Source organism: Trichosurus vulpecula, chromosome 3 (genome assembly GCF_011100635.1).
Source record: "Trichosurus vulpecula isolate mTriVul1 chromosome 3, mTriVul1.pri, whole genome shotgun sequence".
In the NCBI taxonomy this organism is placed as follows: Eukaryota; Metazoa; Chordata; class Mammalia; order Diprotodontia; family Phalangeridae; genus Trichosurus; species Trichosurus vulpecula.
Genome location: NC_050575.1, coordinates 170,281,490 through 170,353,578, shown reverse-complemented (window position 1 = coordinate 170,353,578; position 72,089 = coordinate 170,281,490).

Genomic DNA, 72,089 nt, shown 5'->3' with positions numbered 1-72,089 from the left:
AAAATGGAATGTTGTATATGGGGGACAATTAGTAGGCCAGTTTGAGTAGAATAGAGAGTGTCTGAAGGGGACTACTATGGAATAAAATAAATTGGTTGGCTCAGTGGATAAAATGCTGAGTTTGAACCTGAGTTTGAATCTTGCTCATGTGCATGTATGTGCATGAACAGCATGTACACATGTACATATATGTGTGAATGTATGTGTGCACATGTGTATATTTGTACATGTATATATGGAGAGAGAGAATAAGAATAAAATTTTAATTTATATGTGTGTATGTATGTATATGTATATACATATTGAAATGGAGTTACATATATTCAATTTATATATGTATGTATATAGACATACAGATCTAAAATGGGATTTTATTTCTCTACATTTATCTCTCTTTATGAAATGAATATATATGGATATACACACATACATATGTATACATATACATATTTATATATATACAGTAAAATTTCAGTAATTGAGAAAAGCCAGTCTGACTTGTTAAATACTTTAGAGGAGATAGGCTTTTTTTATTTTCAGTTACATAAAATAGCAAGCTATGTGCATTTAATAAACATAGCTATATAACTAGGGCTGCATGCCCAGTGCTTTGTCTCAATGTGCCAAAATTTGGAGGGGTGCTAGTAGATGGCTACTTCCTTCTTTCATTGGTTACATCCCAATAAATTCCTAATCACTCCAGCCCTACCCTGTCCCATCTGTAGGTGGTGGACTTTTCTTCATAGGCCATGTAGTTACAACACCAGCCTTACTTTTCAGGTACCCCTCCTATACTTGGGGATTGTATGCTCCACCTCTTTCTTCTCCTCAATACTAATCAGTTCAGCCCTCCAGAAATAGGTAGAGTTAGAGTACGTATGACACTGAAAATCTTGGATTTCCTTATTCATTTCTCAGATACCAAGATCAGGGTATTTGTGTCACATGTTTATTTAGACTTAATTTTCTTGGAGTAAGAACTGACCCTTAACTTTTATTACCCTAACCATCACCCCACCGCTACCCCCGCCCAGTTTTGAGCGAAGAAGCTACAGCAACTTCTTAAGTTTAGTTAGTTTCTAAGGGTAGTTTCTGCATCTTTCAAATTAGAAAGTTGGGTTAAATGATCTCTTAGGTCCCTTCTAGGTCTAAAACTATGATTGACTTGTGTTTCAAGAAGGTATGAAGTCTCTCCACAAGGTGATCTTCCTCCTCCAACTGATTTTATCTTTTTGTGGTACTTGGGCAAGAATTGATATTTATGGTTCAACTTATAAGATCTTGTTTCCTAAAGAACCTATCTTAATAATTAGATAAGAATCACTTATTGCTATACGGATTTACTTTGTCAACTATGGTTAAATCATTTAAAATCACCTTAGCAGTGCCCAGTTTTCATATAGTTAAACAATCTCTCGTCTGGTTCCTTTTCCCCACCTTGTTCATTAGATTAGTTTGCTCAGTAAAAAAAAAATCTCATAAATATTCCAAATGTAAACTCTAAGCCAACACATGTCTGAATGATTACCAATACCAAATAAATAGGGTTAATGAGGACTTACTGTAACACAGTCACTAATGAGGGCTAAAAGAAAGAATCAGGCAGACTTCTTTGTCAATAAAAGGGTCTTTATTATCCATAGGAAGCTGTCTATTATCTCCATAGGACAGGATATCTCTGCAATTTAATATTCACCCAGGATACCAACCCTTTCCACTGTTTCACACATGATAAACAAGGCTTCATACTGGAGGTAGGCTCACTCACTTCCCGATATAAATGCTCAGAAGAAGTTAATTTGGCCTGCTGTACCTCCTCAAACCAACCCAATCTTCCAGTGACTTCTGAATATGCCACAGTCTAGCATACAATTCCCTAGGCTAAGGCTTCTTATCCTGGGGACTACAGATCTTTGCATAGATTTCAAGGGGTCTGAGAACTTATATGGGAAAAAATTACATCGTTATTTTGATAATTGATTTCCTTTATAATCCTATGTGATTTTCTTTATGCACTTAAAAATACTGTTCTGAGAAGTCTATTCACCAGACTGACAAAAGAGTCCATGAAACAAACAAACAAAAAGTTAGTAAATCCCAACCTCAGGGGAAATGTATATCGTGAACCATATCTGGACAAAGGACTTTTGGGCAGTATAATCTCAGCTTCTGAGAGTTGGAAGGGACCACAAATGGCACAGTCTGATCAATACCAGAGAGCAATACTCTCTACAATGTGCCTGACAATTAAGCAGCCATCAAGCTATTTGGGGGAGACCTCCAGTGAAAGGGAAGCCACCACCTCTGGAAGCAGTTCTCACCACTTTGACTCCTTTAGCTATACTGTTTTTACATCTAAACTATAACCTGAGAAAAGGTCCAGGGATGAGAACAGCCTTTCGCCCTTGGATTTTTGTGATAAAATCCCAAGATAGGAATGTGCTGGTAAATGTTTAATGATTGACTCTCTCAAAAAAAAATGTACCCTGAACACACTTTTAAAGTTTAATCTGACTATTAACATTTTCTCTATCACTTTGTAATCAGTTTACATTTATTTCATTGTTAAAAAAGTATTTGTTTTTATCAGCCAAAATCCACTTTCTTATCCTCCAGAATTAAGACAAACAAAACACATTACAAACATGTATAGTCAATCAAAAAAACTTTCCACATAGGCCATGTCTAAAAAAAATTGTCTTATTCTACAATGTGAGTCCATCACCTGGGTAGCAGGTTGGTCATTATGCTATTAAGAGTTTGTACAATAGTATCCCAATACATTCATATTCTATTAACTTGTTCATTTTCTCTCCAATTTATGGTCACCCCAGCAGATCTTCCTTCTTTGCCACCTCAAAAAGAGCCACAAATATTTTTATACAACTTTAGAATTTGTTTTTCTTAAGACTAGTCCTGTTCTTAATCTACTTTTCCTCTAATTCCTCCTTCTCCTTTCTTGTTTTCCTTCCTTACATTACTTTCCTAAGTCAAAAAAAGCAACAAACAATAAACCAAGCCCTGATTGGTAGCATTCACTGATTTCCAAGCTGTAGTGTTCACCTTTAAAATTTAACAATTGTCTCTCAAGCCATTGTGAAATGGCTCCAGCACACTCCTGCATCGAGGTCAAATCAGGCCCCTCCTGGAGATGCAGAATGTCATAGCTTTAGATAAAGGGCAGGACCTTGATGGGCAGCATGGTTCCCATCTGTCAATAACTGGATCCTCTTATCATTTCTATATCTCCTTTGCTAAATCTGCAAAATCAATCCCATAGGCTATGTGCCTAGCATTCCCCTTTAAAGCACCCTTTGCCTACATTTCTATAACACAAAGGAAAGAAAATGCACACCTTCAGGTAAGTTTCTTCTAGCTCAAATACCTGGGATAATAGGCAGCTGTACCCAGAGACTGACTGCATTTATTTCACTTATTATACACCCTGGTGATCAGCTGTAATGGGAAGGATTGAATTGTTGCCATTAGAGATGCCACGATGAACCCAAGGAGACCCTGAAGGACTCTTTTGCTTTCTGAGAGATAAGTCAGTCAGGACCAGAACGCTGAGCACAAAGTTAATGGTGGCAAAATTGCAGGAGAAACCTCAAAAGGCCATTATGGGTTCAGCGTCACCAGGGGAATGTGAAGCCGTCTTGGAGTGCCTTAATGAGGTCATTGGGGTCAGTGAGGGTACTACCTAAATTTGTAGTCTGGAGGGGAATTGGCTTCAGGTATTCTGTTGATATCTGTCAAAAATGTGAATTTGGACAGGACCACTTTCAGGGAGACAGGAGAATCAACCACGATACTTCAGAAGATCCTCTTCCTGCCACCATTATTTCAAAATTCATGAGAAAAACAGGCTGTCATATTTAAGATTGCTAACTACCACCAAAAAGGTAACTAAGGACAGAAAGATACAGTATTTCCAGCACCTACCATAGTGCCTAGCACAAAGTAGGTGCTTAATAAATGCTTGCTATTTGATTGAGTCAATGACTTGAATGAGATTGATTAGGAACATTTCTAAAGAATAGGCCATGTATCCATCTACCCATTAGTTTAATAAATATCTACTCAGCACCTACTGTGTGCATAGTTAGTATGGTAAATACAGAAGAAAGAAGACTGGTGCTCTGGGTTCTCTAGGAGATAAGATTTATTACATGTTGCCTTGTGGTCTTAATTAACTTGTCCATGTGTATAAGCAATAAATACATGGCACGGAAGATAAATGCTCCAAGAACTCAGAAGACAGCTGTTTAGAGAAGGCCTCTTCTATGATCTATGAACTGGACATGAGCAACATGGGCGGGTTTGAGATTATAAGATTTGGAGGAAGAATGGGCCTGAAAATCTGGTCCAACTCCTTTATTTATAGAAGTTTTAACCTCTGAGATTTTAACTTCAGAGAGGCTGAAAGCTAAGCAGAAGGAAGGTAGAAAGGATATTCTTAATTCATTTTTTCAATTAGCCAATATTTATTTTCTCAAACTTTCCTCTTTTCCCTCCCTCTTTGAAAAAAATAAACTAATTATAACCATAATTATAACTAATAAGCATATTCAAACAACATAATTTAATTTTGCACCCTGTCAAGCAACATATATCTAATTCTTTACCCTGAGTCCATCTCCTCTTTGTCAGGAGATGAGTAGCACACTTCATCATCAGTCACTTGGAATGATGGCTTGTCATTGCACTAATCAATGTTCTTAAGTCAAAAAGGACATTTTAAAGGGGAGCCCAAGATAAGGAATCAGGAGAGAACAAGGGGGTGAGGAAGATACTTTCCTGACTAGACAGGAGGGTTCATGTAGGACACAACGGAGAGATGACTTAGCTGTAGCCAGCTGGCGCAAGGATGTAAAGGACATTGAATGCTTAGCAATGCAGGCAAGGGGCAGGAAGAATGACCCTCCCCCATTGGGAGTAATCAGGTTTTTGTACATGAACTGAAAGTATAGGTGTAGACCCAACTAGTGCATTGTGCTTGATTTGGGGTGGACTTCTTACAAAGACGAATTTCCACAGGGTCCGCCTCTCCCAGATATTAAGCTACTCTTTTTTGATTGAGACTCAGAATTTAGTTCAACTGAAATTGTCTTCTCCCCTTAGAATGTAAGCTCCTTGAAGACAGAAACTGTCCCCCCCCCCTTCTTTGTATGCCCAACACTTAGTAAAGTGCCTGCTCCAATAGTAAGCACTTAATAAATGCTTTTTGATTGATTCAACTTGACAATCTGCCGCCTGAGGATCATGGGTTGTTACTTCTGGTCAGCTCAGCACCCCCCCCCCCCACAGATGGATGATCCTTTTCATGGGTTTCTCATGCTTCTGAATCTATTTGTATCTAGCAGCATTGGACCCAGTGGGGCACGAACGTGGAAACAAACAGAAATCTAATTACTCTGGTTCAAGCTGAAACCCAATTCATTCTAATATTATCTATGTATTGGTTTGGAAAGCTTAGCTCATTTCTTTTCTGGGAGTGGTCAAGTTCCTATCATCTTTTCTGCCAAGTCTTCACTCTTCAGTCTACAGAGCTCCCACTGGCCTGATTGAGCTGCTTCAAGAAATTCATTGCCTGCTTTTTGGCCTAAGGTAAGCAACTTCCAGCTTGTTTTTTTTTTTTTTCTCAAGAAAAAGACATGAAATCTTGAGGAAGTCATGGAACCCTAACAAATTCCATGAAAGTCTGGATTCCTAGGGAATGATTTATTCAATCAATTGACATGTATTAAGCACATAATGGTGCCAGGCACTGTGATACATACTGGGGATACAAAAAAAGGCAAAGACAATCCTTTGTACTCAAGGAACATACAATCTAATGGGAAATACAACATGCAGACGTATATATTCAAAGCAAGTTGACAAAGGGAAGGCACTAGAATTAGAAGGCATTAGAGGATTCCTGTAGAATATGGAATTTCAGTTGTGGCTTGAACGAAGCTAGGGAAGTTTGGAGGCAGAGATGAGGAGAAAGAGCGTTCCAGGCATGGGGGACAGCCAGGAAAAATGTCTAGAACTGGGAGATGGAGCATCTTGCTCGTGGAACAACAAAGAATCCTGTCTCACTAAATGGAAGAATAAGTGGCAAGGAGTAAAGTGTAAGATGTAATGGCAAGCAAAATGGGACTTTTCACTGGTCTTTGTTTGAATGGAGAAGGTATAGTGGGACCTTTTGTCTTGGAGCGTTTCTCAGCTCTAAGACAACCGAGAGTCATTGAATTGTATATGATGTGGTGCTGTGGTTGGAGCTTTTGCACACTCTTGGTGTTAGTGATTTCTCATGCTCTAAATGGTGAGCCTTGAGCCTCTAGGGTCCCGAGATTGATTGGCATTTGACTTTTGGGGGTGCACTCATTGAAAGGATGTGAGTGACAAGACTCTGGGCAAGCCGTTGAACCACCTCCCCCCCGCCCCGGCTCTGTAACCCAGACAAATAGATATTGGTGCTTCTCTGGCAACTATAAATTGTGATATGATCAGACAAGATCTGTCTGTTGATGTTTGTAATTTCTGTTTGTATTTGCCTTGAAGTTCAGGGGGCTGATCTTTTCCCCCAAACTAAGTGAATGATATATGTATATTTGATTAAACTGAGATTGTTAACCCCTTAAAGTTGCTTTCCTTAGAAAAGCAGATGAAAGAACCTGTGTTAGCAGCCTTTTGTGTGCTGGTTGTTGTTGGTCTTACACAGTTACGGTAGCTGCTAGCAAGATTGTTGCTACAGAAGACTAGAAAGGTAGGGGGGGGCTAGGTTATGAAGGACTTGGAATGACAGAGCATTTTGTATTTGCTCTTGGAAACAATAGGGAATCACTGGGAGTTTATTGAGTAGGGGTGATCATGGTCAGACCTGTGCTTTAAAAAAAATCACTTTTGGGGCAACTAGGTAGTCCAGTGAGTAGAGCACTGGCCCTGGAGTCAGGAGTTCAAATCTGGCCTCACACTTGACACACTTACTAGCTCTGTGACTTTGGGCAAGTCACTTAACCCCAATTGCCTTTCCTTCCCCCCTCCAAAAAAAATCACTTTGGTGGTTGAATGGAAGATGAATTGAAGTGGAGAGAGAGTTGAGACAGACTGGCAGGCTATTGTAATGAGGTAATGAGGGCCTGCACTAAAGTGTTGTGTCCCTGTGAGTGACTATGGAAAGAAGGTGGCATATTCAAGAGATATTGCAAAGGTGGAAATCAATAGACTGGCAAGAGGTGGGGGTGGGTCAGTATGTGTGAGAGAGACAATGAGTAGAAGATAACTCCTAAATTGTAAGCCTGAGGGACTGGGAAGACAATGTCACCCTCCACAGTAATCAGGAAGGCAGGAGGCCAGGAGGGAGGATTGAGAGGGAAAGATGAGTTCTGTTTTAGAGTTTTTTGAAGTAATGATATCTATGGTGAGTCATACCACTCCCAAGATGCTATTCCCTTAGTTTAGACCTTTATGAGAACAGCAGCTCAGAGGTCAAGGAAAATGTCAACTAGTCTAATTCACTAGAGCCCTTTCAACATTCCTCTCTGGGCAAGAGAACCCAAGTGTATCAGTTCTTTCCATCCAAAGCCATCTAAAAGTGCCATATCTGTCACTTCTAGTTCTGCTGTCATATATTTTTCCTCCTAGAGAGTAACTAATACAATGAAGCCTGAGTATTAAAGCTTGCCCTTTATTAGTTAAACTTGGACATGTTAGAATATCCAGATGGGCTTTGCCCAAATTTGAAAAGTCACATCTTCAAAACTGAAATGTCAACATCCTCCAGAGGCTGTTAGCCTTGTAAATAAATACCAAGTTCTCTCTGACTTGGGCTAAGTAGAATAGAAAAGTACAAAAAAATCCAAGATAAAATTTTGTGGTAACCCTCCATGGTATTCTGAAGGGGGGAGAAAAATAGCTAGTGCCTTCTTGAGAATGCCCACTGAAGGTATGCTCTTTGTTCAAGTCAGAGGTAATAGATGTAATGTGTGTGTGTGTGTGTATGTTTGTGTGTGTGTGTGTGTCTTTAACGAGCTAATGCCTTTTTATTTACTTTTAAAAGTTAACAAAATACTCTTTTATCTTCTCACCTCTCTCCTTTTGGGGGTGGGGGTAGAAAAGGGGGAAAAACCCTTGTAACAAATATGTGTAGTTAGGCAAAACAAATTCCTGCATTGTTCATGTCCAAATAATATATGTCTCATTCTGCACAGAGCCCATTACCTCTCTGTCAGAAGGGAGGTGGTCTAATGTTTTGTAATAGTCCTAAATCTGCCAAAGGGCAGATTTCTGCCAGTGGGCTCTAACTTGGCTGGATGAGTGATCTCTGTAAATATCACTTCATTAATGTCTCCCTGGGGTGGAAAAAAAGGAACTCAAAGTGGAATGGGTCTCTGCTTCTGAGAGCTGTGAATGTGGTTTGATAGTTTCTTCTTGGGCTGCGTCAATGCTTCAATGAACCTGTGATCTCGGTGGTATGGCTACTTTCTGCTTTGGGGCAGACTGCAAACCATCCAGGCTTTCTCATCTTGTGTGACATTTCATTCTCACCCAGAGTTCAGCCAGTGTATTAGGGGCCTTCCTCGTGATCCATTGAAATGACATCAGTGCCAGAGCAGCACACGGGCTGGCCATCTCCCCCTTCAGTCTTGTTGCCCAACCAACTCATCTCCTTTGCTGGTCACCTCTCTCTATTATGACCTCCTCTATGCTTCTTCATGCACAGAATTCATTGTTTCAATTGTTGAAAAGACATTAAATGACTATTATTTGTCAAGCACCTTGGATGGTTCTGAGGCTATGAAAACACATGGTAGATAGCCCTTGTCCTCAACGAACTCATATTCCAGTAAGAGTGGAGGGAGAGGGCAGGAAAGAGGAAGGAACAAGAATTTATTAAGTGCCTAGTATACTGTAGGCACTGTGCGAAGTTCTTTCCTAGTATTATCTCATTTGATTGTCATAACAACCCTGTGAGGTAGGTATTATTTTTATTCCCACTTTAAAATTAAGGAAATTGAGGCAAACAGAAATTAAGTGACTTGCTAGGGTCACATAGCTAGTAAGTGTCCAAGGCTAGATTTAAACTCGGGTCTTCCTGCTTCCAACACCAGCACTCAATCTACTGTGTCATCTAGTTAAGGCAACATGTATAGGAGACTGGCAAGCAAGAAAGAGAATTTTGGTCTGAGGATTTACAGGGACGGTGAATGAGCTATAGGGCAATAGATTGTCACTTCCCTTCCAGAAGCGATGATAGGATTGACTTGATTACTGTTCCCAGAGCAAAAGATGGAAAATGAAGTGTGGGGAAGTGGTACATATACAAACGAGCAAGACAAAGAGTGGATGGATGGATGGGATTTGAAACAAGGTCTGGGGCCAGCTAGTTATATCAAACCACAAACATTTCTAGTGTACCCATCGTATGCCAAACTCTGTGCTAGGTATTGGGAATACAAAGACAAAATTAAAGTCCCTTTTCTGGGAGCTTCAATTCTATTGGGAAGATCAACATGAACATATTAAAGTGTAAATATAACTATGACACAAGGCAATTTAAAGAGGTACTGGCAGTTGGGGGTAGGGGAGAATCAGGAAAGGTTTGTGTGGAAGGCAGTATAGTAGTGGGTTCACTCACCAATCAGGACAGTTCAGCTCTGGATGAATTCCAACACTGATTGGATTAACTCTCCAAAGGAATAGAAACATAGTCTGGAAAGTTCTTCTGCTAAGGGTGCAGTTCCAGTTGAGGGGAAAGGAAGGATATGCAGGGGTAGATTAGTGGATGAGATTGTGTATAACATGCTACAGACTATTTATGCTAGCTTTGTATTTTTCTATTGCTCTTTGGGTAACCTACAATTTTTATTTATTTGGAGACTGTCATATTCATGATTCATCATAGACATAAAACATTTCCTTAAAGACACAGATGTCAAAAAGAGAAGACATTGTTTCAGAAAGAAAAAAAAAGCTTGAGGTCATTGAAGGTCTTGTGCAATTTACTAAATTTATCTTAATTCAATTCCGTGTCCAGATCATTGTTTATTCACAGAATCTATCCAAGAGATAGATACTGATGGAGTAGTTCAAATTCCATACAATTTTATGTCATCATCTGGACAATAGGCATTCTCCAACCTCATGCTTCTTCCTATATGGATCACAAGACCGAACTGTTTTTGAGTGGTTTTAGATCTCATTTAGAAGGCTCTTCAACGTTCCTGCACGTGAAGTAGGCAAGATCATTTGCATACAAGGGCATCTGGAAGACTTATAGGGAATTATAAGGAATTTCTCACTTAGGCTCTGCAGTGATTATCCTACATGATAATGGTGAACACCTTCAGTGAGTACCTATTTCTGTTTTATATTTCCCTTCTATTACAAAGTTATCTCTACTCTTACATCTATCAAGGAATTCTGAATGATCTTATATGCTTTGAAGACACTAAGTTTAACTAGATTCCCTATGACTATATTTTGCTCTATCAAATCAAATGTTTTTTTAAAATAGTCAACAAACAAATACAGCATGATCTTAAATTCCCTTTACCTTTCACTCATCGGTATGACTATAAAAATGTGTCTGTTGTGGAATATCATTTACCAAAGCTTGCTCATGACCTTCCCAAATTTTCATCAAGGATACCATTGATAGTGTATGTAAATTATTCCCATAAAGATTTCATAAGGTTGAGAAAGTAGATACATGGCTTGGTGGTTATTGATATCTTTTTGAGCCCACTCTTTTGTAGGAATAGCATCTATGAATTTATCTAACCATTCAGATTCCTCTCCTCTTCCAGATAGATTAAAAGTAAATCTCTCGATGCATTCAAATTTGTGTCACCTCACACTGAGGCCTCTTCTAAGTATACTTGATTTGGTCCAGTGGCTTGTTCTACCTTTATTTTCTTTGTTTCTAAAACCATATGGCATACTACAAACAATGAATTCTGCTCATGAAGAATCCTATAAGATGTCATCAGAGATTCTGGCCAGAAAAGCAGGTAAATAGGTTTGGTTTTGTTCTGTTTGGCTAAAGATAGTCGTTTCTACTTCCTTGGGGAATACACTGGGGACTGTGATGTTAGAGTCTCAATGTTATGGTTCCATAGCTGTTGGTGGAGAAAATAATTTGTTATAGAAATCTTGATCACTGTTTTTTTTTTTAAATTTTAGTTGATTTGTTGTTCTTCCAAATTGTTCAATTTATTCATGTTCTTAAACTTATTTGTCTCAATTAGGTCTCATGCTAAGCTTTTAGTAACTTCTTTTTTTTTCTTCACTACTTTTCAATGTTTTATGAAGTAAAGTAAAGCAATAAGATATCACAAATAAGCTTATATTTTCAACCACTGTTTTTGTATTTCTTGCCCAGCAAGAAGATCAAGATTTTTTGGATTGAGATGGTTTCTAGGTTTTCTTGACCTCCACATTGTGGAGATTTCTTTACATCAGATAGACTCTTTATTAAATGATGGCAGACTATATTTATATCTGTTCTTTTATCCAGTTCCCATTTTTCTATTAATACCGTGCAAATAGCTTAATGTCAAGTTGGACTTATTTTAATTATATTACGTATCTTAACATTTTTAGACTTTCTTCAAATTTTGCATTGATTTTGATTTTTTTCTCTTATAAGCTGTTTACAGGTAACCGATTCAGAAATGAAGCATTAATCAGTTGTGTCCCAGGCATGAAGATTTAAACAGCTTCATTTTTCATGATGTTTCATGGTTGTCAAGTCCAATGTCTTCCGATTCTTTTCTTGAAGAAAGTACCTGTTGTACAACAAATCTTTTGTACTTAGGAAGAAGCTGAATGGAGAGGCAAAATGTAGATTATTCCGAATGTCAGATATGAGAGAGACAGAGACAGACAAAAACAGAGACAGAAAGACAGACACAGTCAGAAGGAGATAGAGAAAGAGCATTGGAAGGTAAAAAGGGATACAACCAGGAAGCAACAGAAAGATGAGACAATTTGAGGTTAGTGGGGCTGAAAGATATGGATGGAAATAGCTTGGAGTGGGAATTAGACCGAAGGAGCATTGAAGAGATGTTGATGTGTCTGAGATTACCTGAAATAGGTGCTGAGAAATTTAGGATTTTCGAGTGCTATAGAAAGATTCCCTACCATGTGTGACATAGATGTCACCCTCCCATTGGGTTGGAGAAAGAGAAAAGTTAATTGGAAGGTCAAGAAACCATCTGGGTCTTTCATTGTGTGGAAGATACAGGAAATGAAAATGAGTTATCTCTGGAGGTCTAGGCAGAGGCAGCCTTAAGAAATGGGTAGCATGACTGATGCCTACTGTCATTTACCTTGTAATCTATTTTAAGTAAATGTCTTTTCACATTACCATGGTGCTACAAGACCAATTCTTCCAAACAAGGAGATTTGGAAGAATATGGAGGTTCATGAGCAGTGTCTCTGAATAGATGATAGACCCAAAGAGATGCTAAGAGCTTGAATGTAACTTGAGGTACAACATATTCATGCTAAATATAAGCACAAGACAGTTTTGTAGTCTATGATACTTTATATTCTTTTGTTTCTTGATTCTAAGCCATATTTTGAACATTCTTCCACATTCACATTGAAATCACTGAGTACTAATTTTTTTAATTCACTTGTGATTTCGTTGGAATAGGGAACTCCTGATAAAGTCCCTCTACCAGGGCATGTATAACTTAATTTATAGACTTAGAGAGTTGTCTATGTCCCTGAGAAGTTGTGTGACTTGGCCAGGGTTATATGTATGTGTCAGTCTGTGTTAGTCGGAAGTGAGACTTGGCACTGAAGCTATTTCTGTCTACCACACCGAAGTTCTTCTCTTGAAGTATACTCATTATCTTCTTGTACAAAATGACTAATATGGAAATGTTTGACATGATTTGCACATGTACAACCTCTATTGGATTGCTTACCATTTCAGGAAAGGGGAAGGGAGGGAAGCAGGAAGGAAGAGGTAGAATTTTGAACTCGAAACTCAAAAAAATGTTAAAAATTGTTTTAACATGCAATTGGGGGAAAATAAACATATAAAAACATTAAAAAAACACATCAAAATGTGTTGATTTCATGCAGGTGTGGGATGGGAGTATCTGCTTCTTGGTAGAATTCTTCTGCCACTTCATTGTCAGCAACTGACATTGGGGCATAAGTGGCCATGATGTTCATGGCAGCTCAAGGTCATTTTGAGCACTATACTATAAGAATATATATATAGAATGATGCTTTTTCTTGCCTTTAGAGGCATGGTAAAACTAAGTTCTTTCATTGCCTTCCCAAAGAGAGCCTATGAGCCACTCTTCTACTTGGTTACAACTTCCCTTTGTCTTTTGGTTCCACTTATTATGAGAGCATTGGTAAACCGATGTGATCTAGTTCTTCAAGTAACATGTCAGCCTACTGGTCATTGGACAAAGACTTGCCACCAGAGTACCAGCAGACAGGTTTATGTTGAAGACATCCTTGAAATACTGTGTGTTTCTTAACTCCTTCCATCCTCTGTGCCATCATAACTGCGGAAGAGGTTACACAGGACGGAAGGCCATTTTAAAATGTTTCATGGCTTTGTGGGTTTCCATGGCCAAGGAACTTACCTAATAGGTGTGAGCCTTTCTGTTTAGCTGGGCAGTTTCTCAAAAAACAGTTATATTCTGTGACAGACTACATGAAATGTTTCTTTCATGGTAGAACATCTGGGCCTGCCCTCAGATGGCACAACCTTCAGGAGCCCAGGGTTACCTCAATGCCCTGATGTAAATTCAGAGTAGTACTTTGTAGAGAACACACAATAAAAATGGTCACCTTCATTAGTTTGGTATTTACATAATAAACCTAGATAGACAGCCCATCTAGAGAATTCTAGCCAATTCCTCATCCTTTTTCTCAGTGATAGAAGATTTCCTCAGCTCAAATGCTACCTTCCAAACAAACCTACTCTGATTTCTTCCTCTTCCCAGCTGCTGGTGCCTTCTCCCCTTGCCCTTCATTACCTATTTTATATGAGGCACCTAGGTGGTGCAGTGGATAATGTTGGATTTGGAATCAGGAAGACTTGCCCCTGACATCTATTAGTTGTTTGACCTCAGACATTAACCTCTCTTGGTCTCAGTTTCCTCATCTGTTAAAAGGAGATGATAATTACACTGGCTTCACAGGGTTGTTGTGAGGGTCAAATGAGATAATTCAGGTAAAGCACTTTTAAGGTAAGCCTAAGGTAAACCTAAAAAGGACTATGTGAATGCTTGCTATTAGTGTGTTTCTATGTAGGTACATGTTTCCTACCTTGGCTAAAATTCCAGCTCTTTGAGGGCAAGGATCACTCAACTTGTTTGCATATCCCTAGTGCCTGGCACAGTGCTTAGAAAAGTACTGAATAAATGCTTCTTGATTGATTGATTGCCTTTAACTTGCCTCCATAAACATTTTAGACGAAAATCAGATTCTTGGAGAGGGGTTAAAAGAGGAGGAAAGGAAATCTATTACTAAACTGAGTGAGAAAATTTTCTCTGACATTCAACGGTTGAATTCCCTATTAATCATTAAAATGCACTGGTAGAGAATTTTAATAAATCCATTTAATTAAGCGATAAGTTTTAAAAATTAAATTACAATAGACACCATAAATCCCCTTTCGTGTGAACTTAATTGAAAGATCCTGGGTCACTCGGCTTATACAAGGCATCTCTTACATCTTCTATCTCCTTTATATAGTGTAGTTCAAACAACTATCAATACAAACTCAAAAGCCCTGCTGCCTGCTGCTGCTTCTGCTTCCAGTGCAGCAGCAATATTTTAGCAGCTAGTGATGTTTTAAAACATCCAAGGAAGCCTTACACAGAGAGGACAGTACCAACAAGGGTCAGGAGAAATCATAGATCCAGGACCTGACCTGGTATGTGACTTCAGATAAGTAGTTCCTACACACACACACACACACACACACACACACACACACAGACACACACACACACAGACACACACACACATAGACACACACACACAGACAGACATACACACATACACACACCCTTTTAATGGACATGGTAACAATCCCTGTGTTACCTGCCTCTCTGGGATGTTGTGTGGCTCCAAAGAGAAGATGAGAGACAGGCAGTTCTGAGTTTTGCCTTGTTCATCAGGGTGAAAGCCTGAACAAAGAATTTTCTTTTTAACATGACCAGGGAAAAAGACAGGGAGACTTTTACTTTCACTGTTTAGGGCAGGGGGTTTAGGGATTTGTTCTGTGAAGTTTGGATTCAGTCAAAGGGCTGCACTTAAGGACCTAGCAGGCTACATGTGGCCTAGAGAATGCAGGTTCCCCACCCCTAGTTTAGGGCATTCCACTTCTATTAATACAGTTTAATTTTTTTTTTGATAGCTAAAAATCTGCCCTCTGGAAAACATTCTCCCTCCTCCTCCTCTCCCTTCCTTCCTTCCTTCCTTCCTTCCTTCCTTCCTTCCTTCCTTCCTTCCTTCCTTCCTTCCTTCCTTCCTTTTCTTTAAAAGAGAAGAGCAGAGGGTTGCTTCCACTATTGCCTCAAAGTTGGGAAGGGCAGAGACTGCTCCAAAGAGAACACTGTGATCTCTGGGAAATTCAGCATTCTTTCTCAATTCAGAGAGCACGGTAGGGGAGTTACTTCTACTTTTCTGAATGTAGACTGCAGGCTGAGAGAGAAAATGAGGGACACATGTACTCTGTCAGCTCTCTCCTGCCATTTGACAATAGTTCTGCCAGCAAGGGGTCTCCTCCACCCAAAACCCGCATGTTTCCTTTGCTTGGAAGTTTAAATACCATTTTATAAGCAAAATCTAAGAATAATCCAGATCAGTGGCCCCAAAGGAAAATGACCTCCAGTATATTTTGACAAGAATTTGAATGCAAACTCACAGGAAAACTAATCACCCTTCATTTCTGTTTTTGTTGTTGTGGTTTTGCATTTGATTCTCTCAGTGGTTAACTTTGTACCTGTGAGTTATCTTAACGGTATATGAAAGGGCCATACATGAGTCTTTGCTTACAAAAGTACTTGGTAAAAAGCAATCATGCATTTACTGACCGTGGATTGTAAGTACACTGGGCTTGAGTTACCAAAATAACCTTCTGAAGGCAGAGATATGACTTCACCACTCCCCTGCTCAAAAAGTTCCTGTGGCTCCCTCTTGCCTCTAGGGTAAAAGACAAACATGTCAACCTGGCATTTAAAACTCTCCACCACCTGACTCCATCCCACCTTTCCACAATCACTTCCTCTTGTTCCCCTTCATGGACTCTATGTTCTGGTCAGCCACCCATTTGCTGTTTCCTAAACTTGCCACTATACTTCCTATCTCTGTGCCCTTCAATAGGCTGCCCCATCCACTCCTGGCACACATTTCCTTCTCGCTGCTGCCTCTCAGAATCTTTTCATCCTGAAAGGCTCAGCTCAGGTGCAACCTCCTCCACAAAGCCTCCCAATTTCCCCTTTCGCTGGTGCTGTTTCCCTGCTTCAGTTGCCTTGAATTTATTTATCTATACACCCATTGTATTCTATAAACTCCTTGAGTGCTAGAAATATTTTCTTTCTGTCTTTGTATCTCCAGTAGCTAGCACAGTGCTTGGCACATTCTGTAATTGTGGCTTCATAAATTTTTGTTTAATTGAATTTAATTGCATGGTCCCTGACTTCAAGCTGTTAACATGGTTGCCGGCAAGACAACACAGACAAGACCTTTACTGCTATGCAATTTAGTATAGTTAAATCTTTATCCATTCAGCCACTAAAGGGATTTTCCTAAACCCCAGTTCCAATCTTGTCGTCCCTCCCATCTCCCAATCAATAAATTCCACTGGCTTCCTATTGCCTCTAGGAGTAAATATAAAATGCTCTGTTTGGCATTCAAAGCCCTTCATAACCTAGCCCCCTCCTACCATTCCAGGCATCTTATTCTTTACACTCTGACACATATTTTTCAATCCATTAACACTGGCCTTCGGAATGCTCATGAACAAAACACTCCATCTCTTGATTCTGGACATTTTCTCTGCTCATTCCCCATGCTTGGCATGATCCCCCTCCTCTGCTCCAACTTCCCTGGCTTCTAAGTTCCAACTAAAAGCTCACCATCTACAGAAAGCCTTCCCTAACCCTGCTTAACTCCAGTGCTTTCCCCTCTTCTAATAATTTCCTATTTATCTTCTATATAGCTTACTTTGTATATTTTTTGTTTGCATGTTGTCTTACCCCATTAGATTATAAGTTTCTTGAAGGTAAGGACAGTCTTTTGTCTCCTGGCACTAGTATATGCTTAATAAATATTGATTGATTCAGAGAAGGTTCACTAGAGTAATTGGGGAACTCTTCCTCCCTGAGGTGATTCATAGTTGGGCTCTGAAGAATGAGTAGGATTTGGACAGACACAGAAGGGACATGTCATTTAGGAGGGGGATGGGAAGAATCAGATGAAGAAAGATTTTGAGGCATGAATATGTGAGAAAGAGTGAGATGACTAACCTGAATCGAGTTGAAGATTCATTTTGGGGAGCAGCATAAGAGAAGATTATACAGGACCAGATTATCATGGACATAACACATATAGGGAACAAATAAATGAACAAAAGAGCATGTATTAAGTGCTAAGTACATATTAACCCAAATGATACTGTACCTGGCCTCAAGTAGCTGTTTTCTGATGGGTGATATAATACATAGAAAGGACTGGCAGCCACAGAAAGGAGCTTTGGTCAGGTCAGGAGAGTCATAAGGTTTGTGAGTAAACTCACAGGGGTATGGATTGCCAGGCCTTTTTAAAAGAATTTTTATTTATTTGTTTGTTTTTAGTTTTCAACATTCACTTCTATAAGATTTTGAGTTCTAAATTTTCTCCCCCTCCCTCCACTCTCCCCTTCCCAAGATGATATGCAATCTGATATTCGCTATACATGTATGATCATAATAAACATATATCCACATTAGTCATTTTGTAAAGAAGAATTAGAACCAAAGGGGAAGACCATGAGAAAGAATAAACCAAGAGAGAGGGAGGGGGAGAGAGAGAGAGAGAGAGAGAGAGAGAGAGAGAGAGAGAGAGAGAGAATAGTATGTTTCAATTTGCATTCAGACTCCATAGTTTCTCTGGATGTGGATAACGGCATTTTCCATCATGAGTCTTTTAGAATTGTCTTAGCTCCTTATATTGCTGAGAAGAGTTAAATCTGTCAAAGCTGGTCATCACACAGTGTTGCTGTTACTGTGTAAAATGTTCTTCTGGTTCTGCTCACTTCATTCAGCATCGGTTCATGTAAAACTCTCCAGGTTTTTCTCAACTCCATCTGTTCATCATTTCTTATGGAAAAATAGTATTCCATTACATTCATATACTACAACCTGTTCAGTCATTCCCCAATTGATGGGCATCCCCTCAATTTCCAATTCTTTGCCACTACAAAAAGAGTTGCCATAAATATTTTTGTACATGTGGGTCCTTTTCCCATTTTTATGATCTCCCTGGGATACAGACCTAGTAGTGGTATTTCTGGATCAAAGGGTATGCACAGTTTTATAGCCCTTTGGGTATAGTTCCAAATTGCTCTCTAGAATGATTGGATCAGTTCACAACTCCACTAACAGTGAATGCGTTAGTGTTCCAATTTTCCCACATTTTCTCCAACATTTATCATTTTCCTGTTTTGTCATGCTAGCCAATCTGCTGGATATGATATGGTACCTCAGAACTCTTTTAATTTGCATTTCCCTAATCATTAGTGATTTAGATCATTTTTTCATATGACTATAGATAGCTTTAATTTCTTCATCTGAAAACTCCCTATTCATATCCTTTGACCATTTATCAATTGGGGAATGGCTTATATTCTTATAAATTTGACTCAGTTCACTATATATTTTAGAAATGAGGCCTTCATCAGAGACACTGGTTATAAAAATTGTTTCCTAGCTTTCTGCTTCCCTTCTAATCTTGGTTGCATTGGCTTTGTTTATACAAAACCTTTTTTAATTTAATGTAATCAAAATTATCCATTTTGAATTTCACAATGTTCTTTATCTCTTGTTTGGTCATAAATTCTTCCATTCTCCATAGATCTCACAGGTAAACTGTTCCTTGATCTCCTAATTTGTTTATAGTCTCACCCTTTATGTCTAAATCATGTACCCATTTTGTCCTTATCTTGGTATATGGTGTAAAATGTTGGTCTGTGCCTAGTGTCTGCCATACTATTTTCCAGTTTCCCCAACAGTTTTTGTTCAATAATGAGTTATTATCCCAGAACCTGGAGTCTTTGGGTTTATCAAAGAGTAGATTACTGTAGTCATGGACTACTGTGTCTTATGTACATAACCTATTTCACTGATCCACCACTCTTTTTCTTAGCCAGTACCAAGTAGTTTTGATGATTGCTGCTTTACAATACAGTTTTAGATCTGGTGTGGCTAGGCCACCTCAGGATCTTTTTTTAGTAGAAATTTCATGGTTGCTGTTTGCTGTTCAGTTGTTTCAGTTGCATTCAACCCTCTGTGACCCAATTTGGGGTTTTCTTGGCAAAGATACTGGAGTGGTTTGCCATTGCCTTCTCCAATTCATTTTATAGATGAGGAAACTGAGGCAAAGAGGGTAAAGTGATATACCCAGGGTCATACAGCTAATAAGTGTTTGAGGCTGGATTTGAGTTCAGGTCTTCCTGATTCCAGGTCTGGTGCTGTATCTACTTTGACACCTAGCTGCCATCAAAGCAATCATATCATCCATTTGATTACTGTTCTCAAAACAAGAGATGAAAAGTGGAGAGAGATGTGGGTGGGGGAATATCTGAGCAGCAGAAGGGCAGGTGTCAAGATGCCCTACAAGGCTCTGGTTTCTGAGGCCATGTGGGATATGAAGCATAATCTGGCTCTAGCTAGATCTAATAGGCTAGGCAAGTTTGTGCTCACTCACCAATCAGGATAGCTGAGTATCAGGGAAGAATTCCAAAACTCAATGGATCAACATGCCATGGGAATTACTAGCAAAAGAAGGCCACTGATGGTTATTAAGCATGAGAAGTACTTATATTTTATTCAACAAATATCTATGAAATATCTACTATGTGTTGAGCATTGTCTTAGGCACTGGGTTAGAAAAAATGATAGGACATAGTCCTTGTCCGTGTGTGTGGTGCTTATAGTCCTGTAGTGAAATACATAACCTAATAATAGAAAAAAATCTCATTCTACCCTTGTTAGAAGTAAGAGAGCAGGAACAAATTAGGTAGCACATCGAGCTGGGGTGGAGGGGCTTAACCTGAATAAATGCCTCATTTTGAAATTTATTCAAAAGATCAAAGAAAAGAAGTAAATATATCAAGGGATTAAGGAAATTATGAAGTCTTAGCTACAATGAATGCAGAAAAATAGCCATTTGGGGAAATCACAGACTACACAAATTCATGAGCTTAGAAAAATCTTCATTAATGACTGATCTTTACTGTGTCCTTAAACGATGGAGTCAGCACTGAAATGAAGCTTCCAGCACTGGAGTCGTGTAGCCATGAGCTGGGATGGCTCAGAGGAGTCATCAAACAAAATGATACTAAATGACAGGTGACTAAGTACCAAGGAAACAGATGTTGAGTTAGAAGATTAATAACAATGATAACTTGTAGTGGTCATTCTAGCAACAAAAGAGCCGTCACAACGACTAGGATATAGAGAGGGTCTGAACAACTGAATCATTCTAGGGCTGTGCGGGAGCCAGGCACTGGAATGTCAATTGTTAAGTTTTCAGTGTCAGCATTTGCACCTTGGGCAAATGCTACAAACCAGAGCTTGATTTATTGTTTTGTTGATTAGACTTGAGAAAGTTATAAAGGAAATGTCAGTAATGCAGATCATGATTACATTCCTGCACCCCTCCTGACCCTCCCCCCACCCCAATCAGTCATTAAACATTTAGCAGCACATCCCTGAATTTAACTTACTTTTGTCCCAGATTCTCAGGGTTGGAAGGAAAATTAGAGGTCACTGAGTTGAGGATCTGATTCTCATGTGGGAATCTCCACTATAGCAACCCTGACAGATGACTACCAAACCTCTAGTCAGTGGAAGACATCCAATGATTGGGAGCTCACTACCATTATAAAGTAGCCTTAGGAATAGCATGACTCAAATATGTCCACATGTTTAGGAAAATGGCTTGCAATCACATCTGTAAACTTGAAATTCAAACAGGGCTATATTTAGCAGTGCAAAGTGACTTTAATATCTCATCCTGACTCTGTGACCTATCAAGGTACATTGCTAAGCTTCCTCACCACAAATAACTTAACACTCTCAAAATATTTGTTAAATTTGAGTTACAAACTGAAGTATTTTCCAAGTTTTTATTTTTCCTTTGTCATTTTAAAGCAGAAATTCTGCTTTCCTCTCATTCACTGATCCTCCTTTTTCCCTCTTCCCATGCTCAAATTCCCTAGTGTTAAGATAACCTCTGGTGTTAACTACTTCAGCTTTAAGCACCTTGCCTACTTAGGTTTATTTAGGAACATAATTTTCAGTTCAGTTAATTGGGCTAATGGGGAAATGAAAAGACAGAGCACAGATCCCAAACCTTTCATATGAAAGGGGAGAGGCAAACTCCAGTGAGAGGAAACAGACAAAAGCTGGATATTTCAGTCTGGCACTCAAGGCCCTTTACACTGTGTCTTCAATCAACTTATCCAGCTTTACCTCTGCTCTCTTTCTTCCCTTGATGGTACTGTGATTATTTCTCACTCCAAGCCTTATTCTTCCCCCCTCACTCAGAATGTCTTTATCAAATCTCTCTAAATCAGGCCTGCACAACATAAGACTCTCAGGTCACTTATAGCCACCAAAGGATTTCAGGCAGCCTATGAAAATAAGAAAATATAGACTCATCTTCCTGAATTCAAATCTGGCCTCAGACACTTGCTAGCAGTGTGACTCTGGATGAGTCACTTAACCCGGTTTCCCTCAGTTTCCCCATCTGTAAAATGAACTGGAGAAGAAAATGGCAAACTACTTAGTACCCTTGCCAGGAAAACCCCAAATGGGGTCATGAAGAGTCAGACTCAACTGAAACAACTGAACAACAACATATATGATATACATATATGTACATATATATACACGTATATGTATGTCTATATACACATATTTATTTTGTAGTCTCCTCCATGCTCATCACAGAGGTATGAGAAGAGTAATAAATTAAATAATTAGTTCATAGATTAAAAAAATTCAGTGATTAGAGTGCCTACATTTTCCCAAATGGAAGAATTTTCCAAGTTTGAGTTTCCTAAGTCAGTTGTCAGTAACTTTGTCAGTAACAGGCACATTGGAAGCCTGGGCCCACCATTTCTCAGTGCACCAGGCATCCAGGGCCAGTGATGTAAGCTGCCACCAGTGGGGTCCATTCTGTCTGGTAGAGCCGTTTCTGGCAATTACTGCAAACTTTGCCTACTTGGGTCCCAGCAGGAGGATCATGCTCATTGGGGCAGGCTAACTCCAGGATACCTGTTAGCAGATACCTAATAAGGGAGCAGCTCTCTAGTAGGTAATCACTCATTCTGCAACTTGACTCATTTGTCGTGGGCCACATTTTGAAGTGTGCCATCTAAGAATATTGCATAGAATATTCCCCAGGTGCATCCTGGATCCCTTTGCCGGGCTGGCTGCTCCATTGTACAGACCTGCTCACCTCTCTTGAAGGGCAGGCCCATCAAGGGGTCTTTTCTTCTTTCGCTATAATGAAATGAAGCTTTTGGCCTCAGAGAAGCTTTCAGAAAGCTCAAATACCATTCAACCTTAATGGACCTGTTCCCTCTTGGCCTCACATCCTTGATTTTTCTGTTGCTTTAAAGCTTTAGGTCCTGTACTTTTTTGGATCGTTAGAGGATTTCAGAGCTGAAAATGATCCCATAGCCAGAAATTAACAATCTAGATCAAAATTTTCAGGGGCTTCTCCCTTCCTGATGGTTAATTAGATCAAAGGATGCTAGTAAAAGCTTGTGCATATAAACAGTTAAACATTTATAAACCACCCCTCCCCTCCACACACACAATCACCCTGTGGGATAGTGCTACAAATATCATCATTCCCATTTTACAGATAAGGAGACTGAGGCTCAGAGAGGTTTAGTGACTTGTTTTACAGTTACTTTAGTAACTGTAGTTACACCTCTAGTAAGTATTAGAGTTGGGAACCCCAGTCTCCCTGCAGAGTAGGAAAGTACTTTCATTTATTCATCCACCAGGTGTGAGCTACTGAGCTTAAGTGGTCTTTTCTTCCATAGTAATTAATGTGTGCTGAATTTAATACTCTAAAAATTCTATGATTCCAACAGTGGAAGTACTCCACACTCTTTGATCCCTCCCTCTCCCCTTCTCCTCCCCACCACATACACTGAGGCAGATCACACTTCAGTAGACAGTTTCAAGAGTTGATTTGAACAAAATATTCATCAAGAGGTGGCTGATGCTGATAAGAAGCTTCTCTGCAGGGATCTGGGCTACTCCCAGGACATTTCATCACCATTCAGTATTCAAAATCATTTCATCTTGGTAGGACCCCTGTACTTTGTGCTCTGCTGACAGCCTCTGGGGACTAAGGGTCTCCATACCACAATGATGCATTGGAATAAAAACTGCTATTTATCTATTTAGAGAAAGAGAAGTAAAAAAAAAAGGCAACCAGGGTCTCTCTCCCAAGCCTTGTCTTTCAACTAGTTATTGCCCTGAGAGCCCCATGGGGAATCAGCCTCAACACATCCAGGACTCGTTCTGCTAGACTGCCTTTTATAACCCCTCTTGGCTCTTCAGCAGGCCATGGTCCATTTCTCCCTTGACTCTGCCAGAGAAAACAGGGCCTCATCCATCAGCTCAGGTTGTAATTATGCTTCCTCTTACTAAACACAATCATTGATGAGAGTATAGATGACTATAAATTTGACTATAAACTAATAAGCAGCTTGGCAGCTCCCATCATGTTGCAGGGAGCCCCCTTTGCTGACTGGTAATTGGGTGTCTCCCTTGTGCCCTCACTTCGTCACTAGAAAAAAAAGAAGGAAAAACCGACTGCATATTTCCTGTATGCTTTGGGTATTTTTAGACTCAATCGCCTTGAAATCTCCTGACCTATACAACATGGCTCCTTGCTGGTAGAGCACCATTTCCATTAATTATTAATGCCCAAGAAATGCTCCAGGAGAGCCAGAGAGCTCATTGCTGGGAAAGTGCAATTATCATTTCATTAAAGATTGATTACACGTGTGGCTGGTCATTTAAATAATGGCCCTGCTGACACCGTAAATTGAATGATAAACGAGTCTTCCCATGCCACCTCCAGTCAATGCGAGCATGGCCTGGAGAAAGGCAATAAGCCTTTTCCAGCCACTGAAAGGTCACCTGAAATATTAAGGACTTCCTGTCGATTCTCAGTCTACAGAATAAGGCCATCGTTGGGGCAAAGGGTCCAGCCCTGGAAAAGTCTGCATAGACACAAGCCCTGATGATGACGCACACGATTGCCAGCAGCTCTGACACAATTTAAATGTTTCCAACAAGGGACTTAATTTCCATTTAATAAGACAGATACTGTGTGTTGCTTTCATGTCACTTGATTATTAAAAGTGGATTTATTGAGGTTTAAAGTATTAGGCGACTGTACCAAGGAATATAATATCATTACAATCTTGTTAGCCTCACTAAGTACTATTTTAACCCTTTGGAAAACAATGCAGAACTTTTCCAGAGGTGAAAGCACATTTCACAAATGGTTAGTGTTGTGGCCCAATCCTATTCAATATGGAACTCTCAATAATTCATTTCACCTTTCTAGAGCTCTTTAAGATTCACAAAGTATTTTCATGTTAGGTCATTGCAACTAAGTCCCATAGGTGTGTGTGTGTGTGTATGTGTGCATGTATGTATGTACATATGTGTGTATGTATGTATATAGATGTGTGCACATATGCCAACACATGTATTACTTACATGTATGAAACCGTGTGCATATATGTAAATATGAACATGCACACATATATTTTCCATGTTTTATGAACACAGAGTATCACCTAAAGTACATATAGAGACAGAATCATTCATATATATGATATATATACACATACAAACATGTATTACATAATGTGTATAATATATGTACATATTTATATATGTATATATGAAAAAGTGTGTATGTGCATGTGTGTGTGTGTGTGTATGTGTGTGTACTTTAGGTGACACTCTGTGGCTGCAAGTCATGGAATACCACAGTCCCTGAAGAATTAAAGTTCCATATCACCCAAAGGACAATAGAGAAGTGCACAGTGGACTGGATTGTCTTTGTTGTTGTTCAATCATCTCAGAGTCAGCCCAATGATTGTCATTCCCATCTTATAGATAAGGGAAGTGGGGATCAGAAGTGCAAAATGACTTTCCCAAGGTGCCATAGTGAGAGGCAGAAAGGGGATTTGAACTCATTCCCTGACTCCAAGTCCAGAACTTTGATAGGGGCTAAGTTGATTGGGTTTTAATATTGTGGATGATGTAATTTTATTTGCCATCTTTGCTGGAAATCAGACTAAATTCTGTTCTTTGGTGACTTTCCTATCAGAAAAGGACCTCCCCCTCTCAAAAATGGGGATGTGAGAAGATGGGAAAGGTAGAAGGGGGAGAACCAAACAATTGATATAATAACATATTTTGTGACTTTTCCACCTAGAAAGTATTTCCATCTGAAATCTGTTGGTTTTCCCAAGGTCACATAGAAAGTTAATTACAAATGTGAGATTTGGACCTGAGTTTTTTTGACTCCTAATTCCCAACAGATTTCAGGAAATGATCCTGAGACAAGTAACTATTCTACTATTCTTCCTTTACATTTATATTTAATGTTCTGTAGACTATTACACAGATGAGTAAAATAATTACATTTGTAATTGACAAAAGTACTTATAGAAGATATACTGGTTGGTTGGTTGTTGTCCTTAGTTCTCAAAGAGGACCGAAATGACATAACTATGTCCGATTGTGGCTGATTAGACCAATATGTGCTTGGAATGTTCTACCACAGGTTGGGCACAAATAGTTTGTGTGAACATTTGGGGGGATACTCTAAATTTGTGCTTCCTGCATTTCCTTTGAGCTGTTTCAATTGTGCTTTGCTCATAGAGCACAGCACCTTCTCTGATGTGGGTATGCCATGCTGAGTGGGTGCCAGTGTCTCTCATGTCACACAATCAATTCCAAAGTTCTTAAGAGAGATCTTGAGAGTGTCCTTGTATTACTTCTTCTGACCACCATGTGAACGCTTGACCTGTGTGAGTTTTCCATAAAACAATCTTTCTGATATACTAATAAAAATTAAAAGATACATAGGAAAACAGAGGTGACATATATCTTCTCCTCCCACATAATGCTGATTTCTTTCTCAAGTCTCTATAATTTGAAAACTTCTCATTTCAAATATATTGGATATTATGAATGTTTATTAGGTAAAATATATTACAATATTGTTCCTAAATTTTTATGGATCGATGTTGTTTATGAGCAATGTTGTTTATGAGTTTATGGTTTTGTCCATTATTATTATCATTACCATCAATAATAACCTTTTCTGTTTATTTTCTTTTCCCAAACTATAGTCCTTTCTATAATCAGAGTCAGAAAGAACCAAGAAAGGCCATCTTACCCATCTTTTGGCAGTGCTACTCACCAGCTTGCTTTGTCAGGCAAAGAATCTAAGAGCTCTGAATAAGGGTGGGCCAAGGGAATATAACCATTCCAAGGGGTGTGGCTAAACATGGTATCGTATAGAAATGTAATGGGATATTATTATGCCCTTAGAATTGATGAAACAGGAAGTTTCAGAGAAACCTAGGAAAACTTATGTAAACAGATACAGACTGAAATGATCAGAATAAAGGTTTAGTGATTTCAGATTTAAAATAAAATTTGTACAATACAACAAATTATACAATAACAACAATATTGTAAAGACAAACAACTTTGAAAGATCCAAAAACATTGATCAATGCAAGGACCAACCATGGCTTCAGAAGACCAATGATGAAGTATATTACTCACTTCCCGGTAGAGAGATGATGGCCTCAAGATGCAGAATAAGACATATATTTTCAGATATGGCCAATGTAGGAATTTGTTTTGCTTGACTATTCATGTTTGTTACAAAGGTTTTCCTTTTCCTTTTTCCTTTTTTCCCCCAATGGGGCTGGATGAATGGGAGAGAAAATAAATGCTTGATAATTGAAAAAAAATAAAATTAATAATAAAAAAGATGAGTCAAGTCTCACTTCAATATTTCACAAAGATAAATGGATATTCTAGTCTATGGAGAAGTATTGCTTGGAGTTACGGGTGGGAAATATGGGGTGTCTTGGGCAAGAGGTCTAACATATGGTTTTGGTCATTGGTGAACTATGTAAAACGGAGAACACTTTTCCTTCAGAAGTTATTATGTTCACATGTAAATAATTTATGGCAAATTAAAGGAGTGTCAGTATTTCAGAGTGGATAGAGGGCTGACCAGAGAGTAAGAGAGATCTGGATTGAAGCCCTGTTTCTAACACACACAAGTTTGTATAAACATGGAAATGGCAGACACTGTGATAGGCTACCAAAAAAAAGGTTAAAACAAAATAGAACTTGCTTTCAAGGAATTTCTATTCCAATGGGGAAGAAATCATATAAATAATTAGGTATAGACAACATATATGCAGAGAAGATGTAGCATAATGGTAGGTGAAAGGTGCTAACAACTGGGAGGGCAGGGAGGAATGGAACAGGAACAGCCTCTTATGGAGCATGGGATTTATACTGAGACTTGAAGAAAGTCAGATTAACTAAGAGAAAGTGATGAAAGAAGGCGTTCCAGTCCTGCGGGACAGTCAGTGTAAAGGCACATCATCAGGAAATGGGGTATTCTGCTCAAAGAACAGCAAATAGGCCAGTATGGCTGAATCATAGAACATGGGAAGGAATAAAGTTTAAGAAGAATGGAAAGCTATGAAGTAGACAGGCTATGAACAACCTTAAAGGTCAAACAGAGGAGTTTATGTTTTGTCTTGGAGGTAAGGAGGAGCAACTGGAGTTGATTGAGCAGCCAGGTGAGCTAGTCAGACCAAAATTTTAAGAAAATCACATATACAATTATATGGAGAATGGATTGGTGTAGAGGTACACACGAGGCAGGGAGACTGACGAGAAGACTGCTGAAGTATTCCAGCTGAAGCGATGAAGGCCAGAACTATGGTGGTGGCTGTATGAGTAGAGAGAAAGAAACATATCTGTGAGATGATCTGAAGGGAGAAATGAAAAAAAAAATTGGCAACAGATTGTCTATGTGGGGTGAATTGAGGATCACACTAAGGTTGGGAGCTGGGTGACTTGGAAGGTGGTAGTGTCTTCAACAGTAATAGGGAAGTTGGGAAATGGGAAGAGCTTTGGGGGAATGAGAATTATTTTTGTTTTTGGCCTGTTGGGTTTGAGATGCCTATTGGAACATCCCGTTCAATATGTTCAAAAGGTCATTGGTGATATGGGACTGTAGTATGAGAGAGATACTAAGGTTGGATATATGTTAATCTGGGAATCATCTACTTAGCAATGATAATTGAACCCATGGAAATTGCTGAGATAACCAAGTGAGATCATAGAGCTGGAAAAAAGAAGGCTAAGGACAGAGCATTGGGGGATACCCACAGATGGTAGACAAGAAATAGATGGAGAATTAGCTAAGGAGCTTGAGATGCATAGGTCAGAAGAGGCAGAAGAGAATAGGGAGACAGCAGTCTCACAAAAACCTAAAGGAGAAAAAGTATCTAGGAGAAAAGGGTGATTAACTCTGTCAAATACTACAGGGAGAGAAAAAAGAAGGGTAGGAAAGATATAGGAGATGATCAGTAGGGGTGTTAGGATCAAAAAAGGATTTTTTTAAGGGTGGTAAAGACATGAACATATTTTTAGGCATAAGTAAAAAAGTCGAGACTGATGATAAGGGCAAGTGGAAATAATAGCAGAAGCAAATTGATGGAAAAGATGGAAAAGATTGGGATCAGGAGTACCTTGATGGGGTGTCCTTGGCAAGGAGAAGGGCCGCTTCTTCAGGCAAGACAGGAGTGAAGGAGGAAATAGTGTGGAAAGAGATCTGAGTGACGTGAAACAAGCAAGGGACAAGTAGCTCTCTGGGAATGACCTAGATTTTTTGGTGAAGTGAAAGGGGAAGAGGTCTGCAGAAAAGAGATGGCTGTGGAGGGAGTGGGAGGATTAAGAAGAACAGTCATGTGGACAGTTAGGTAGTGAATCTGTTAGGGAGAAATAGAACAATTGCCTTGTAGCAGTGAGGTCCTGGTTGAAATTAAATAACATGAATTTCTATTGGACCAAATCAGCACAATTTTATGATTTTTCTCTAGTTCTAGTTTCTCTAATACAGCAGCATATGAATAGGAGTGAAGAAGGCAAATGTTAAGTGTAACCCAGGGTTGCTGTTTAGCAAAGTCTGACAAAGGAAAAGGGATTCAGGGAGAGAAGATAGTGTGGAGCTGAAATGGTCAAGATGTGGTTGGAATAGAATGTAGCCAGTGCAGGAGCAATGGAAGGGATGAAATAAGGAAGAAATGAAAAGTGGGGGAATGGAGGTCATGGTGAAGACAAAGAACAGGATAAGGGATCATAAGGCACAGGTAAATATGGAATGATAAAATATTATGATCAGACAAAAAGAAAACAGTTTGCACCTTGGTAGGGGTTCAGGATTACTGAAAAAAGGAATGCATAAGAGAAAAGAACAAGCACTTATTAAGTACCTAGTATGTGCCAGGCACTTTTAAAAAATATTGTCTCATCTAATCTTTACAACAATCCATGTGTGAGGTAGGTGTTTCTATGATCCCTATTTTAGGGTTGAGGAAACTGAGACAGAGGTCAAGTGAGTTGTCCAGGGTCACACAACTATCAGGTGTCAGGTTAGACTTGAACTGAGGTCTTCCTGATTCCAGGTCCAGTGCCTCTCCCCTGCTCCACCTACCTCTGTCTGTATAAGGGTTAGGAGTAGGGTATCCATCCAGAAGTGAGCACAAGCAGAATACTAGTGGTCAGAGAGAAGTCCATTGAGGGAGTACTTTGTGCAATTCTCTTAAGATTTTAAGTTATAAGCAAGTTGCTGATCTACATTGGAGAACAGAGTTTCCGTAACAGACTTACTCTTTGTCAGTGAAATTGTGAATCTGGGAAAGCAACATTTAAAAAAATTTAAGAATAGAACCTGAAAAGAACATCAAAGATCAACGAAGAAATGTTTGATTGTAGAACTTTTGGTGTATGAACAGGATCCTCTCTACTCACTGTCACTTACTTGGTCATGTGTTTGAAGAGCTTTCCAACACTGATTTACCCTGGGTAATAAGGGTTTCTGGAATGGAGCTGGCAGGGGAGTGCAGCAGCTGGCTATAGATGGGTGGAGAAGCTAGTTGACTCAGGGGATAACAAAATCCACCAGGACTTTGACTTTCTCACCAAAGTGTTCTGAGTTCTCTGGTCCAGAGAGGGAAAACAGTGACGCTTTTGAGCAAAGGTGGAAGAACTTGGGACTTGTTAAGAGGGACATGGGGGGTGGAATGGAGAGCAGGGAAAAAGGAGATTTAATACAAATCCTTGCCTCTGTGAATATTTAAGAAAGAAAATTGATGGTTAGCTCTTCTTTACCTTCCCAGAGGATGTAATTAAGCAAGTAGTTTTAAATTTATAGCAAGAGGGGACAGAGTTGGGGAATTCTATAAATCCAGCCCCAAAGATCTGGGGAAAATAAGGTAGTGCTGTAGCATCTGCTATCCCTTTATCTGTAGGGTTTACAAAGTTGGTTCCTTGGAGGTTCTTTCTTCTCAGGTTCTATGTCTCTGTGTATTACCACCAGGTTATTGTTGGTGCCTTTGCTTTCCAAGGTCCCTATAAAAGTGGTTAGTAGAGAAGCCAGTACTGGCATTTTTTTCCTTCACATAACTGATTATGCCTTCTCATATACAACCTATTCCTTCAGAAAGCTAAAAGAAAGAGGACCTCCTCATGGCTCTCCTTTCTAGAGAAAGGGAAATATATGAAACAATCAGAAAAATGATCAGGTGTGTGGCTGGCCTGAGTCTTCTCTAGCAACTCCAGAAGACTTTCCTTTCCTACTGACTGTAGCTGCTGGAGGGCTAAGTGTGACTTTTTCTTAATTTTATTTCATTACAGCAAGTAGAGCATTAGATTTGTTACAATTAACAAGCTGAAATGTTTAAGTACATGGCACACTTTCCAAGTCATTAGGCTGAACCAGCTCCTATTTGGTTCTGTATAACATCAGCAAATGTATATTTAAAAACTGCCAATTGTGGAACTATTAACTGTGAAGAAGGGGAGAATAGAGGGCTTATACAATGGTGTTCAGACCCAAAAAGGGTTGGTCTCTTCTATAGTTAAGAAAAAACATAATTTACCTTGCACAACAGGTCTATTTGAGAAGATAATGATGAATCAATATTGGGCCACACGATGTTTTCCTATAATATTTCTTTGGGATTTAATCAGAGGGTTCCTGCTCATTAACTAGAAAACAATTGCTCTTTATAAAAATACCTTTGAGAACTAACCACCAAAGAGTGTGTTATCATAAAAGATTGTCTCGATTACATCTCTTCTAAGACCACATGGAACCGAATTTTGCACCATCGAAAATTAAAACAACGGCTGGGAAAGAAGCAATAGAAAAAAAATAGATTTGTCTCTTCCCTCTGAGGTCTTTCCTTCCTTGATTAATCAAATGATAAAATAATGGGAAAATACAGGATTTGCTGAAGTTGCTGTTTTGCCAGGAGAAAGTGAATAAAAGTTAAATTGAATGTAGGAGGGGTAAGTGGAGGGAGGGAGGAAGGGAGGAAGCCTGAGAGGGATGGAGCAGGTGACATGGGGACCTTTATATTTTCTTCTTTTTCTAAAAGCTGACAGGAGCTACCTTTACCAGGTCTGTCCTCAAATACGCTTTTCAAAAGTTGTAAAAGAGAATTGTCTCTTTTATTTTAGGAGGAGATCTGGGTAGGGGTGGGAACATGGAGGGAATAAAGAAATAATGACTTTATTTTTGGCAGCCTTGAGCATGGGACTATCTAGCAGAGTATAGATGTGTTGAGAAAAGGAAGAGGAGACAAACGGTTTTCTAAAATTAAGCAGGGGGTGGAGGGGAGGGAGAAACAAGTCAGATGAAAATAATTCTTTGAAAACTATGAGACCTAATGGGTATGAGGGTCACCTAGACTCTTTCTCTTCTAACCTCTTCTAAATACCAACAACCACAGATAGCCTTTCTGCACCATGAATTTTATCACTTCCCTATCCCCACCATCCACCTTTCTCCTTCCCTCTCTCCTCCTAAAACTTCCATTGGCTTTCCTCGGCCTGTTTTCTGAGGCCTTCATGATCTGGCCCCATCAACATCAGAGGCAACTAGGTGGCGGAGAGAATAGAGCTTTGGGCCTGGACTCAGGAAGACCAAACGAGTTGTGTGACCCTGGGTAGTCACAGGCTAACTGCCTCAGTTTCCTCAACTGTAAAACGGTAGAAATAATAACACCTACCTCTCGGGGTAATTGTGAACCTCCAATATTTATAAAGTGCCTAGCAGAGTACCTGGTTTATAGTATGAGCTTAATAAACACTTCTTCCCTTCCCTTCCCTTCCCCTTCTTGAGGGCAGGGAGTGTTTCTTTTTTCTTTTTCTTTTTGCATTCACAGTCCCTGATACATATTACGCATTTAATCAGTGCTTGTTGCTTCAATTTAGTATACCTACCTGAAGGCCTTTTTACTTCTCTCTTCTTCTTCTTTCTTTATTTTCTTCTTCCTTTATTTAAAGTTATTGAATATTTACTGAATATCTAGGGTGTGACTAATTCTGGGGTGAGCCAGTCCTATTGGACAGAAGGGAAAGGACTCAGCCCCTGTCCTTAGAGAGGGCATCATCTATTTAGAGAATCAGGGCTCAGTCATTTGGAAAAGTTGGAAAGCCATCCAAGCTATCCTGAGAGAATACACTGCTAGATTATGTGCTTTATAGACAGTAAGTAACTTGTGATGGATTCTGAGTTCTGTAGCATGGCCTTGAAGATGAGACTCTCAGCCCCACTGAGCAATCAAGACTGCAACACGAGAAGCAGTTATCGACAAGAGCCCAAGATGACATCAGCTCCAGGACTGGATTACAGAGCATGGGCCCTAGTCACTGTAGGTTGAGTAAGACCATTGGGTAGAGCTGAGAATGGCATTGCCATCTATCCCTGTGACATGAGGAGCAGTGTCGCGTAGTGGGAACATATGTTGGTTTTAGAGGCAGAGAATCATAAGATCATTAGAGACCACCTAGTTGAACCCTCCCATTTTACGGATGATGAAACTGAAACCCAGGGAGGGTAAGTGATTCTGGTGGCAAGAGACAGAGAGAGGCAGGGGATTTGAACCCAGTTCCTTGGACTTCAAAGCTAGTGCTCTTTCCATAGTTTAAAGGATAAAGACGGCAAAGCTGAATCCAGTCCTGCTATTTGCCAGCATCGCCTCAGGCTCATCACTTCACTCCTCTTGCCTTGTTTCCCTACATATATATGACATGAAGGGGGCAGGGGATAATTATATATTTGAAAATAAAGGTAATATAAACACAAAAAAGATATCAATAAAAATGTTAACCAAACAAGAAGGATTTTGAACTGTATTGTCTTTAGGGTTCCTCCAAGCTCTAAATTTTATGATCTTATGTGTTATTACCTCCATGGATCCTTAAGTATGCTATGACGTAGGCAGGGCAGGGGTTGTTAATTTTGATTAAGGAAACTGAGACCTAGAGAAGGAGCAGTGACCTGCTCAAGGCCACACAGTGACTTAGTGGGAGAGCTGAAATGATTAAACAACCATCCCAATTCCGAACCTTAGGACCTTTTTGGTAGACCAAGCTGTCATTTCCTTGGGAACTGTTCTTTTTCTGACCATTTTTTTGGTGGGGGTTAAAGGGGAAATTCTGGTATCCATGCAAGTCTACCAATTTACATTCGAATTTTCTCGTTCTAACTATGCTGTCATAGAAAGAGAACTTACCCTGGAGTCAGAGGACATAGGTTCAGATGTTTACTACTTATGTGACCTTGGGAAAATCACTTGACCTTCATAAGTCTCTTTTTTCATCTGTAAAATGAGGTCATTGGACTACATGATCTCTGAGGTTTCCTATAGCTCTAAAGCTATGATCCAAACTAATTTCTTCTCTCTGCCATTGCCCCTCACTCTCCTGGCAGGAACATCAAGGATTCCACTCTTTGAGATGCTCAGTGGAGGATTTATGGACAGACATGGACAAAAAAAATCACATAGATAAGATGGAATGGGAGGTTTGTAAGTTGCACTGATAGAAAGGACATCGACACTGAGAGAAAGAGAGAGGAGAAGAAGAGAAAGAGACAGAGAGAGACAGAGAAAGAAGGGGAGAAAGACAGAAAAAGGGAAATGTGGAGGAGGGGAGAGAGAGTGAGAGAGAGAGAGAGAGAGAGAGAGAGAGAGAGAGAGAGAGAGAGAGAGAGAGAGTGTGTGTGTGTGTGAGAGAGAGAGAGAGAGAGAGAGAGAGAGAGAGATGCTAAAGTATGGAAATGCCAATTTCCATACATATAGAAACTCCCCAGAATGAAAGACATTCACTTTATGAAGAAAAAGCATGCTGTTAACCTAAGACAGGTGAGTTGTGGGGAAATTGGAAAGAAGGGCAGCTTTTAGAGGATAAGTGCCCTGTTAAAATATTACAGCATGCTCAGAAATAACCCAAACTGTAATAATATACTGGGAACAAGTGGCATGAATTATGCCCTCAATTCAGTTGGGGATAGTGGAGACCCTAGGATATTGTGAGGCTGCTCTTGGAGAGGCCACCCTTCAAGGTAGGACTAGGTAAAGGAGGAGCTCACCTAGAAATAGAGGAATCTTCCATCTGGTAGCCTCCTGTCTTAACCAGGTTTTCTTTTTTTTTTTAAAAATAAAAAGATATTTTACTTTTTCCCAATTGCATGTAAAAAACAGTTTTTAACATTTTTTTTTACTTTCAATTCCAAACTCTCTCCCTCCTCACAGTTATGACTCTCGGGATCCCCTGTGCTGAGTGATCTTGTCTACTAAATCCCATTTAAGGAGGTGCATCTACCTTTGGGCCACTAATACTGGAGGACAATCCCTTAGGTTAGACCCTTCTCCCTTTACACCTGCTTTCTTCAGAAGTCATAGTATCATAACTCTAGAGATGAAAAGGATCTTACAGGTCATCTAGTTCAACTTCCTTATTCTACAGACAAGGAGACTAAAACAGTGACTTATCCAGAGTCCCACAGGCAGTAAGTGACAAAGCTGGGATTCAGACTCAGCTTCTGTGACTCCAAGTGCAGTGTTCTTTCTGCTCTTCCAGACCATGTCCATTCCAATCACATTCAGATGATCAAGTGATTAATAAACATGTGTCATGTATCCCCAGTGTCTGGTGTAGTGCTGAAGTGCTATCTTGCATAGTGCTGTTAATTCACATTTGTGTAGCATTTCCAAGTTTACAATGCACCTCCTTCAGAAAAACCCTGTGAGGTACATAGTATGTGTATTACTATACTCATTTTACAAATGAAAATTGAGGCTCAGAGAAATAACTTACTCATGGTCAGGTAGCTAGTCAGGGAGCATGAGAGGTAGGATTCACTCTCTAACCTCCTAGTTCTCACGTCCTAAATTCTTTCCACTACAGTCTAGTAAGAGTTAAAACATCAAAATAATTAACTATACTTTGATTTAGAACATGATGAAGACAGAGGAGAGGTGAAACAAAATGGTTTTGGGGTGGGGGGAAATGGAGAGAGACACAGAGAAACAGAGGCAGAGGGAGAGACAGAGACAGAGATAGACATAAAGACGGAGACAAAGAGATGCAGAGACAGAAAGAGACAAAGACAGAAATTACTTCCAAGTGAGGCAGGGGAAAACCAGGGAACAAATTCCTGTTTGCCTGGGACAATCTTCTCAAAGCAGGTCTGGCAAATTCCCATGATTTCAGGTGTCAGAGAAGACTTTTCTTAGGATGTGGCAGATCCTTGCTCAGTTTTCCCTCATCCTAAAGCATAGATATTTCAAGATTAAGCCTCTAAGTACCTTCCCCACACCCCATGCAGTTATCCCACAGGCCACCTTGCCAGTGCCTGGCCACCCTCTAAGAAAGCCTAATACTGATCCTAACCTTCTCTTACTGACCCTTGTCTGCAGTTCGTTCTTTAAGAAGACACGCATACTCCTTAACAAGTAATTAAGTGTCAACTGGAGATGTATGGCATGCTTTGTGTTTCTCCTGCCTTTATTTAGTGAGCCTGGGGAGAGATCTGAATCCTTTCCATTCTAATTGCTGGCACCCTTGTGCTATTAGTATTTATAACCTGCTGCGATGTGATACCAGGTGCCACCACTGCCACATTTGTATATCCGTATTTTGTGTTTCACACACTGTTGAATCTCTCATTAGGCTGATCCAAGTCCCATTTTTAGTTCATGTATTTCACCACTTCTGAAACTTCAGCATATTTCATTTTGACACAAATATTGGATCTTGAAAGGCCAATTATTCACCTTGAGGATAGAGTTTTCTTGAGTATGAGATGTGCTCCATGATAGACTGTAAAAAAAAAAGATCACGTCATAAACCAGGCTCTGTGCGTGCGTGTGTGCGTGTGTGTGTGTGTGTGTGTGTGTGTGCGTGTGTGTATGTACCATTGGCCTCCTGAGGAGCAGGACTTGCTCTTAGTATAAAAGAATGCTAATGAGCACATTGGAATTCAGAAAAAGCTACAAGAAGAGTTTATTCAAGGGCATTTATTTGTCTTTGTGGCCTTTAAAAAGCCCAATTAAACTTTATGAAGCTAGATCAGAAAGTAAAACTCCTACTTCATTATAAAACCATTGGGCTGGAAGAGTCCTCCAGAGGTAATTTCATCCATCCCCTGCCTCTGGGCAGAGATCTGATCAACATACCTGGGAAGATTGGTAAGTATCTTATTTGATAAGGATGCCTGGGGAAAGAATCCACAATGCATGAGTAAATAGCACAAATATATAAGCGCAGAATAGATGTGCCAATGGTTTTCCATAATCATCCAGCAATTGAAAGACCCCCTGACAAAAATAGGATGGCTTCTTTCTGTGAATAAATCTCCTATGAGAGGGTCAATATGGTACTATGAAAATAGCCTTAGATTTAGGGATGAAAGATCTGGATTAGAACTCTAGTTCTTCTGGTTCTAAATCTGATCCAGGTCCTTGGAACCTTGATGAGTGTCTAGAAGGAGGGGCTGAACAAAGTGACTTTGTACATTAAAGTTAATTTAAAAGTCAGTGGTTACCAAATAAGGCCAGTTGTATTGCTATTCAGAGTTTAAGTTTTTAACCATTTAATAATAAAGTGAAATGAGTCAGATTGGATGATTGAAGATCTAGTTCAGCTTGGCATAGTACGGCTACTCCATCTTGAAATCTCAATAGCTCAAACTCAGAAAAGCTAGCAATAAACGATGCCAAGGGTCTCTTCCAGACAGAATGGCCAGTTTTCCATAAATATCTGTATTCTGTACACAGAATCAAATCAAAGGGAATTCCCCTCTCTCTCTGCTTTAGCCTTTAAGAAACTCTTGCTGTTCTATGATGCAAGGTTATATCCATGCCTAAATAAAGATGTTTTCTGTGATATTGTTCAGTCACGTCCAACTCTTGGTGACCCCATGAACCACAGGAAACAAGGCTTTGCTGTACTCCATTATGCCCCAAAGTCTGTCCAAGCTCACGTTTGTTGCTTTCATTACACTATCTCCCCACCTCATCCTCCGCCACCCCCTTCTCCTTTTTTACCTTCAATCTTTCCCAACATCAAGGTCTGTTTACTGTAACCTGGCTGGGGATGGGGGTGGGGATGGGGTTGGGGATGGGGGAATAATTCTAGCTCTGCCACTTAGAAGCTGTGCAACCTTGGCAGATCACTTCCCCTTTTGAGGTCTCTGTGTCCTTCTCTGTACGATGAGAGAGTCGGACTCTGGAACACTGGAGGTTCCTTTCATTTCTAAATCTAAGCTCATTCACAATGGTCTGGGGTCAGACTCCTGATTAATGGTAGGTTTAATTTTTCCGTGGGCATTTTACACATACACAAGATGGACGATTAAATTATGGGCGGACGTGAGGAACTCCCCTAAATGCAGCTTGAAGTGTATTGATATACTTTCTCATGTTAAAAATTTTTATCAAAATCTTTTTTATAATACCTTGTATCTAAATATATCCCTCATTGTCCCCTATCTAGACAGCCATTTCTTGTATCAAAGAATAATAAAGAGCGTTCAGTTTAGCTGGGCCATAGTCTCCAAACGTTTTTGATTATGTACGTCTATTAGTAAAATATTTCTGCACTGCAGCCCCAATATATGTACAGGGATAGAGATGGGACCAGTGATTACATTGATATGGTGAACTTCCAGGTTAGGAAACTCCCTTTACCAGTGCAAGATGGCACCTTCTCTGAAAGGTAGAATCCTAGAGAGTTGCCTGGGACACTGAGATATTGAATGACTTAAGTAAGGTCACACAGTCAGTATGTCTCAGAGGCAAAACTTGAGCACAGATCATGTCGGCTCTGAGGCTGACTCTTTATCCACTAGGCCAGATTGTCTGTCATTTATCATTGTTGCTATCACTGCTGTCATTATTATCTGTCATAAATCATATGTATGCATGTAGGTATTAATTCATTATATTATTATTATATATATATTATATTATATTGTTATAATTATGAAACTGATTAAGTAGACACTTTATCAGGGCCCTGGATCGTGGTCACACCCATCTGGCTTTTTCACTCATCTCTGCCAATTTGCCAGGTGTGCCTCAGAGTTGTTTTGATTTTTCACTTCTCTTACTAGTAGTGATTTGGATCATCCTTTACAAGGATTGTATGAATAGTAAGAAGCAGCTAGATGGCCCAATGGGTAGAAGGATGTACCTGGAATCAGAAAGATCTGAGTTCAAATCTAGCCTCAGACACTGACAAGCTATGTGAGTCTGGACAAGTCACTTAACCTCTCTATGCCTCAGTTTCTTCACCTGTAAAATGCAGATAATAATAACACCTGCCTCCCAGGATTGTTGTGAGGACTACATGGGATAATGTTTGTAACATGCTTAGCACAGTGACTGGCGTACAGTGGACACTTAATAAATGCTTATTTCCCTCCCTTCTTTGAGAAGGTTAGTCTGGCTAGATCACCAAATATGAGAGAGAGTATTATGTAAAATGATGCCCGTTATCCTTATCAAAGCATACTCCTTGGGCTGATTATAGTAATCACAGAATCTTGACTTCCCTCTTCATTCTTTGACCACGTTAAGCACCAATATTTAAATATTGGCCATCTCTTTGTGTTCAGCACTATTTATACCAGATGCTGCGGGTGACAAAAAAGGATATGAAAGAACTCCGCTCTTTTTTTCTACCATCAAAAAAGATGAGCAAAAAAAAAATCATGTATTTTTGGGTTTAGAGCTAAAGTATCCCAGGATTTTTTTTCCTGCTTTCTCCCAATAATCAGATTCTTGACATTTGGTTTTTTGATAAGTTTTTTACGTGTATGTGTTTTAGTATTTATATAGATTGGTATAATTATTGCACTAAAAGTTACCTCAGAGATCAGGTAGTCAAAAACCTACATTTTTACAGACTAGGAAACTGAGGGTCAGAGAAACTTTGTCTTTCTTTTAAGTGACTTTCCCAAGGAATAAAGCAAATGAGTAGCAACTAGATTTTTAGTTTTCTAACTTCTAGTCCCATGTTTTTCCCATTAAAATTCTTGCTACTTCCTATTTATGTCATTGAACTACGTTTTGTATTAATTACTTTATGTTTTGCTTTTCTATTATTCATACTTTGTCCAAGTGAGAAAACATACCCAGGGAGGTTAAATAACTAAAAATAAAAATCAAAGCTAAGATTTAAACATGTAATGTTTTGCATTTAAAAGGACCCCACTCAGGGGCAAGCAGATAAATGTTTATCTACCGGCTGTCAAGGGTGGGTGGGTGGGTGGATGGATGGAGGAAAAGTTGTTCATTCGACATCCTTTTTAAGTTTAATTTTCATTATTAACATTTTCTTCATCACTTTCTAAATCAACAAAACAATAAATTGAGCCCTGGTTTGTAGCTTGCTGATTGCCAGGAGTGTAAATTGTCACACTGAAAATATAACAATTGGCTCCAGAATTCATGTGGGCCTACTCTTCAAGGAAACTGGAGCTGAGGGTAAAGAACTCATACACCTGTAGAGATACAAGAAGGAAAAGGATTATGACCTAGATTGACCAGGGAAAGTTCCAAGGAGGGAGGGAGACTTGAGCTGGGTCTCAAAAGATGTGCAGCATTTAGGGAAGTAGAAAAAAGGAGGAAAAAAAATACGCTTTGGTAAAAAGAACATCGTGAGTGGAGTTAGGAATTAGGACAGTGTATTTATAGGCTAGAGAAGAAACTACAGTAGAGAGAATATTAGGGAGATACAAATAGCAAACCCCAAATAAGCTCTGGGCAAGGAATCAGCAGACCTGGTTTCTCAGCCCAGCACTGTGTGTGATCTTGTCTGCTTGGATCACAACCTCTCCCATTTTCCTCATCCGAATTGTGTATCCTGGCCTTCGGGCTTGGAGACCTTGGGGAATCCCAGGTTCTCTATGTGAAAAATGGAATGGGATTGTCCAATCACTGAGGTTCCTTCTTCCATCTGGCATTCTCTTTCCTGGATCTGACTTTCTCTGAGTAGTGGGAAATGCTGTTTGATAGGCAGAACCAGATTACAGATGGCCTTGACTGTTAGACTAATGTGTTTAGATTTGATGCAATGGGAGATAAGGCCTACAGGAAGGTTTTGAAGGAGAAAAGCACATATCATTTGAATTAGACAAAGGGGTCCCATTGTTTTGTTCTTCGTTCCTTCTCTTCTGTCAAAACAAAAGGTCAAGAAGGCACTAAAGTTTGAGCTATCACTTCCTCTGTGGGATTTTGATTATGACACTACTGTTTGCTATGCTTCAGTAAGTGATGCAGAGGCATTTGGGGGATTTTAAGCCTCTCCTCAAGGGGATTTATCTGGAAGTGCTACTTTCCCAGAATCACCCTAAGCCCCTCTATTACTCAAATGGTTGATTAAGGGAAACCCATTGGAATATAGCAATCAGGAAAGGGCAGAAGTCTATTTGTCATTCAAAAGGATGAAGCCCCTGACCAGATGTTGGAGACCTGATCCACAGCTAGCTATCTTCCTTTGTGATATTTTCCAGCAGCTGTGACCTGAGCCATTATCTATGTCAGCAACCAGACACAGTACTGTCAGCTTGTATTTTTAAAAGGTCATTGTGCCCTTGCCTACTTAGCAGAAAAGGCCTAATTACTAATTAAAACTATAGACTTCTCAGGTTAGAATACTAATCTTTACAGCTGCCCAGACTTTAATTGTGTTTCTCTACATGCATCTTAAGGAGAAGGTGGAGTGTGGGGATAGATTTTTGACTTTTAATTGGCTTAAAGATGATAATCTGGCTATTCAACTCTATATACTATTCTAACTCTATGAGAAACACTTCTAAGATGCTATCAGCTGCCTTCCATATTCCCTTCCCTGTATGTCCACATGTGGGAATATAATGATGAAAAAGGCCAACTGCCCTCATTTTTCAAATATATCTCAGATTCTACTTGAGAAAAGTGGAACACTTGGATAAAAACTGGGATGTAAGGCAGCATATCACAGGGACCAAGTCCTAGGTATAGATCAGGAAGGACTGGGTTCATATTTTGCCTCTAATACTTCCTAGCTGTGTGGCCATGAGCAAGTCACTCAGCCTTAGTTTCTGTGCTATAATACCTACCTCCCAGGGTGAGGCTTGAGTGAGGTAAGGAATATGAATTTTAAAACACTGTATAAATGTTATTTATCCCTAGCCCATACCCTGATGTAGATTGGAGAGGGATGGATTCTTATACACATCTGTGCAATAGCATGTAGTCTGAGCCAATCAAAAATAAAAGAAACTAAAGATGAGATACAGCTCTACCAACTTCATGATTATGCTTTTAAGTCTTGGGGTGAGGACAGCGTGTCCCTCACTCTTTTAAATGGAGAGACTCAGTCTGAAACTAGAGCATTTATAGAGCAGTAATCTGTATGGTGGCAAAAAGTTCAACCTGCCCCTTGTAAAATGCTTTCCAACGAATACATCTTTTGCTGAGTGCCTGATGCAAGAGAATAAGGCCCTTGAGCACTTTGTTAGAAAGCTTTTCCTCAAAGGCAGGGCATTCGAGAAGCTGTTATAGTGGGCCTTGAGTGGACTTATGATAGTGAAAGCTTTAGTCACTCAGTCTGCCAAGAGGCATAATTAGTCCTGCTGAAATGCACAGGCTGAACTATCTCATTGTCAAGATAGAGAAATGCAGCCAGTTTGCACTCATGGAGGTGTATGGGTGATGGGTAGGGTCTGGGCCACCTTTATTCACAGTCAAGAATCAAGATAGTGTCCTTGATAGATGAGAAAAAAAGAAAAAGAAAAGTGAGTGAAAATAACCTATACATCTGTTTGCAATTTTTACTCCAATGTCAGAAAAAAAAATTCTTCTGTGAGTAGGACCACCTTATAGTCTCTTTTCTTGTCAACACAGTCATAAATTTTTAGAGACAGAAGGGTCATTTGAGATCATTTAGTCAAATCCCCTTATTCTGTAGGTCTACAAACTGAAGCCAGAGAAGGACCTGAGCTAAGGTCACCCATCTCATCAGTGACAGAACTAGAACTTCACCCTAGCTCCTCCTAAAGTCAAGTTCAATGTTTTGTTCCCTACACCATACTTCCTCAGTACACCTTTGCTCAGACTCCTAGCAAGAGCAGGAAAATATGAAGGTGCTCATCAAGTAAGGAATGACTGATCACATTATACCATGTGACTGTAATGAAATACCATTATATCAAAAGAAATGATTAAAGGGATGATTTTAGAGAAGCTTGCAAAGATGTATAACCTTGCAAAGATGAACTAAGGCAAAGTGAAATAAAGCAAAACCAGGAGAACAATTTATACAGTAGCCACAAGGCTGAAAATAAAGGCAACTTTGAAAGACTGAAGAACTCTGATCAAAGTGGTGAGTAAACATGTCTCCACAGGAAGCATGATGATGTATATTATGTGCCTGCCAACAGAGACATGACAGATTCAAGGCACAGAAGCATACATTTTTGGATTTGGCCACTGTGTGAACTTCTTTTGTTTGCTTATGCTTATTTCTTACAAGGTTTGTTTTTTTTTCTTTCTGTTTTTAATTGGGATGAGGGGATTTGAGAGAGATGTTGGGATAGCAATAATAATTCCCAAAAAAGGCCATTGAAACATGTTTTTAAATGCAGAATATAGGAGAAAGTTTAGAAGGAAACAGATAAGCAGGGCAGATTTTTAAAGTAACTTGTTGAACCTATGTATATGTTTGTGTGTGTGCATGTATATATATATGTACATATATACACACAGATATATGTGTTTTAAAGCGAGTTTTATGTAATAGAGATTTACATTATATAATCCTGTTTTATGTTCTATTTTGTATATGGAAATAAATGCTCATTTATTTTTTGGTATTTAAGTTCAGAATTTTAAAATAAAAAACTAAAACCCTGAACTATGCCTATCATGTACATAACTCATGTGGAAAGATTTTTGATGAAGGGAAAATGACAGAAAAATTGATGGGTTCCAGACCATCTGCTTGGGGATGGCCATTTGTGATTTGTGATTGCAATTTGTGATTGCACAGCTTAGAGAGATGACTTCTTTAACACCTGGATGAATCTGTGATCTCACTCATGTGTATTCATCTTCTACCAGTGCTACCAGTTTGAGTCATAAGACATCAATACTTCTAATTCTACATGATTCTTATCCAATCCTTCCAAAAATTCTTCAAAGAGGATCTGCCTCATATGTAGGAAGATTTCTTGATCTTTTAATATCTGATGGATGCTAGTGAATCATCAAGACCACTTATCTTTTAGGACTTCCACTGATTGAATGACCCACCTTTGTTTCTAGTCATATGTAGATCATAAATTTAGGACCAAAAGGGACAGAAGAAGCCATCTGGGTCCATACCCTTATTTTAAAGATGAGGAAACTGAGCCTCAGAAAAAAATGGCATGACTTGTCCAAGATTACAAAGGTAGCAATCAGCGGCAACAGAATTTTGAATCTGGATCCTCTGACTTCAAATTCAACACTTTTCATCACACATTTCTTCCATTTAAATGAATGCCTCCTCCCTTAATGCCACTATTCCAAGACCTGTGGGAGATAAACAAATGTATAGCCCACAGTGTCTCCCCTTGATAGCTTATGATCTAAGCAGAGAGACCCTTCACACACACACACACACACACACACACACACACACACACACACACATCTAATCAGAGCAAGATAGCATGCATTTGAGTGCCAGATGAATGGCATAGACAATACAAGATGAAGAAGGTAGCAAACTCTTCCTGGATTGAACAGTCAGGGAACAATTTAAGGGGAGGAAACACAGACTACTTAGCCTGGCATATGTCTTTTACATCACTTCTGCATAAACTGTTCTGGTTCGCCATGACAGATGGATAAGATGCTACAGCATGCAGCACGTAAGATGCTGTAGCCTACTAATGCTTACCATGCATTTTTCTTCTAAAGATGTTTTATCAATGCTCTTTTAATTTTCTAAATCATTGTTACTTCCCAATGATACTTCTGCTACCCATGACCCTCCCCTGTAAGAAATGCACATAATCAAGCAATACAATCAAAAAAGCAGTAAATATGTATTGAGCACTTACTGTGTGCCAGGCACTGTGTGTGTGCTGTACAATGGGGATACACCGAAAAAGCAACAACAATCTCTGACCTAAAGGAACTAATGGGAGAGACAACATGAGTAGGGACAGGTACATACAAGATACATGTAGTATAGAGGGAAAGTGTTCTTAGAGTGTGTTGTGGGTCAGTCCTGACTCTGGCTGGCTTTTTCATGGTTTGGGTATGAAATTGAAATGAAATGTGACAATCAGTGTACATATAACAGACAATAAAAGGGGGTGTATGTGGCAACAGTGTAGAAAGGATAGTCAACAAAGATATAGTGCTTAGCTTAAGTAGATGCTACCCTCCTCACCTCCATATGCTTCTGGACCCCAGGGTAAGGTGTGGTGATGTAGAAAGCTTTGGGACATCTACCAAGTCTAAAGGGCCCCAACTTAACAAAGGTAGGTTTTTTATGCTTTTGGGTGACCAGGAAATCTCATCCTGGAAGCTGCTTCATCCACAATGTGATGTGACTTGCCCCAAGACCACTGAACTGTGCAAGCCTGTGAGTGGAGACAAGGGAATTTTATATTAGAATTATTTTGGAGGGAGAAATGATATTATTTGCCAACTGATTAGATATACAAAGTAAGTAAGAGTAGGAAATTGAGGTTGACACTAAGATTGTCAACCTTAGTGACTGGGGGGATAATGGCACCTTTAGTAGGGGAGTTCAAAAAGGGATAAGTTTGTAGGAAAGATAATGATATTGGTTTTAGCCATATTGAATTTCAGATGTGTAAGGGATATCCAGAACAAAATACCAAATAGGTAGCTGGCAATGTGAAACTGGAGTTCAGAGGGGAAACTATGGCTGAATATAAAGATTCAGGAATCATCTGCATGAAGTTGGTCATCGAAGATCGTCAAGTGAAATGGTCTAGAGAGAAAAGAGAAGAGTACCCAGGACAGCGTCTTGGGGGACACCCAATGTTAGTGGGTGTGAGTGTGACATGGATAAAGATTTGGTAAAGGAGACTGAGTAGTAGCAATAAGATTGAAATCCTTACATTATCATGGCCAGCATATAAATTTTTTTCATGGTTTTGCTTACTTCACACTTCATCAGTTCTTAAAAGTCTTTGCAAGTTTCTCATGTTTCTTTATATTAATCCTTGCTTACAGTACATTAATGTTCCATTACATTCTTAGACATTCACTAATTGATGGGTACCTGCTTTCCTCATAGGTCTTTGCAAGTACAGAAAGTGCTCCTGTAAATATTTTGATGTATGTGATACCACATTTAGTAATGGTTTCACTGGATTGAAGGTTATACAGAGTTGACTTGCTTTTTAAAAAAATCATAATTACAAATTGTCATCTAGGATATTTGTACCAATTAACAGCTCTACTGATCATGCATTAACATGCCTGTCTTCCTGTATTACTGCCTCCAACATTCACCAATTTTTGTGTTTGGGCATCTTCACTAATAAAATGCATCTCTCCTTTGACTATTAGGTCACCTGCAATTTTGAATCTTTGGAAATAAAACTGTTATAAGATTTGTAGCCATAGAGAATTACCTGGAAGCTATTGGTGTTAAGAATATGGCCTTTTGTGGCAAAGGGAAGCATGGAACCATGTAGTACTCTGTGCAGAAGAGAACGTAGAAAGAAAGATGTGAATTAATTTCTGTGCTAAGCTTTGGAGGAGGCACAATTTGGTGTACCACAGTCTTACCTCTGGGGTGAAAATAGACTTTCTCTTTCAACACCCACCTGAATGTTCAAACCAGCACCCCACGTAGCCTGCAGCTGGGAAGCTTCACTGTGTTGCTCCATTCAGAATCAATTTTCATTCATAATTCATTAGTGTTTGTGCACTTTCATTATTTGTGTCCTCTATGAAATCCCTAGTAATTAATAGTGTGGTATTATTTGTGAGGCTTGTTTAAAGACTAGATTGACAGGAAAAATATGTATCTTTATTTAATGACCTGCCTTTAATCTTCTCCCTCCTTTATAGCTTTCCTTTCAAAGGACCAGGGTTTGCTTTAAAGTCTGTTGTGGTCTGTCCTGTAGAGAACTGGGTCTAGTACAGCTTCCTTTCCTAAGTCCTGTAACAGTTCTGAGAGAGGGGGAGCATAGAGTGGAAGAGGCATTAACCTTTTCCCTTTCATTTCCTGCTATCTTATCTCTGCACCAGAGATTCAAGCATTCGAGCATTCAGTTTATGGCCAAGTCCTAGTGCTCTCAAAACTTTATGAATGGTAGAGTGAGAGAAACCAGCAAACACAGACCTTCTGTTCACCCTCAAGCTAGTGAGGTGCAACCTGGGATCTTCTAATTGTGCTCAGTTTAGATGACTGGTTGGTTTTCCAAACTTCTCTACTTTATTACATTTTTTTAAACATTGTTTTTTTATTTTAGTTCCAAATTCTCTTCCTCCCTTCAACCCCTCCTGCACCCATTGAGAAGGCAAGCAATATGATATCCATAATACAGATGAAGTCATGCAAAATATAACCTTTCCATTAATCATAATTAGAACTCAGGTCCTCTGACTTCTTGTTGAGAGCTCTGTCCACTGTATCACTTATTGGCTAATATTCTTTCCTTACTGCTTTGTTTAATCCCAGGTTTTTCCAAAGCACAGCTCAGGTGACACCTCCTACAAGAAGCATTCCCTGATTCCCCTAACAACTGAAGCAGGCATGGTGGAGGGCGTAGTCAGACATGGAAGATGCCAAGGTCATCCACTGCATCCCAGGCCACCACCAGACATCTTGACTTTTATCCTGCCACTTGTCTTTGATAACTCTGGAGGAGATAGTGAAACTGACTTCCAGAAACTCTTTCTCACTTAAATCCAATTCATGCACAAGTCAAAAACGTCACCCCATGATGTCACTGGTCCTCTTTGAAAACAACCACCACCAACAGTTTCTCATGCTCTCTCCCCCTAGAAATCACTTGTCTTATTTTACATGTTGTTTGTCCTTCGTTCTCAAAGAAGACCGAGACATTAGGAGGCTGATGTCTTGACCTGCAAGTGAATTGGATTTAAATGAGGCAGGACTATGCAAAGCCAACAGCCTCAGGAAGGAAGGAAGGAAGGAAAGAAGGAAGAAAAGAAGAAAGAAAGCTCCTTTGGGGCAGAAACTATTTTGTTTCTACCTTTGGATACCCAACCCTTAGCACAGTGCCTTGAACATAGTAGGTACTTAATAAATGAATTGAATTTGTTGAATTTGCTGAATCACTCATCTCTGCATATGTTCAGAAAGGATGCCCAGAACACAGGAGAGGTTTTAATAAAGCAGCAAGTGTGATGTGCTCACCTCTCCTGGCAGAAAAAGAAAAAAAAATCTATCTGTTCTCCAATTGGCTTAATAATGGTTGTATCTTCAGGCAATGCATTTCTTCCAGCCCATACAATCATTTGTTGGAGTGTGAGAAATCTGCTCCACTGAAAAATGCTTACCCTAGCTAGAGGCTAATGGTGTGTTGGAGAAAGCTACTCCAGAGCCAAGAGCTCACATCACAGACCTATCCCCGAGAGCCCTGGTCCATCAGAGGTCAATTTTCTGCTCCTCTCTCCAGAGAGTTGATATTATTATCATCACTGCCCCACCAAGGAGAAAAGGTAATTTCATCCCTGAACCTGAAAAAGGCGGCCGCTGAAGAGAGATAAGAGTATTAGCAGGTGCAGAGCACATAAGGGAATAACGGTATTGGTAAGGTTTCCTCTGTAACCCGTGTTTATTGAGTGGGTGAGACCCAGATAGGAGTTTTGATACTGTCCTTCTCGCTCAGAAGGCCAGTTATCAGGTAGAGATGCTCTTCAAGCCAAAGGTATCTTCTATTTCCTCTCCAAGGAAATATCTCCAAATACATTGGACTCTTTCCATCCTCGGCTCTTATTTTATACAAGGCAGCTCTTTAAGGCCTATTTGGAGAAATGAGATGTTCCATTGTTGTTTAATACCCTTTAGTTTGGGGGTCTCTGTGTGAAATAGAAATCACAGGAATTCTTTACTAATTTGGAGTACCTGGATGTGGGGTTTCAGCTGCTGTGACAGTGATCGATGGAGAGGCAGCAGGGGCCTGAAGGGTGCTGCGAGCTTTCATAATTTCATCTTTCTCTAGTGATTTATGAGGAAGGTGGAGGTTGGGAGGAGGAGGGATTTCTGAGTGCATTATTCCAAATCAAGGCCCGGGACTTGCAAACACTCTAATGCAAAGTAGCTGGGTCCAGGTGGGGGCCTGCACAGAATAAAACCCAAGCCCTGGGGGATGAGGGGTGGCAATTGACAGCTTTGCTTTATTCCCATGTAATCATCTGAGCACTGCATCAGCATTGTGATGTCATTTAATTAATCACAAAAACACAGATTTTGAGAGTTAGGGACCTCCCTACTCTAATCCAGCCCATACAAAATAGAAATCCCCACTATCGCATAACCAACAAGTGATTGGCCCGGCACCTGTCTGAAGACCTCCAAATATCTCTTGAGGCATATGCTCACAATGGTATGCAGGGGGAGGGGAAAGAAGTAGAAGAAGGGATTGGTCCCTGCCTTCATGGGGTCTGGAGAAGAGAAGACTTACACACACACACATACACACACACACACACAAACACAGCCTCAACTAACCATTTAGGGGCACAGGGCAAGCAGCATAGAATTTGTTCACAAATCTACATTTTAAGATGAATTTGACTGAGGTGAGAGAGAGACCCCAGAAGAGGCTGCTGTTGGGAGAAGGGTTCTGATATGGAAGCACAAGATAAGGCCAGTGAATAAATCAGCTATGGCAGAGCTGCTAGTGAAGGGGCACTCTATCTAATACAGCTCCCAAGGATTTATGATATGCATGTGGATCACCCCCCTCCAGTTATGCAGAATTTTATCCATTCTTGTCTGTCCTATGTAACTTTCATCCCTGTCTTTCCATAAGGGTGTCGTATTGGTTCCACCCAAGATGTTGAAGGCTTTCCTTGCATTCCCTTCATGTTGTATGGACTCTGATAGAACACTAAGACACCCCATCAGCTTGCCCTCATTTTCATTACTTGACATTGGCTCATTTTTTTCCTGATCATACATTTCTTTGATAATATCCTTTACGACACTTGTCCATGTATCGTCTCCCAGCTACAGCCTGTTTATACCCACCATGTACCTCTCCACTGCTGTTTGACTGATCCTTAATTCCAATTCTTTGAAGACTATAGTGTTCTATGGCTTGTGGCCATGCAGCATCCCTGAAAGAATAATGGTCCATTAAAAAGATGGACTTTAGTTTCAGGGTGAATATTGGGGTCACCTAAAGAACATTGAGACTTCCCAGAGGCCATCTAGTCTACTCTTCACCCCCTATTCAATTCTGGATCCAAGTCACTGCCCACTGAATTTTATAGTTTAACTAATTACTGTGCTAAAGTTGATTGTTTCTCTGTTGCCAAAGAAGTACAAGTGCTGTTAGCACCCTCTAAATTTTGCCACCTCAGGACAAAGCCCCAGTGACCCTACTGTAGTTATAGTTCTGCATACATGAAATATTTAGATAAGACAGAAGTAGGACTTCATGCTTAAGTGCTAGGAGGTACTTACACAAGGACATAATGATGTGGCACAAAATGTAGACATAAGTGATAAAAAAATTCAGGACAAAGAAAGTATTGTCATGGAATACAGTTAGTGAGGGAAGGCTTCACGGGGTGGTGAGCTTGTGCCCTAGCACAGCAAACCCCCTGAATAAAGTTAGCATCTCAAAGTAGAAAGAGGAAAAGAAGATTTGCCCAAGGATGGAGTAAAAGTCTAAAAATCCTAAAATGTAAAACAGCGATTTTTGGAGATGTGGCTTCAATGCTAGCATCCTCTTGATTCAGGTTCAATGTTGGGACAAAATGAGGCACTTTTTTTAAAAAAGGTTTATTTTGCCCAAATGTAATAAGGATATGTTGGTACTTAGCTTCGCCAGTGACCTCCTTCATCTCCAAATGGAAGCATGTCTGGTCAGCAAGAAAAGGTCAGATAATTTGAAAGGGCTTTAGAAATCCATCATGTCTGGATGGACATGGCTGGCATTTTTTATACACTTAGGAAGCTGTGTCAGGAAAGCTGGGTCCAGTCAGGTGCAGAGGGTAATTTTAGGTAAAGTCTCTCCATATTGGACATGAGAGGAAAGAGGCTGTGTCAGAGAAACCCTGATCCTATCACAGAGGTCAAAAACTAGTTAGGAAGGAGAGATTGACTTCAATCCAAGGATACTTAACTTTTATACAGTGAGAAGTGCAAAAGAACTTCAATGTTTTAAGTTTGCATAAGGCATATAAACTTGGTCATACTATTTGGGAGATATAAGGACCAAAAGGAAATTTTCAACTCAATCTTTGCCTTTTTATTTTGTTACTATTCTGTTCAACCCCAGTTAGTTTCTAATTGAGCCATTAGGCAGTTTTATTGTAAGAACAAAGAACTTTTCTTAAAGACAATTGTAATCTCACAACCTGAAGAACCAAAATGTCTGATTGAAAGGAATTGGAGCCCAGGGCAGGGGTGGTAATAGTGGCAAACAGTAGGAGAAAGTTAATCTGGAAGGTCAGATGTCTAGGCCCCTGTTCCAGAGCATCTTTCATCATGGTCCCCAGTCTCTATGACATGACAAAGAACTAAGAAGAATTCAATCCTGATTCCTTCTTCTGTTCTCCATCATAAATGCTAAACCACCCTAAAAGCATTAGTAAAGTGTTTGGAGCTACATTTTCTTAGAAAGGAGAATTAATAAGAGACCTCAAGGCCTCGAACAAGAATATCAATTATTGATTTATTAATCAATCCAAGAGCAACTCAACATTAAAAAGGGTCTCTGGGAAGACAAAGAAGTTGTGGTTAAGAAGTGGGGGTTATTCTGTTCCAGGACACAAACAGCATCATTCCATGACCAAATGCTCACAGATAGAAGCCATTGTTTACAACAGGTAAGAGAGCAGGTGAGGTTATGGATGGCTCAAAGCAGTCTGTTCACACTACTGGTAGGAGAAAAATATGTCAAATCACATTACCTACTGGCAGTATGTTGATGCTACTGTATCTCAGTTTAAGCAAAACCAATGTATGTGCATAAATGTATCTCAAGCTATAGAAATGGAATTCAGAATCAGGTTGTCAAAGGTAACTTCTAGAATATGAGAAACCATCTAGTCCAACTCTCTAATTTTATTTTATGAAGTAAGATGTATAAATGCTTTTTACTTTTCTATTATAATTATTCTGGATAGATACCCACCTCCATCCCCCACTCCCAATCCAATGAGACGTCTCTTGTAACAACAACAAAAAAAAACCCAGTTAAACAAAACAACTGATAGATAGAATGACTGTGTCTGTCAATGTATACAACACTATATACCTGTGGTCTTTCATTTCTGCTGAAATGAATGATTCTTTCCTTTTATAGCTGAGACCTTGAGAAGTCATACTTACAAAATAATATTAAATGTTTATTCAAGTTAAATTTATTCATGTTGAAAAGCAATTATTCACTTTCTAAAAAGATTTGCCATGGGATTGATTAATTAAGCATTAACTTCATAAGTACACTTAAGATACCATTTCTGACTTTAAAAAATTAGTACTACATCTGTAACAACAGATTTTCTGGCCTCAGGGTGACTGGAGGCACTTGCCTTCTCCCACTAAAGGATCTAATGTTCCGGGCTTGCATGAGTATTGAGATCAGTTCTTCTGTGCTTCTTCTATAAAGAGAGGGGTTAGCTCTTTTTGCATTGTCTCTGACCCTTTACACCCCTCCCCCAGAGCAGTAGGGAAAACCTCCCTCGATTTAAACTTCTGGGAGCCAAGATGATAGAGTAAGCAGTAAGTCATTCTCACCCTCCCTATTCCAGAGAATATTGCCCCAGGAAAAATCCCAGAATAGTGGAGCCAGCAGAAAGATGGGATACAGCAGCCTTTTAGCTCAGGAAGCTAGAAGGATTAATGGGAAAGGTCCCTCTCACTATGGCTGAAGGGGACCAGTATAGGATGGGAGGCATCCCAGAAAGCCAGTGGCAAGCCCCCCCTCCTCAGAAAACCAATGGAAGATCCTGAGCCCCAGGGTGGTGGAGCAGGCAAGTGCCAACACCAGGCACATACTAGCCACCACCAGCAGCTCCAGCTCAGCACCAGATAAACTATCAGACTGCTACAACATCCAGCTGCCAGCACCTGAGGCCCCAGCAGAGAAAACCAGTAACCAGGCCCATAACCCACAGCACAAGAAGTCTGGGACAGTGCCCCCCTGGGCCCCAGAAGCAGAGATCAAAAAAAGCCAGAAAAAAGGCGAAACAACATGAGCAAGAAGAATCAAAGAAAAACAATGACCATAGAGAAACATCTTGGTGACAGGAAGATCAAAACACAAATTCAGGAGAGGACAACATGGTTAATATACCCACAGCTGAAATCTCAAAGGGGAATATAAACTGGTCTCAAGCCCAAAAAGCCTTCTTGGAAGAGCTCAAGAAGGTTTTAAAAGTCAAATAAGAGAGGTAGAATAAAAATTGAACCATTCCTTTAAAAATACAATGACAAAATGGAAAAAAAGTACAGTGAAGGAAACAACTCCTTAAAGAGTATAATTGGCCAAATTAAAAGGAGGTACAAAAGCTAACTGAAGAAAACAATTCATTAAAAATTAGAATAGGCCAAGTGGAAGCTAATGACTCTACGAGACGTCAAGAATCAGGCAAACAGAATCAAAAGAATGAAAAAATAGAAGAAAATGTAAAATACCTCACTGGAAAAACAACTGACCTGGAAAATAGATCTAGGAGAGATAATTTAAGAATTATTGGTCTACCTGAGAACCATGATAAAAAAAGAGCCTGGACAGCATCTTTCAGGAAATCATCAAGGAAAACTACCCTGAAGTCCTAAAACCAGAGGGTAAAATAGTCATCTAAAGAATCTGCTGATCACCTCCTGAAAGAGATCCCAAATTGAAAATGGCAAGGAATAGCAAAATTCCAGAATTATCAGATCAAGGAGAAAATACTGCAAGCATCCAGAAAAAAACAATTCAAATATCATGGAACCACAGTCAAGATTACACAGGACCTTGCAGTTTCTACATTAAAAGATTGGAGGATTGGAATATGATATTCTGTAAGGCAAAGGAGGTTGGATTACAACCAAGGATCAACTACCCAGAGAAATTGAGCATAATCTTTCAGGTGAAGAGATGGATAGTCAATGAAATAGGGGACTTCCAGACGTTCCTCATGAAAAGACCAGAGCTCAATGGAAAATTTGATCTTCAAATAAAAGATTCAAGAGAGACATAAAAAGGTAAACAAGAAAGGGAAAAAACCCATGTTATTCAATAAGGAGAAACTATTTACATCCCTACATGGGAAGATGATACAGCTCTTGAGAACTGTGTCTTTATTACATCATATAGAATGGATATACATAGGGGTGGGTTTAAGTTTATTTTGATGTGATAGAAAACCTAATTAAGTGATGAAAAAGACTGTAATAGGAGAAGAGAAAAGGAGGAGGCAGAAAGGGTAAATTATATCACATGAAGAGGCATAAAGACATATTACAGTAGAGGGAAAGAAGGGTGGGTGATGAGCATTGTTTGAACTTTACTCTCATCAAATTTGGCTCAAGGAGGGAATAACATACCCACTTAGGTATAAAAATATAACTTGCCCTATAGGCAGTTGGAGGGGAAAGGGGAAAAAAGGGAGGGAGGGAGGGATAGAATGGAGGGGGAGAAGTAGTAAGGGAAAACCTCTTTGAGTTTTGTTTTTGACTCATATCTAGGATCTCCCTAAAAAAGGTATAGAAGGGTACCCAAATTACAGTATAGATCAGGTATAGGACAGTTACTTATTTTCTCTGCACAACATGCTTACAACAGAAAAGAATCATAAGCATGTATTGTTGTTTTACAGTTGTGTCCTACTCTTCATGATGTCATGAACTATATTGTCCATGGGGGTTTTTCAGCAAAGATACTGGAATGGTTTACTATTTCCCTCTCTAGTAGCAAACAGAGGTTAAGTGATTTGCCCAGGGTCACACAGCTAATAAGTGTCTGAGGTCAGATTTGAACTCAGATCTTCCTGACTCTAGGCCTAGTGCTCTATCCAGTGAGTCACCTAGCTGCTTTCAAGCAAAGACTTAAAACATGAACAGTAACCTATAACTCCTATTATACTTTCCCTGGAAGTTGAAACTTAAAACATGGAACAATTAGTAGGACTGTTGAATAAGCATTTCAACTTCACCTTGAATTCTGTACTGTCTAAACAACCCTCCAAATGTCCATATCTTTTGGCAAGCCAGCCTAGAACTTGGGTTCATCCTCCTATCAGTGGCCATCTTCTCCTTCAAGCTTCAAGAAGCATTGTTGGTGGTGGTGGTGGTTGTCCTTCATTCTCAAAGAGGACTAAAATGACATCACTATGTCAGAGTCAAGTTACAGTGCATCTGACTGTGACTGATCAGACCAATACAAGCTCGGAATGCTCTACCACAGGTCAGGCACAAATAGTCCATGGGAACATTGGGGGTGAGTTTTCTAAATGTGCCCATCTAGCACTTCTTTTGCTCTAGTTCAGCTTTGCTCATAGAGCTCAGCACCTTCTCTGATGAGGGCATGCCATGCTGGACACTCCAGTGCCAGTGTCTCCCATGTCACACAATCAATTCCAAAGTTCTTGAGAGACCTTGAGAGTGTTCTTGTATCACTTCTTCTGACCACCGTGTGAACACCTGCCCTGTGTGAGTTCTCCATAAATGACATTTTAGGTAAGTGTATGCTTGGCATTCAAACAACATGGCCAGCCCGTCTTAGTTGCACTGTCTGCGGTAGAGTTTAATTGCAGAGAATACCTTATACAATAGATGTAACCAGCACTAACTGAGGGACCCAGGAACTTCTGAACTCCTGAAGCAGCCACTCTGAAGAAGAGCTTATCTCATGACCACTGTTTAGTCACATGAGTGACTCAGAGAAAGAAATACAAAGCAGGAGAAATTGCTAGGGTCACATGGTCCAGGTTCAGGTTCCACTAAATGATGCATGATCTAGTTGTCAAGTAAGAGTAGCTACCAGAGGAAGCTGATAGAGTCAGGAAGACCTGAGATCAAGTCTGACCTCAGATGTTTACTAGCTGTATGACTCTGGACAAGTCACTCAACCTCTGTTTGCCTCAGTTTCCTCAACTGTAAAATGGGAATAATAATGGCACATACCTCCCAGGGTTGTTGTGAGGATGAAATGATGTAATATTTGTTTTTTCCTTATTTAATATTTTATTTTTCCCAATTACACACAAAAACAATTTTAACATTTTTTTTAATTTGAGTTCCAAATTCTCTCCCTCTTCCCCTCATTGAGAAGGCAAGCAATTTGACATAGGTTGTTATACAAGTGTAGTCATACAAAACACATTTCCATGTAAATCATTCTGGGAAAGAAAACAGACCAAAAGAAAAAGAAAAAGGAAGTAAAGAAAATATATCTTTGATCTGTACCAGGCTTTACCAGTTCTTTCTCTGGAGATGAACAGCACCTTTCATCATAAGTCCTGCAGAACTGTCTTGGATCGTTATATTGCTGAGAATAGCTAAGTCATTCAAAGTTAATCATCATATAGTATTGCTGTTACTGTGTACAATGTTCTGGTTCTGCTCATTTCACTTTGCATCAGTTCATGTAAGTCTTTCCGTGTTTGTCTGAGAGCATCCTGTTTATCTAAATGATGTAATCTTTGTAAAAAGCACTTAGGACAGTGCCTGGCACATAGCAGACACTATGTAACTGCTTATTCCCTTATTTCCTGGGGCAGAAGGTAAAGGTACCCTTCTTTTCTCTCCTCCAGGCAATCCTAGAAAATTCCATGCCACTCATTCTAAAGAAAAGAAGAGGGGAGGGTGCCAGAGGTCAGCGTCATTCCTTTTAAGACCACGGTTCTTAACAATCAATCCTCTTGGATACAATTCACTCCCTCTGCCGCCACCATGACAACAAGAACGTGTTATTCCAAAGCACCAAGTCCTTTAGTACCAAGCCACTACACACTACACCAAGCCACAGATCAGGGACAAGGAGGCTCAGTTGATCACCCCCATTACAAATACAACCTTTTAGGAACACATTTACTACATCAAATACAGTCTACCAGTAGTATTGCCTGTTCACCTAAAAAAAGGCACAGTGGATAGACAGCAGGGTCTGGAGTCAGAAAGGCTGAATTCAAATTCAGCCTCATACACTTACTAGATGTGTGACCCTGGGCAAGTCACTTAATCCTGTTTGCCTCAGTTTCCTTATCTATAAAATAAGCTGGAGAAAGAAATGGCAAACCATTCCAGTATCTTTGCCAAGAAAACCCCAAATGGGGTCACAGAGAGTCAGACACAACTGAAATGACTCAACAACCACAACTTTGGCAAGAGAGAAAAGCAAGGGTTGGGGCCAGACAAGCGTCAGAAAGGCTGAATTTACTTGGAATTTGAGTCATTTCCCCTACATCTCAGACTTCCAGACTATTCCTATGTGTACCTGATAGCCTTTCATCAGCCTACCTTAACATTTCACAGAATAACCCAGGTCCACGCCTAATACTTCATGCATGAATATGTGCGCGTATATTTATATACGTCTGGGAATTAGAGGGACTTTGTGGTATGGTAGAAAGAGCTCTGAGCTTGGAGCCAGAAGAGACCATTTTCAAATCTCCCCCTTAATGCCTATACCAGTTGTGTGACTGCAGGTAAGTTCCTTCATTTCTCTGACCCTCAGGCTCCTTATCAGTAAAATGAGCATGATAATACTTGTGTAGCATAGGGGATAGAGGCAGCGTGGTATAATGGATAGAAATTCAGCCTCAGGATCAGGAAGACTTGGGTTCAAGTCCCTCCTCTGATGCATATTGGCCATGGGACCCTGAGAAAATCACCTAATTTTGCAGTAAGCATCCTAAGCAACTGGCTAAGATGTTAAGTTTCATGGTAGTTGTTATTTGCATCAATAGAGAGAATTTCCCTTCCATCAGTGATCATCCCTTAAGTAGGTACCCACCCCAAAGGCTTATTGTGAAATGGTTTGTTTGGTTTTGGGTTTTTGCCTTTGTTTTGCATCTCCAGTGTTTAGCACAGTACTTGGCACATAGTAGGTGCTTAATATAGAGTAGTTGACTAACTGAATGAGTTGATGTAGGTAAAGCAATATAGAAATGCCAGTTATTTGTGTGTTATAGTAGAAAGAGCACTGGCTTTGGGGTCAGAAGATCTGCATTCAAATTCTGACTCCATTACTTTTTCATTGTGTGGTTATGACCATGGGCAGATACTCCACCCCTCTGCATACATTCCCCTCCCCTGCCCTGACACCAAATTCACTTTTCTCATCTGTGCAATGAGAGAATTAGATTATATGATTTCTAGGGTTCCTTCCAGCTCCAAATCCTATGATCCTATTCATCCTATCCTATCCCATCTCACCCCATCCCATCCCTTCCCATCTCATCCCTTCCTATATTATTCTATCTTATCCCAGCCCATCTTATCCTATACCATCCCATCCCAGTCCAGCCCAACCCATCCTAACCAATCCATGCCACCCCATCTTAGCCTAGTTTAGCCTCTCTTATCTTATCTCATCCCATCGTATGCCATCCCATCCCATCCTATCCTATCCCATCCCATCCTATCCCATCCTATTCTATCTCATCTCATCCTATCCTGTCCTATCCAGTCCTATCTTATAAACCTATGTGAATATCCCGCTATGAGATGAAGCTAACACCTGAACCCTGAGGGATGGGAGAGCTAAAGTCTTCTTCCCTGTTATTTCCCCAAGGTGGTCACAGTCATTATTGGAATCTGCTGTGTGTAGACAGGTGCTACTGCGAGCCTGGGTGTTGTCTATTTGCTGTTGGTGCACTGGTCACGGGCAGTTGAGAGGTATGCGGGGCTGCCATATTGCTGGTACTTGAGGTCTCTAAGGTCAGCAGTTGGAGGCTGTGGGAGCCATGGGAATCTATCCTGCAGTATGACTTTATATTAAACTACAAGGAGGGCAAGGGGGATGGGGGGGTTGCTCTCTTTTTTAATCCTCTTCTGTTGTAGTTCAGCCCAGGAGCATTTTCGGTGCTCTCCTTAGGGCTGTCCTCTGTGCAGGCTGGGCAGCTGTGTATCAGCTGTGCATGGAACAAGGCACAAGCTCCCTTATTAGTGATGAAGATCTGCCTGGTAATGCTAAATTGTCTCCATTATCAGTCTCCCATGGGCCCTGAAATCCCCCACCTCTCATCACTCCTCACAATTCAGTGTTAGGCATGCTGTCTTTGGACATGAGTGCAAATTGTAGCTCTTATGATCTGTGTGTCTTTGGGCAAGTCATTTAACATCTCTGTGCCTCAGTTTCCCCATCTGTAAAGTAGGGGCTTTAGAATCTATGACCTCTAAGGTCCCTAATAGCTCTGAATCTATGCACTTATGATCCTTCAAGGAATCTGGCTCCTGACAAAATGCAAATGTGACATCTGGGAGGGGTAACACATTAAACCAATGTTGCCTTCTACAGGGGGCCTTTCTGGGTCCCCCTCAGATGCTAGTGTCTTTCTCTCTTAGATTACAACCCATCTACATCTCTCTCTCTCTCTTTCTGTATATATTATATGTATAGTATATGTATATATACACATATATGTATATATGTATATAGATATGTATCCCACATATATGGAGAGAGATTTATATAGATGTGTCTATAGATATAGAGATATAGATATATCTATCTGTGTATATATACACATACACAATATATACATATACATACATGCACATATGTGTGTGTGTAGATAGGCTAGATGGATAAATAGGTAGATAGATAGGCAGACAGGCAGACAGACAGACATATAGATAGGTAAATAGACAGGCAGACAGACAGACAGGCAGGCAAGCAGGCAGACAGAGAGACAGACAGATAGATAGACAGATAGCTAGCTAGCTCAGTCTCGTAGGTACCTAGTTATTTACATGTTGTCTCCCCAGTTAGACTGTGAGCTTCTTGAAGGCAGGCATTGTTTTTTGCCTCTGTACTTGCATTCTTATCTCTATTGCGTAGCACAGTACCCTGGGCACAATATGTGTTTAATAAATCTGTTTTGATTCCCGGATCACTGCCATCTAATAACATCAGCACAAGGCCTAAGGAAGGAAGGGAACAATGGACAGGTAAGTTTGGACAAGTCGTAGGGAGGGCCCGGAGCCTAGAGAATGGCCTACAGAGTGCAGATCAGAGAAGGGAACTTCAACAGGAGGTGGGGGAGAGACTTGGAAAGCCAAAAGCAGTGGAAGCAGGCAGTGGGAGCCTTCTGCCTATGTTTAAGTTCTCAGATGCTTCTCTGTCCCAAACCTGCTCTAGGTCCCCTCACCCGCAGACCCAGGGCTAACCTTTCTGTTACCTCTACACTGCCGTTGCTACCACCTTCTTCCTTCTCCCTGAGTTCCTATTACCTAGATTTCTGCCTGAAGAAAAGGACACAAGGTTCTAGCTTTTTCTGTTTTCTACTCTCTCTGGAATAAGCACCTAGAACTTCTCTGGGTTTTGCAGAGGAGTTTATTGTGGATAACTCCAAGGAAACAATTGAGGGGTTTAAAGAAGATGAAAGAGGGGGAAATGGAAAAGCTTGAAGCTCAAAGAAGTCCATAGGCCTGAGTTTTCATTGAGACATGTGCGAGGGGCTCTGCCTTCTCACTCTTAGCCCCTCTCCTCTATCACTAACATCTTTTGGTTTTCATCCCTAGTGGTCAACTCTGACCAGACCTTGTAAACTTCACCGATATTTTAGTTTTGCTAAAGACTAACAAACCACTCTTCAGTGTGAGAGGCAGCACAGGGAATGAAGGAGTGCCAGATTTAGAGTCAAGGGTTCATGGAATCATAGATTTAGAGCTAGAAGGAACCTTAGAGGTCATTGAGTCCAACTCCCTTCCTCCCATTTTACAGATGAGGAAACTGAGGCTGAGACACTGTGACCTGTTTAGGGCCATACAGATAGTAAACGTCCGAAATAGGATTTGAACTCAAATCCTGAATCTTCTGCACACTACCTTGTGCAATCGGGCAAATTGCTTAACCTTGCTGGGACTCAGTTTCCTCATTTGCAAAATGCAAGAAGAATTGGACTCAGTGGCTTCTGAGTGCTTCTGGCTCCAAATCAATGCTCTGGTTTATGAAGTTTCTCTGGGTAGGGGGAGGGGGTTGCCCTCAGAAAGAAGCAAGGGCTTCTTCCTCTTATGCAGCGGATACCTGAAAACTAAATGTCCATCACATTCACCAGATATTTCCCTATGGAAAAGGTGATATTCTTGATAGGCATGAATTTTATTGTAAACAGCTTTCCCACTAACCACCCTTCCCAAAACCCTGTTCTCCAATCATTTCACTTCATAGTATGTCAGAGCCACAGGGGGCCTTTCAGATAATTTAATATAGTCCCCTCATTCTACAGATGAGGAAACTGAGGGCCAACAAAGTTAAGTGATTTGATCAAGTCTAAACAATGGGAAGCTGATCTCCAATGTGATCTCCTGACTCAAATTCCAGAGCCCTTTCCACTGCACTGTGACACATTTGCAGATAGGATTTGGTTTTTGCTCTATCTCCCCATAATACACAAAGCTCTGTACACAGCTGCAACTTGGTATATGCTATTGATTGCTTCTTTGATCTCAGAAATTTCCTCTGGCTTCCCATCTCAAACATAGGCACCTAGGTTCCAGTTCTGAGGCAACAGCAGGGCCAGGCATGAAATAATTTCACAAAATGTTCTCTTTCCCAAGCTTCTCGTGAAGCAGATGGTGTTCATGATGGTGGAGAGGAGAAGAAAACAGAGTGACGGTGACTATATTGAGATCAGGCAGTGGAATCATGCTAGCCTGGAATAAGAATTCTCCTGTCTGATTCCCAGTTCCCTGTGTATTGTCTGTGCCCTGCTTTTAGGGCCCAAGGACATCTGCACTTTTGGAAGGAAATTCTGAGGCATCTTATTTTAGCATGGAATTCTTGCTGCACAGATTATCCGAAGGGTACACATATGCAGAATGCAGAAGAACTTGTATGAATATGGCACTGGATCTCTAGTATAGGCCTCAAAAGAAGAACTAAGAAGTATAAGGTTAAAATTTAAGTTGATGAACTAAGAAGTGGGACAGTGTCTCCACAAATATAGATTCGACCTCTAAGATTCTTTCCAGGTCTAAATCTAAGATTGTATGACTTAAACCTGGACACACTGCTCTTTCCCTTTTCTGGTGATCCACTTAATTAACTCTTTGTATCATTGTTGTTATGGTGTTGGTTGTGGTTATTGTTCATCCTTCATTCTCAAAGAGGACCAATGACATCACAAGTGACGTCTTGGCTTGTGTATAAATTGGATTTAAGTGAGGTAGAATTGCACAAAGTAGTCAGCCTCACCCTCTCTTCCTGATCACATGCTTGGGCAGAATGTTATATCCAACTGTGTATTTATTCATATACCATCTTGTATTGGTCTCTTAATTATTTTATGTGCACGAAGCTTGTCCCTCCAATCATATTGTGAGGTCCCTGAGGACAAAGAAAGTAATATCTTATCTTCTTATTTTCAATAGGAAAGGGGTCATGTAAATGAACGAATCAATCAATCAACAAGCATTGATCAAGTACCCACAGTGTAAGAGGCACTATGCTGGGCAATGGAGATACAAGGACAAAAATGAACCAGTTCCTGTCCTCAAGGAGCTTACATTCTATCAGGGGACACAACATATATAGATATAGACATATGCAAAATAGACACCTAAAAATCTTGTGCAGAAGGCATTAGCAGCTGTGGAATTCAGGAAAGGCTTAATATAGAAGGTGGTGTTTGAGCTGAATGGTGAAGGAAGATAGATATTCCAAGCCTCAGCAGCAGGGTGGAAGAGATGCATTCCAAGCATAGGGTGGGGGTGGGGGGAGGGGAGGGGCAGGGGAGACAGTGAAAATGCAGAGAGGCAGTTGACAAGAGCATCATGGTTAACAGTGAGAAAGTCAGTTTGGCTGTTCTTCAGTGTGAGTGAAAGAAAATAATGCATAATGAGTAGAAAGATAGGTGGGAGTCAGGTTGGAGAGGGATTTAAACACCAAATAGAGGAGATTAATATAATATTCGTATAATTATATAATAACATCATATAATTATACCAAATATAATATAATTGTGTTGTATTATGTTATATCATACATATTGTCAACCATTACTAAGTTTCTTCTTAGAAAGACAAACAAAATTAAGCTGCATGTGTATGTTTACTTCTCTCAAAGCTTAAAGAATACGCATATAGAGATACTCATGGAAGTTCATTGTAGACAATAAACCCAAGGATGGACAAACAAAGAAGATTTTTATATCTTCAGAGCAATGCCCTCTCACCCCTCCCTGCCTTCCTGGCTTAGGATGCCTATGTCAGCCAAAATTATAGTCTCCATATGTGTTAACCATGATATGAGAAAGCAATTTCTTAATTGGAAAGGTTGTAAATACAATAAGATAGGAGAATGTCAAGGTGGCAATTGAAATTATAGATCCAGCATGTCTATGTTTCTTTTACCATTAACATGACATAATATAACATTAAAAAAAACATAAGAAAAGTCCCATTGTTCATGATAGTGTCTGGTTCAAGGTGCCTTGTCCTTGGTAGTCATAAACAAAAGAATGCTCCTGGTCAGCTGCATCTGGCCTTGTAGTTGCTGACACAGGAAAGGGCATTTTGAGTTCACTCAGAGTGGGTCAAATGTCTCTCCTGATTGGTTGATTCATGTTTTAGGCCTTTCTCAGGTCTTGGGGGTTCAGAATAGCTTGGGGAAGGGGTCTACATTATATAAATACATTAAATATAAATGGAGAACTACATATATTATCTTTATATCCTAGAAGTCATAAGAAATCAAGAGGAATAACATGGTCAGAACTGAGCTGTAACATAATGACTTTGGCAGTTGAGGGGAGCGAGGCTGCTCAGATATTACTCAGACTAGAACTAAACCTAGATAACTGGAAAGAGATCAAGGCATCCAGAGATGCTGCCAAGCCCAGCATGAAGGAAGATGAAATGTGGGACACTTGGTATTACTTTTTATAAATGTTTATATTTTCAAAGGCAGGAAAAAAAACTACTGTGCTCACCATAGCCTATAATTATCTCTTTTGTGGAAAACCAGGTTACAAGTGTTATAGTAAAAGCCAAAGGACTCTAAAGGGTAGTAACATACAAGGGATGTGATTTTAGAACTCATCTAGGATCTGTCCACTAAAGTTCTCTGGTGCCTCATCTTGGCATGGGGTTTCTAGGACTATTTTATTCTAGCATAAGCTCTGGCAGGTCATATCAACCTAGTATTGATCAATCAATCAGCCAATAAGCATTTATTAGGTACTTGTTATGTGCCTGGCCCTGTCCTAGGTGCTGAACCTATAAAGACAGTAATTCAATAATAGCTGCTCTCACATTCTATCAGGGGAGACACCATGCACGTATCTAAGTTTGTACAAAAGGTACAAGGTGATGGGATGAGGGAGAGCATTAGAAAATGGGGGGATCAGGAAAGATCTCCTGTGGAAGGTGGTGTTTGAATTCAATCTTGAAGGGACTAGAGATTCTAAGAGTAGAAAACCTTAAAACATTAACCTTACAACCAATGTTAGGTCTGCTTTTTGACAGCCCAAACATGTTTGGAGATGCTTCTCACCTAGTTGGACACCCCAGCAGTTTTTCTGAGACTATCTACCATGTCACATATAGGCTGTAGTCTGCATTGTGCAGGGAGTACACACTCATTCCTTTGACCAGCATTTATTAAGCACCTCCTATGTCCCAGACACTGTGCTAGGCTTTGATGATGCAAATACAGTGACAAAAAATAGTTCCTGCCCTCAAGGGGCTTATTGATGACCCAGATCCTCAAGTAAGCATGGATATACAAGTGCTTTATCTTAAATCTGATAAAGACCTACTAGATTGTGAAATAGTTCAAGTCATTCCATCTATTGCCAGCACAGGTCTGCAGGATAAACTTTCCCAGATGTAAGAGAGAGTGCAAAGCATTTAAGATGTAGTATTTATTAAGCTAAATACTATTTAAGCAGTTTAAGCAGGTGAAGTAGTTAGAGTGCTAGGCTTGGAGTTCAGAAAACCTGAGTTAAATGCATTCTCAGATGTTTTCTAGATAGGTGACTCTGAGTAAGTCACTTATCCCCTGTCTGCTTCAGTTTCCTCTTATGTAAAATGTGTGTGATAGCACCTACCACTCAGTGTTATTGTGAGGATAAAATGAGATATTTGTGAAATGTTTTGCAAACCTCAAAATGCCACATAAATACTGCCTATTATTATTAGCCATTGCTGTTCCATAGCCATGGTCCCAAATCACAGGAGCTGACAGAGAAAGTTTACTGTCTAGTCCTAAATAATGACCAACACTGGAGACAGACCTCAAGATTGAGTTCAAAGGTGCTGCCTGGAGGAATCTTATATAGGATTCCTGTCTGAAGGAGCAGCCTTTTGGAGGGAAGGGAGAAGAGGAAAGGCTTTCAGAAGTGTATCCTCTTCTCTGACATCAGTCCCAGATGGAGCAACTAAGGAAGGCTTCACATTGATTAATGCAGGCCTGAAAAGGTAATTCTACCTCCAAGCAGCCAGGTTTTGGAAAGTTAGATTTGAGAAATGAGGAGAGCAGTGACAGTTCTGTCACGGAGAGGAAACAAGCAGATGAAGAAGTGCATACATGAATAACTCCTCAAAATTCACAATTAGAGCTATCAGCCACCACCATACATTCTTTCCCCCAGGCTCCTCCCTGCCAGACTCTTTTAGGAAGAATCTAATAAAAAGTAGCTACATTATGGATTCTATGGCTGTCAGCAGTTTCAGACTCTGGTCCAGTGCCTGCCTATGGTTCAGGAGTCTCATTAAGAGTCTTGTAAATTAGAGACGCTAAAGATGCCAGCAGACTGACAAAATTAGGGCAGATGTGAAGCGGTGACATGATGATGTCTCACTATGACCAAGTGCCAGGACAGGCTGGCTAAGGGCCTGTCAGGCATCACTAATAGCCAAGGGACCTTTGGCCTTTATGCTCCAGTTTGAGAGAAGAAGAAAGGAAGGTAAGGCAGAGACAAAAGGGCTGTCCTTGGGTAGTAAGCCTGGAAGTTAGAAGACCTGGGGGGAAGGAAGGAACTCATCATTCCAGTCATAATGAGCTGCTGAAAATTTGCCCATGGCACTCCCCCTGCTCAGTAAAGTCTGGTGGTTCCCTGTTACCTCCAGGACCAGATGTAAACTCCTCTGTTTGGAATTGTAAATTCTTCACAACCTGGTCTTTTCTTACCTGAGGTTATGTATCTACATATTACTCCCCCCAGTCATACTGGCTCATTTGCTGACATCAGATCTCCCATCTCTTCACCGTTTTACTGGCTGTGTTTTTGGTCTGGAATGCCATCTCTCCTCATCTCCAGCTCTGGAAACCCCTTCAAGTTTCAGCCCAAGTTTTCTTCAAGTTTCATTCAAGTCTCAGCTCAAGCATCGTGGCCTTCTTACCCTCTAAAGTTACCTTGAATCTACTTTGTATGCATATTGAATATAGCTATACATGGATGTGTTGTCTCCATCATTATGGTGTGCGTTCCTTGAGGCCGAGGACAATCTTACTTTTCTATCACCAGTGCTTAGCACAGTGTGTGGCCAGGAGTTGTTACTGTTGTTCAGTCATTTCAGTTGTGTCTGATTCTTTGTGATCCCATCTGGGGTTTTCTTGGGAAAGATACTGGAGCGGTTTGCCATTTACTTCTCCAGCTCATTTTACAGATGAGGAAACTGAGGCAAACAGGGTTAAGTGACTTGCCCAGGGTCACACAGCTAGTAAGTATCTGGGGCTGGATTTGAACTTAGGTCCTCCTGACTCCAGGTCTCACACTCTATCCACTGCACCACCTAGCTACCAACCTGGCTAGGAGTAGTACTTAGTAAATAGTAGGTGCTTAATAAATGTTTGTTGACTGACATATTGGTTGTGCCTCCAAGCGGCAAAAGTAATATGGAAGGATTAAAAAGAAAGGTAGATTTGGGAATCCATATGAATTTCCCAGTAGTCAAAACTGTGCAACAAATATATTGGCATACCTTGAAAAATAGTGAGTTCCCTTTAACTGCAAATGCTAAAGCAAAAGCAGCTTGATCACCCACTGAGGACACGACAGAGGGGATCTCATACCAAGCTGGTCTGGTGACCTCTAAGGTCCCTTCCCATTCTGATACTCTATGAAAAGGCAGGACAGGAAGGTTGTCTTTGGTCATCTCCCCTCTTTTCTTTTTCTGTTCTCTCCCTCCTCACATTCAGTTCTACATTCCTACTCCAAACCCCAGGCTCGCCTTTCATTAACACTCAGATTGTTTTTCTCAACAAAACTTCACACTTTATACGCCATTCAGCCCTTTTAAGAGCCCTGTGAAACAGGCAGAATGGATATTATACCCATTTTGCAGTTGAGGAAACAGATGTTCAAAAAGGCTGACTCTGAGATTCTGTGATTTTCCCAACCAGTAGCAGACCCAAGACTAGAACCCATGTCTTTTTTTCTCCCAGTCTAGTGTTCTTGCCCCCATGCCAAGGAGCCACCAAAATGAATTAAAGGCCTTCATTCAGAGATGATAGGGAATTAATCCCTCCAAAGTGGATTTCTGTTTTAAGAAAATTTGACAAAGGACATAACTAAAGGAACATAGCTCTAGTGATACAGCATCAGACCATAGGTAATTGAGGTGGGGGCGGAGGAGAGGCCCTGAAATCCCATATTCTGGACAGAGATTTGGGAGGAAATGTCATTTATCAATAGGATTCCAATTCACTAAAGGAAAATCCACTTGGATGAATAGAAGGCTATTACAAAAGTCTGTCTCTTCAGGAAAGTAGGGAAAAGAAAAGAAAAGAAAAGGGAGAAAGAATAAACCTTTCAAAAGAACCAGCCTCAATCCAAAAGGCAACATGAGAGCTGGATGAATGTGTTTTTGTAATAAAACATCTTGAGCTTAATAAGGCTCTTGGTAAAGTGGGATTACACATTTCACCCATGCTCTATCTGCTAGGATGCAAATTCATTCTCCCTCTCTCTCTTTTTTTAACGCTTTTCTTGTTCAATCCTATTAGCAAGCAGGGACTCTGCAATGCAAACAGAATAAAATGCATGTGAGTAGAAAGACAAAAGCCTTGGTACAGCCTCAAGGAGGGGCAGCATCTGAGCACAGGTTCTCTGCCAGCCCCTCTCATTTCCTCCTTCCATACACTTAACCCCTAAAATGAAAACAGTATATGGCTTGGGTGAGGAGGAGGAGAAGGAGGAGGAGGAATGGGAAGAGGGGGAAGAGAGAAGGAGGAGGGGTAGGGGGCAGGCTGCAGGCCCTCGGGTCTACCTGACACCAAAATAAAGGTATGTTGTAACAGAAGATTGATTCTTTTTATTAGAGAAATCCAGAAGGCATTCCAGTCTTGAGGCAGAAAGCCCAGACTTCATGTGACGTTGACTCCTCCACTTGTAAGTCAGTGCTCTGCAATCCATCCTGAGGCTGCAGTCCCCCAATCTGCTGTCAGACTCAGGGTTCAAGGGGAAGGTACTAGGAAAGCTCAGAGTTGCTGGCTCATTGTACCTCCCTCTGTGACCTTGAAGCCTTAGTAGCTATTCCCAACCTTTCTCCCTTCCCCACAAACACTCTCCCTTTTAGACTCTCATGAGGACAGGTGAGGGGCACACTGGAGCAGCCAAGTAGGCTTAGACATTGAAGTGTTTCTGAGTTAGTAAGAAACCCATGCTTCAGGAAGTTGTGGGCCTGTAGGGAGAGGAGGGGCCTCAGCCAAAGGGAAAGAGCTGAATTTGTCATCAGAGGACTTGAGTTCAAATCTCTGCTCTGATACTTATTATCTGTGTAACTTTGGTCAAGTCACCCAAACCCCAAGGGTCTTATTTTCTTGATCTGTAAAAAGTGAAGGGCTAGGATGGCAGAACTTTGAAGGTCTCATCCAGCTCTAAGTCTGTTATCCTAAGTTATCTTTCCTTCTCTGAACAGTCTCTGAACAACTTCTGTTCTCTGAATAGAGGATATATGATGGTGTTTACCACTTCCCAGTGCATGTGGAACAGTGGCAGAGAGTGAGATTCAGCTGTAGAAGAAGAAATGAGTTATTCTCAGCTGGCACCTTATCTCCCACCCTATATCTTTACCCCTTCTTTGGACCTGCAATGAAGTCATTTGCCCCATATGACCCTTCCCTATCCCTTTCCCTTGTTCACTACTGTGCTGAAAGCAGAGAGACACATCACTTTTTAAAAAAAATAAATTTTTGTTTTGTTAAACATATCCCCAATTACATTCTTTAAAATGTTTTTTAATATTCATCATTTAAAATTTTGAGTTTCAGGGGCAAGCTAGGTAGGGCAGTGGACAGAACACCAGCCTGCAGTGAGGAGGACCCGTGTTCAAATTTGGCATCAGGCACTCACTGGCTTTGGGACCTGGAATTGTGGTTAGAGGAAAGAAAAAATTTTCGAGCTTCAATTCTCTCACTCCAGCCTGTCCCTCCCCCACCCCTTGAGAAGGCAAGAAATATGATATCAATTATACATGTGAAGTCATGCAAAACATTTCTATATTAGCCATGTTGCAAAAGAAAACACACACACAAGCCCAAGAAAAAGAAAATTTAAAAAGTATGCTTCAATTTGCACTCATAGTTCATAAGTTCTCTCTCAGGAGGTGGATAGCATTTTTCATCTTGGGGCCTTTGGAATTGTCCTGGATCACTGTCTTGATCAGAGTAACTATGAGACACATCACTTTGAAATTAAACTTTGAGAGCTGTATGAAAACTTAGAAATAATTTTACAGGTGGGGAAGCTGAGGCCCAGAGAGGGGACAAGACTTATCTAAAGTCACACAGGTGACACAGTGGCAAAACAAGGACCAAAATCCAGGTGTTCCAACTCTCAAATCAGGTTTACTTCAGTTCACAGGAAATGGCTAGTACAAACCATAGAGATCATCTGCTCATTTTACAGATGAGGAAACTCAAAGAGAATAAAATGACTTATCCGAGGTCACACAGGTAGGCAATAACAAAGGCAGCATCAGACACTTGTGGTCTGGCAGCACATTCAGCACCCTTTCTACTAGATGCAAATAAACCTCTGTTGATGTCCCCCAGGATGCTTCTCCATAGACCAGTGAGCCATGTGTGAAGTTAGATCTAGCCCAGGAAGTCAGGCAGTATCTACCCGAGAAGGAGCAACCAAAGGTGAGCCCTGATTGGAGAAAATGCTGAATTTCTCTGATTGGCCAGATGTATTTAGTGTCTCCTCTTCCCCACCCCCAACTAAATTCTAATCCCGTTCCATTCATTATTTCCCCCTATTTGTGGGGGTCACCTTTAAGTCTAAATCACAGGTGCCAAGTAATCAGCTCCATATTGTATGTCAGCAGTTGCTGCAGGAAAAAAAAATGTTTAATTTATCACCTGTTCCAAGAGCTGGGAAAAAAATAATAATAATTCTGTCTGAGCGCTGAGAGAATATTATTTACAGCCTCAAACTTTCACAACAATTTGAATGCAAAACAGGATGTGCTGTATTTATAGCAGTTTGTCCCTATTGGAAGGAAAAGGCATTTGAGAGCAAAACTACGTTTCTTTTAACTGCTTGAAAAAGGGGGGAAAAAAACCCAGCGAGCACTGAGAGTTCCACGGGTGGTAGAGAACTGAGAAAGTTTTCTAGCCTACAAAGAATAAATCAGTCCGTCAATCAGTGGCAGGCAGCTCAGTGCCCGGCAGTGCTGGGTGGCTTTATTTTTATTTAAAATAACATTTTTATTGATTTTGGTATAAACATGCAGGCAAGGATCAAGGATCCAAATAGATGCTGCATGCACAAGAGTACCTGAAGGCTATGCTAGAATGGCTTCCTAGAGCAAAGACAGATAGGAATCAGCAGAGGGTGGGGATCCAGAGCCAGGCTCCCTGAGGGGGGTCAGCTCAGCCCACACACATGTGACTTGACTCAGTTTCCCCTGAAGCAGAAAGGGAGAATACACCTCCCTCCCTCTCTCCCAGGGGGCAGGGAAGATTAATGAATGACTAAGAAGAGCTTTGAAGATGAAAAATATCCTGGCCTCACTGAGGATTAATCATCATATAATACTTGTTCCATAACCATGTGGTGACTTAATTACCCATTGCCAGCAGAATGATTTTCTTCTTGCTCTCAGGAGGAATGGCCAGACTTTGGAACACACAGGCACAAATTTCACACTGAGTTTCAGCTCTTTTAATGTCCACCTATGGCCGTGGAAAGTTTGTTTTTATTTCTAGAGAAAAGCTGCATCAAACAGAAATATCCATCTTGGACCCCAGAGGGGCTCTTCTCTACAAGCCATCACCACAGGGATGCAGAAGAATCACCCCAAGAAGCAAGACCTAAAGAGTTCTGCTTACTTTAAATTTAAATCTCTTAGTAACTTTGTAAACATGATTAGTGGGAGAGAAAAGTAAGCCTTTCAGTTCCTATCCTTTCTCATAGGCTCCCTGCTCCCAGGGAACATGGTGAATACAGGCAAATTGTAACCTGGGGTGGGGACCCAGAGATGAGAATGGAACCCATTGACCTCTTCCTAGAGGACAGACTTTAGGATAGAAAGGGACTTTAGCTTTGAGGTCCCAAGAGGCCAAGTGATTTGCCTGAAGTCACACTGGAAGTGAGTGGGAAAGCTCAAATTTTCTCTCCACATGCCTCCATGGAAGTGTTGTTCCATTATGGCAAGTATTATGTCTTCTCTAAACTTGCTCTTCCAGTATGTAAGACAGTGTTCTGCATACAACAGGTACTTAATAAATGTTTGTTAAATTGGACTTATTCCTTCTTAGAAAGTTTATAACAACTAACTAAGATTCATAACAATATACATTACTATATAACAATATACCTTACCATACCCATTCCAGGGTTTCTCCAAATTCCT